The sequence below is a fragment of the Mesocricetus auratus genome, unplaced genomic scaffold (genome assembly GCF_017639785.1).
Source record: "Mesocricetus auratus isolate SY011 unplaced genomic scaffold, BCM_Maur_2.0 Super-Scaffold_100676, whole genome shotgun sequence".
Lineage (NCBI taxonomy): Eukaryota > Metazoa > Chordata > Mammalia > Rodentia > Cricetidae > Mesocricetus > Mesocricetus auratus.
In genome coordinates, this window is record NW_024429266.1 from 20,499,433 (window position 1) to 20,568,618 (window position 69,186).

The 69,186-nt window shown below is 41.6% G+C and overlaps 1 protein-coding gene across 3 annotated transcripts; it reads right to left on the minus strand.

Moving 5' to 3' along the window:
• Positions 1 to 5,402: 5,402 nt before the first annotated feature.
• On the minus strand, positions 5,403 to 42,484 carry Cd84 (CD84 molecule). Of its 3 annotated transcripts, none has more exons than XM_013119126.3 (9): positions 41,653 to 41,866; positions 34,826 to 34,936; positions 20,569 to 20,907; positions 14,898 to 15,149; positions 14,401 to 14,538; positions 10,476 to 10,567; positions 9,481 to 9,543; positions 8,884 to 8,949; positions 5,403 to 5,989 (listed from the first exon to the last, which is right to left on the minus strand). In XM_013119126.3, exons 2-8 carry the CDS (start codon positions 34,869 to 34,871, stop codon positions 8,884 to 8,886), a joined length of 996 nt encoding a protein of 331 aa, XP_012974580.1. In that variant the 5' UTR covers positions 34,872 to 34,936; positions 41,653 to 41,866; the 3' UTR covers positions 5,403 to 5,989. The 3 variants fall into 3 exon arrangements, with proteins under 3 accessions (XP_012974580.1, XP_021087568.1, XP_040594026.1); XM_021231909.2 differs by having other exon boundaries at positions 5,403 to 8,080; XM_040738092.1 differs by lacking the exon at positions 41,653 to 41,866 and adding an exon at positions 42,466 to 42,484 and having other exon boundaries at positions 5,403 to 8,949.
• Positions 42,485 to 69,186: the final 26,702 nt, after the last annotated feature.

Consider the following 69,186-nt stretch of genomic DNA (forward strand, 5'->3'; position numbering starts at 1 on the left):
GTTGATATCCCCGGGAGGCCTAAACTTTTCTGAAGGGAAATGAAGGAGACGTGGGGAGAAGGGTGGGAGGAGAGGACGGAGGGAGACTGTGGTGGGGATGTAATACATAAGAGATGGATAAACTAAAAAAAAGAAATAGCTGGTACAATTTTAATTTAAAAAATGTAGGGAGATGTGTATCAGGAGCCATCTATGCATTTGAGAAAATGGTCACCTTGTCTGTGGCATCGTCTGTGATGTCTATCAGCTCCTACTGATTTGTTGTGTTGCTCAGGTCCTTTATTTAAAGACTTCCTGTGCTTCTGACCCCAGAAGATTCCTGTGCTGGAGGCTTGGTCTCCAGTGTGGTGACTCAGAGCGAGGGTGGGGTGGGGTGGGGCGGTGGGACCTTTGAGAAGTAGGTCCTAGTGAGAGACTATTATGCCATTGATGGGCTTTGACAGTGGGCTTTCAGGTATGCAAAGGCCTTGGACCACCTATGTGCCTACAGATAAGCCCTCACCCCTGCACTGGTCAGTAACCCTAGTGAACTAATCTAGAATTTGTGTGGGCTGTTTCTTTGTCTTGTTGTCAACATCCTGTCTGGAGTGAATAGACATACTTGTTCAAATCTCCAGAGGAAAAAATAGTCACAATTGGTTCTGGAACTGGGACAAACAAAACAAAGATGAGTCTGAGGGGGAGGGAGGGTTGCATGACTCCCTGCTATGGGTGAGGCGCGTGTAAGAGTGACTGATCCACCTGTGGGTGGAGTGTCCTGATGTGATTACTCTTTCCTGGTGGTATGGGACAGCAGGGCAGTTGTGTGTCCTCTGATATGAATAAGACATGCAACCGAAGGGGAACATCTTTGAGGGGAAACCCTATCTTCCTCTATGCGGTATGGTTGGCATGCCCCTTTTATGAATGTGGTCTGTCAATCAAGCCCAGGAATGCCCCCACGGTGGCTGATGAACTAGAGAATCTATTGTAATCCCAGAACTGACACATATGGCATGTGATTATAAGCAGGTCACAGAAATAGATACTTGGTCTCTGCTGGATGCCATAAGAGCAGTAATTGAGGCTAAGATCTCTGCCCAGAAGGAATTACCAGCATTTTAATACATAAGAAGGAAAAATCTGTGATTCCATATGCACATAGAAGCCTTAATCATTTCTTAGCCCAGGAAATGATGCTAGTTGGTGGATATTTGGTCCCTTAAATGCTTCAAGTGGGAGAGAGTTTTAAATAAGCAATAGACGAACTTTTCAATGCCTGACTTGGGAGGCCATGGGCCATGGGGGAGGCAGATGGGATCAGTTTGTGGAAGTGAGAAGCTGAGAGATATCATGGATTTTTTTCTCTTTTCAGACAGGCTAAATAGTTTGAGGCAAAGTAAGGAAACCATTCCCAATGAACTGGCTTATGTAACGATTAGGAAGCTTGACTATCACTGGCTGGGATCTCCATGAATATCAGGGACTAGAAGACAATAAAGGAATGACCGACATTGTCAAGAGAACTGTGTATGCATGACAAGGTATTTAATAATGCCCAGCTGAGCAAGCCAGATGGGACTTTGTTCACAGGAGAGAGAAAGGCACCCTGGAATTGGTATAGGGCAAGTGGCTTTGCTGAGTCTGTTGTTATGTTATGATCTTTACAAAAATTGGAAAGCCATATGATGTGATTACAATTTGTGTCTATATGGTTGCTGAGGTATTTAGGAAGGGATTAGAAAAGGGAAACCTGGGAGTGCCAGCCTACAATCCTATTGCCAGAGAGTCTGGGAAACAGAAACTTCATTTACTGGCTGGTTAAGTACTGAGCTGAACTCAAGAAAGCCAGTATCAGAGAGGGAGGACTGATGATCAAAGGGATTAAGACTGGGCTGGTTGAACCCCCAGAAACAGCTGACCAGACAAAGGTTAACTCTTGAATCCCAGGCATCAGCCTGGGAATCCAGCATGGGACTGATCAAGACCCCCTGAATCTGGGTGTCAGTGAGGAGGCCTAGGTAATCTATTGAGCCTTGGACAGCAGATCAGTACCCATCCCAAGTATACACACGGTCTCTGGACTCCCATAGAACAATGTGAGGTGCACTCTCACCCTGAACTCTTGGGGAAGGGTCTAGGCCCTGCCCTATATGAAATGACAGACTATGGACACCCCCATGGAGGGCCTCACCCTCCCTGGGGGAATGAGGGGATAACGGGGGGGGGGATGGGGGGAGGGCACAGGAGGAGGGGAGGGAAAGGGAGAGGGACCTCGTACTGACTTGTGAAGCAACCTTGTTTCTTATCTAAATTTAAAATGGAAAATAAAAAAAATATTAATATAAAAAAAAAAAAAAAAAAAAAAGAAAAGGGAAACCTGGACTGGCAAGATGGCACAGTGAGTAAAGGTGCCTGCTGCCAAGTCTGATGACTCAACTCCCATTCTTGGTACCTACATGGTAGAAGGAAAGAAATGACTCCTGAAAGTTGTCTTCTGGCTGCTCCCAACACACACAATGTCACAGCATCCACTCCCATAAGCAAGCAAGCAAACAAATAAATGTAATTTAAAAAGATAGAGTGAGAGGAGAAAGCAGATAATGGGGTCGATCGCCCCAAAGAAAATGTGGACAAATTCTGTGCTTGTCTTTAAAGCCCGAGTAACAGTTCACAAAAGGGGTGAAAGAAGGAGTGAATGACAGGTCAGTGTAAGTGGAAGAGGACTGGTCAGTTACCCCCAGTGTACTGTGTACTAGGATAGAGGTTGTTCAGGATGGAGTTCTTTAAGACGTCAGGGGTGATTGACAGAGGTGGTGGCCAAGGAAGCAGTCTGAAGCCTGTCTGATCCAACGAGCAGGCTCATCATGGGTGTGATGATGACAAGGTTGATCTGCTTTCCCTTGCCCCTGGGCAGAGTGTCACAAACCAGTCACATGGAGCCTATCAAGGTTGGGGAGGTGTGCAGTTCCCCAGGATGAGATACTGGACGACATATGGATTATATGATTATGGATGATAAAGATCTAAATAATGTGGTATCTCCATTCATGCATCTAAATCGAATTTTGAAAAAAACAGTTGACACAAGTGATGGGATACTTTTCATGCTATACCACTAATGTTAAAAAATAATCCCTTTAGATTGAATTCCAGGACCAATTAGCCTTTGCTTAGAAGAGACAGCAATGGAACATCAGAGTCCCTGCCCACCCTCTGTGAAAGGATTCATTATGTAACGTTAAACTTTGTGTGTCTTACATATTTGGAAAATCATCTGGAAGGACAGTAAAAATGGTAGATGAAAAGTTTGAAGAATGCACCCTGTTTGGGTGGGGAAAAGGCAATTCTAGGAACACAAAGTTGCTGAGATAAAAAGGATATGCACATCAGGAGTATATTATCTCTTGAGCAATTATTGGTCAGGGAGGTCCATGAGGATCCCCATAAAATATAAGCTATTACCACTGCTGTTAGCTACATGTCGGAAGTAGATGCTGAGTTTCTACAACTGAAGACACTGTATGCTTTTGTTGTAGGACACTAAAAAAAATCATATTTGTCTAAGCCGAAAGTTCATTTCTTGTTGGTTAGCTTTTGTAGTTCTTGAAAGAACTATAACAGAATCGTGGAGAAGAATTGTGATCAACAGTCCTGCTTGGCTATGGGCCTTGTGTGTTACACTACCGACACTCCAGTCAGAATGTGCAGTTGGTTCAAGTGGCACAGCTGATGCAGACACAGCCAACTGCTTCCTGCTGGGATCTGAGGTTCACCTCACAGGATAGAACTCATGTTTGGTACTACAAGCCAGGGTAAAACCTGTGACTGGGGGATTATAGGATTGAGGGAAGCTACTGTTACTGTTTTGTTAAACAGGTATTACATACCTCTTGATTTGCCTTCTAAATACTTATGTCTATTCCCACACATTAGCAGAATTTCTCTTTCCCCCTGTAGGCAGTGATTACTGCACAAGTTGAAAACCAGTCAAAATACTGAGAATAAGTGACTTTTGCTGTGGACCAGTGCCACAGTACTCAGCCATCGTTATCACACCCCCTTAAGAGTCATTGTAGAAGAGGGTAGAAAGAACATAACAGTTGAAAGAAGGGATGGAGTTGTTGCATAGCTGTTTCCTCTGAACTGAAACATTTCTTCCTGGAGGGAGGAAGAAGGTTCACAAGACTCAGGAAACTCATCAAGAAGATCACATAACTTACAAGGCTTAGGAAGCTCATGAAAACGTACATGACCTGGAAAACCCATCACCAAGTTTAGAGGAGCAGCAAACCACTGTGGGAAGGAGATTCTTCAGTGACTCTTCCTGCAAGTTGCTCAGGGGAATCCAGCGATGCAGGCTCAGCGATGCCTGGGTGGGCATTTCGGTGATGTAGCCAGACAAATGAAATGATGCATTATAAAACAATGCTTATTGTGTTTACCTGATGAAATGGAGCCTGTAGTTCAATGCTTTAAACACTCACAAAGTAAATCTTATAGATAAGGAAATCTACAAATGAGTGAAGTAAAAGGTTACAAGAAGAGAAGATAAGACATTGTGTTACTAACTTCTGGTAGCATGTTTATGATCATTAAAGCATGATCTTCGTAATGAACTAATATAGCAAAAATCATCTTGAGAATTTAATATTCATTAAGCCTGGAGAACTCAGAAGATATGGTAAGATGGGTTCCTGACCAAAACCAACTCACTGACTGGTCAGAGAGACTGTTAAAAAAATATAACAGCTATATAGTCACCACAGGATGTGGTGAGTGCTACCACTCAGCATGACATACTGTAGAAGTAAAAATAGAATGATATATAATTAGCTTTGGTTGGGGAATTTGAGAGGGATAACAAAGTGAAGATACTGAGTCTAACTTTGAAGACTGATACTATATGGGCAAAAGTGTGTGTGTTTGTGTGTGTTATGGAAATGATTTGGCAGTTCGTGGATCATTTTCAAAGACACAACCATGTTTAGGTCAGAGAGTGGACCCACCTATACCCAGAGAGTTGCATAGGGCTGTTGAGAACAGACTAGACAATCACCCAGCAAAAGTTCACTGCCATCAGGAGTTTCTTCATGCATTCTTAAAGTAAATCTCTCAAGGTCTGAAAGCCTCTAGGTAATACTCCATTCATTATTTTGCTTCCTTGGGTTAGAAGTCAATACTTCTACTGTTATTTGTCAAAGCATCTTTACACTTTAATATATTTTGAAAATCTCGAAGGCTTCTCATACTAGGAAGCATTAAGTAGTGTAGTGCAATCCTACAAATTCTTGCTTCTTCTGTTCCTGTTATTTGTATGATGTTAATGGTGGACACACATACTGTCCTTTATTTTGTAAAAACTCACCAGAAACATACATGACTATGGCCCCTTGTTTGATATGAAAGTAGCTTTTCCCAGATGCAGTCAAAAAACTTTACACAAGCTTCTTTATTTTGATGGTCATTGCCAACAGAAAATTTGTGTGGTTGACCAGCACAACAATGGAATTAACATGTCAGTATATTTGCATTGATCTACTTTTAGTAGCTTTAAAATAATATTCTATGCAAGTATTCATTCAACAGATGTTTGGTGATCCATCTATTATGCGAAAATGTCAGATGTGTGCTATGTCTGAGGCCAGTTGTCAGGGGATCCACAGTCTGAGGCTGTATGTCAGGGTGCAAATGTATGAAATCTCACATTCAACTCCTGTCTTCCCAGATTTCTGATTTTGCCAATGTTTTTATTCCTTTAGTCCTAATGCAAACTAGAAGAATTAATTTCTGCTTTACAGGGCTGTTGTATTGGCTACAATATACAATGTAGTAATGGTTGATATGCAAAATAAGTCCCAAGTGAATTGTTACAAACTCTTTGCCCTACAAGAGCTCTCCATTTCATTTTAATTATTATTTAGATATAGCCATTGTCTTTTCTGTATCTTTGAGGACACAGGTAGGTGAGTAGACTGGTGTGTTTGTAGGACAGAAGGAACAGATGGGCCTGTAACAAAATAGCCTTAGTCACAAGGAATGAATTAAAAGGACCCAGGATGCTCTGTGTTCTGGCATATTCTTATAGTAACATCTCACTTAATGCTCACAACCAACCAAGATAGGTATATCCATTTTATAGATGGGCAACCTGAGGACAGGAGGTTCAAGTGACTTGCTCCAAGGTCACTAGGAAACTAGGTTTTAGATTTAGGTACTCCAGGGTCAGAGCCCACATTTCTGATCATTCATGTTTTCTTCTGTTTGTCTTTGTTTTTCAAGCTTCATTTATAGCCAGTAGAGACTATACTCTTTAGAAAACTATACAAATCAAGGGAAATTCAGAAAAAAGTCAAAATAGGCATAAATTTGGAAGAAACTCTGGCTCAATAATTTCTTCTCACTACATTTTAGCTAAGGCCGGTATCTGTTGATCTAGCGCAGACCACATGGGCTTCTTCATGCCCAGCCAAGCTCTTCTCTTGTGTGCTGTCTAGATTAAAATATTTTTAAATAGTTCCATTTCCCCATTCCTTGGGGAGCATGAGTTGCAACTTCTCATTTACTTAGTTGAATCCTCCATGAAGTCTTTTATTTGTGAAGAGGGGTCATCCTGGCTCACCAGCACTTTTCACTAGAGGGCACTGTGTTGGACATCTCAATTGTGTGTGTATGTGAGCACATTGTAGGCTAGTAAGAGATCCTGTCCTATTGAAAGTATACTTTGATTTTCATGGACCTATTGGCCACAACCTAGTTGATTTAGAAATATTTAAATAGGAAAATAATATAACTCTAATTTTTCAGAAGAATCTGAGAACTGAGTCCAAAGGAAGGAGTGAATAGCTTGTATCTTTGCAAATCACAAGATTCCTAAAAAAGAAACAAATGCAGAATGGTCCTGAACCCAAAGGCCACCTTAAGAACTCCCATGCTTCAAACAGAATTGGTCTTGTAGAATGCCTAAAGAACTCTTGCCTCTGGTCCTTTCTATTTGGCACTGTATACCAGGGCTTTAAAATGTGCCCTCATCAGGGAGAGGAAGGGGCAAGTTGAAGAACGAGATCTGTCCAAGACTCCTCAGCTCAACTACAGGATGAGGAGTGACTCTGAGGAAGTCAAGTGTAACTTTGACTTGTCTCCATCCTTTATGGTCAAGTCTCTGTATTCCTTTCCATGTGTAACTCTCCAGGGTACTGCCTCTTCATGCCCAGGTCACTTCAGCTGACCTAGTATGGAGGGCATGCTCCAAGGAGAAGAAAAAATTTTTGTTTTTTGTTTCTTAAAGATGGGAGTCTTCTATAGCCCAGGCTGGGCTTTTACTGGTTGTGTAGCTGAAGTTGTCTTTGCCTTCTCAGTTCTGGGATTATAGGCATTTATCAGTACACTTGGCTTTAGGTGCCCTCTTAGTTGGTCTGTCGGAAAGTCTTTTCCCTCCAAATGCCCTTGCAATTCGACTATAGTCGGTGTCTGCATCTTTATGACTAATGTTTAGTGTAAATTGGCTGCCCTGTGTCTATCGGCTTTTATCTATCTCTGCATTCAATGTGTGCCTCTGAGCTGACTCCTCACTTGGATTTCTATTCAACAGCATTTATTGCTCTTACACAGGCTACAATGTGTTATGTTGGCTTATGGCAAATGCAAATGGAAATTAAGTAGTAAATGAAAGTAACAGATTTAAAAAATGTATCTGTCACACAGAGGAAACAAATAATTCTTCTGTAAGTCAAAATGAAATGAGTTAAAGTGAAATAAGGACGAATGGGGGAGGGGTACAGAAATTTCACTACTTAATGCCAGGGAAAGCTTCACAGAGGAGGTACTATTTGAGGTGGGATTGGATGGCATGTAAACAGACAAGGCTGGGGGCATACGTCCTGGCTGAGGCACTGTGTTACAAGCAAGCATGGAGCTTGAGAACATGTGTGGTGTCTCTGAGGAGGTTCCCACAATGCATCCCACAATTACTGGGATCTTCAAGGTCTCTTGTTTTGATGGTTTGCTTGCACCCACTTCCTTCAGGGTGTCAGCAATGTAGCTGAACAATTCTTTTTGGAGAGTGAGGCTCTTGGGTATGGTGTCTTCTTGCCAAGGCTGTCTGAAGTAATACACAGGGAAGGCAAGCCTGGTCAGAAAGGGAACCTTAGGAGGCTTCTGAAGATCTCCAGCAGTCAAATCTCTACAGAAAGAACACACTATCATGCTACACTTAGACAGTGTGTCTGCCTGGGGTAGGGCCACAACTCACAGCTTTCCAGGTTGCACAGTCATCTGTATTTGGGCTAATAGTGGCAGTTGTGTCCTGCATGGTGGTTCCTGAGCTGAGGAATGAGTAGGGGTTGCTATGTATCCTACAGTTGGCATTCAAGGGATGGGTTATTTAGGCTCCAAGGATGCCTTTCCTAAGTTGTTTCAGGTACTGTAGCAACTGGTGGAGGCCTTGCACCAGGGTTCCATACACACGTTGAGTCTGCACAGAGCATCTAGCTGGTATGCCATGGTGTGTTCCAGGTGTCCAAAATATTTATTGATATCTTCCGACAGATGCTGGGCAGTGACATTATGTCTAGACATGAGTACTCTCCAGCTATCTTCAATCTTCTTTAAACATGAGCAACCTTGGCAATTTCACCCAGTGTGCCATAAAAATATTTTTACATGTTCTGTGATATGCAGAAGTCTGGGAGGCACCATATCAGGGATAAGCAAGGGCAAGTGACCATAAGCCCAGCTGGGTACAAGGAATGCCCAACAACAGAAGGTTACTCTGCTTGTGTGTTTGGATGTGGTGGTTTGCAGTGCCCCGGTAAGGGATAGCCAAAGAAGGTCTAGGTCTCCAGGACACCCACACTATCACTGCTTGTAACTTCAGTTCCCAGTGGGAGAACACTGCCTGCTCACCTAGATGATAATTTCATTACCCAAAGTCTTGGGAGGTCTGCCATCCTTTGTGTCATTTTTCCGCATCTGTGTAAGAGAGGGAAATAAGAAAGCGTGTTCGCTGAAAGGTGTGGCTGGCTAAGCCCAGTCCCATGAGGTACTGGGAGAGTTAAGGAAACGGCACAGGGTGATGTCTTAGATTTCCCCTGTGCTTGGGACATCTGGGATGGCAAGGCTATTTTCTCTGTGAGCCCTTTGCCTTTGCTCCACCCACCCCATTTGAGAGCCCCAGGGAACTTCTTAGCCCAGAAGAGGTAAGTAGAAGGGAGTAGGAAATTGGTTTTGATTGTTAGGCTTCAAGCAGCATCCAGGTTGCATTATTTGTTCCTAGGTCAGCCTTTGTTCTTTCTATTCTCCAACAATTCCGTTTTCAGCCCTGCATAGAGACCAGTAACTGTTGGCATCTCATCACCACTAGTGTGTCTTGTGATCTAGTACTTAGGATGCTATGAACAACTTCCTCGTTGGCTTGAGGAGACTTGAGTTTGCAATCAGATTTTGATGGATGGGATACACTAGGGTGGGGAGAACAAATGGAAGAAGCCACACAGGATTTACCTTCTCAGAAAACTGCACTGAGGAGTAAATGGTGTTCACTGGCTCCTCCTTGCGGGACAGCACCTGGAAAAGAGATCCTTTGCCCTCAGAGTGCAGAAGACAAACCTTAAGTCTCCTGTCCTAATTCCACTCTCGCCATCACCCACTTCTATCCCACTTTACTGTGAGCCTCCTTTCCTGGCACCAGCTCTTCGTTCCCTCCAACTTTGGATTGGGTTAGGGTAGAGATAAGGACGAATGGGTGGCAGCTGGGCACAGCCCAGCAGCAAAAACACCTCCAAGAGCCAAGAGGAGGGTTCTGTGTAATTTGGACTGAGTCTTGCTCAGTGGGGAGTTTAGTTTTCTGGGAATTATGTGAATCTCTAATAACACCTCGACAGTTTAAATGCAGGGTCAGACTAACCAGAGAAACCTGAGTGTCTCCCTTCAGTCCTTGCAGACTCCAGAGGAGCAGACTTGTGTAGGCACAGAAAATGATCTTTAGTGAAGGTGAGGCCCAGACAGGCAGACAAAAGGCAAAAGGTGTGGGTCATAGTGAATAAAGAATCTGAGACAGCAAGTTTCTGATAGACCAGCTAGTGTAGTTCAAGGTGTCTATCTTCAGTCCTGTGTCCTTGGGACAACCTTACCAAGACTTTGCCCTGTTGGAAACCCCAAGACATCCCTCATTTCACAATAAGGACTCCTTCATTGTTTGGTACCTCTGGGGAGAGCTTCTTAGACACAAATTACATCTAACCCATGGCTAGGCCTTTACATGAAGCCCAGGGTCTTATACCATGGAGGTTGCCATGAGAAGACAATGGACTATGTTTGCTTTCATGGGGAGATCCTTGGCATCATTTCTTTAGCATAGTGTTTCTTGGTGGGCTCCTCTAGATTCTTGGCTGTAGGTAGCTTCTTTCTATGCAATGGCAAATAGAGGGCAATTACTGCCCAAGACTCCTATTTTGCTGGTGGTAGTAGAGGGTCATTCATGAGTAGCATCAGCTCACCTTGGACTCAGAAATTTCATCATAGATTCTGGACTCTGTGGGACGATCACTTCTTAACATTTTATGGAATGTTGTTTCCTTTGAGACGTCACCTGCCACAAATAAACAGAACATTAGTCTGTGAAAGGTAGGTAGGTTTTTAGAGACTGTTTAGTCTTATTTTATCTTTTTGTGAAAAAGAAATAAAACCCAGAGGTCAAATAGCCCTTGCCCTACAGAGAAGGGTGCCTGGATCTTCAGATGGGCGTTCCATCCCAAGGATTACATACATGTGTGATATACATCTCATTCAAATCTCACCGAAAACCCAGTGGGAATTCTTTTTTATTCCCAAAGTCCAGTTTAGCCTAAGGAGAATTTCCCCAGTCCTGTATAGAATTCAAAGATAGCTCTGGCATTGATGACCTTGCGTGGCTAGTGGACTTTCCATGTCAGGGTCACAATTACTTAACTTGATTGTTTCTAATTATAGTCAGGGGTTTATTACCCTGATGCATAGCTGACTATAACCACAAACATTCATGATATAGGTAAGTATTTATTAAGATATTCATTTGTGCCACCCTCTATAGGAGGCCCCAGAGAAACAGAGAAAAGCTACATAGATCCTTACTTTTTCTGAGATAGATGAGGCATTAATCTCAACATATTCTTTTTCTTTAGTATTAACACAATGTTTTAGGGTCAAGTTGAAAAGAGACAGCCAGTATTTTGTGCCTTCTTATAACAGGACACCAAAAATATGTACAAATAATGGATCAGATTAGAGATTCTCACAGGCTTCAGTATTTCAGAGCTAGTCTGGTCTCTGCCCCAGACTTGGTGAGGCAGCCAAAGTGCTCTCAATCTTATTTGTGGGTGCAAAGATCAGCCTATATATATCTGTCTCTGCATCTCACTCTGTTTCGGTCTCTCCTTTACTCCTTTAGTTGTGAGAGGAAGACAGATGCTTCGTTGAGTAAACTTAGAAATCATGCCTAAGGGACTATGACAGTTCCCTTTCGTGAATCCATTTGAGTTATGACGCATGTCATAAAACCTTTCCCTTAGAATGCTACCTCTATACCATACTCAGGCCTGCCAATTATACACAGAGGAACTAATGTTTACCTAGTACCTGCCTATCAGGGGCCGGGATGACTATTGCGTGTGTGTGTGTGTGTGTGTGTGTGTGTGTGTGTGTGTGTGTGTGTGTGGTCTACTTAATAAGTATATGCAGTAAGCCCTATTATTATGGATGTCTTACAGCTGAGGCAATGGAATCTTACAAAGCTACAATAACTGGCCAGATAATAGTCAAGATGGAATTTCATCCCTACGTGAATTTTGTCACAGTAATGAGAAAGGTAACTAATACATCAAGGGTCTGCTTTGATAGGACTTGAGGGAAGTAAAAAGAAAACAGCCTCCCCCACAGTTTGAAAGAATGACGGGCCACCTGACTCTCGAAGCATAGTGCACTCACCACCAGCAGCTTGTCCAGGGTGAACGTGCACATGATGTGAGGACTTGTCCTCTCCTCTCTCACTCCTTTCCCCATCCATTGCTGCTGCTCGCCAGAGCAGGTGGCGGCAGAGCTACTTCTTGATGGTGCTTTTGCCTATTTCTGCTTCTTGGCAATACTTCCTGATCCAGAAGTATGACACCGTAAAAATTTCCCTTCAAGGTTGGTTTGACTTCACCAGCTGGAGAGGTTTAACTCTTGAGTGAGTTTAACTTGAGTTTAACTCTCCCTACACCAGAAGAGTCTCTGTTCTCTTATATTTTGGATTGCAAGCCTAGCCTTTTAACGGCTGAGACGTTATCTCTCCAGCCCGAGAGTCGGTTCTCAAGTGACACCTTAGCTTACAGGCACATCCCCATGGAGCCAGTGCAGTGTGGCCAGATGTTGCCTGTGACACAAGAGTTCTGCTGCTCCCTCAAGTGGTGCATTCTGGGTAAAAACTCCACCTCTAGAAGGGCCCACATGATGGGTCTCATGTCCATTATTTCTTCTGACATAGCCCTGGGATGTATGCTGAAGAAGTGGTACAGATTTGAATCACAGATTTTCAAAAGCAAAATACCTCCCCTAGTTTTACTTTGCAATAAAATCTGACCCTGAATATCCACTCTCAGATTAAGAATATTAATAGTCTCTTGGCACACTGGGCTATAAAACTGGGTATTAAAATTAAATTTCTTTTGTCATAATTTAGAAAAGGACATAGATCTCTTATATTTAAGCCTTAATGGCCTCATCACAGTGCCTCCAGCTGCAAGAGAGATGTTGTGTGTGTTTTACTAGATTATCTCACACTAGTCACCTCTGTAGGGGTGGTGGGGCCTCTGAGCATGTAGCCTGAAAATAAGGCAGATTAAAGCCTCAAACAATAGCCAACTTTCTCCAGAGCACCAGACAGTTTATACTCTGAGGGTTGAGAAGAGTCACCTGGGTAAAGTGTACAATCACAAGGACAAGCCGCATGTGACAAAACATGTTTTTCCATAAAGGCATAAAATACATGATAACAGCTGGTTGTAACGAGTAATTTGAAGTAAGCTCAGTCTTATCCACTACAGCTGGGAGGAGCGCAAAAACACATTCCAAGAACAATTCCGTGCTTTGAAGACACTGGGTCACAAGACACTTGTCTTGTTTTCTCACAAGTACTGAGAGTTCTCACATAACTCCATTCTTGGATGGTGTTCCCACACTCAGCCGCAGAGGACATCTTTGGTCATCCTTCCTCTGTTGCACTCAAGCTCCTGCTCACCAGCCACCCCATGTAGCAACTCTGCTCCTTCCCCCTTTAAGTTTTAACTCCCTCACGATCCTTTCCTTTCCCTGGTCTTCTCTCTCCCTCACAGTCTTATGAACTTCATATGGGAAATTCAGGGAAGAAGGAAAAGCTGTCCTCATTCTTCCCCTTCACAAAGTGACAAATGGGGACCTTTGCACCATTTGGATACATATGTATACCAAGCCTCGCTAGATATTAAACAAAACCTTCAAAAACTAGACCAGGGATCCAGACTCATGAGACATGATCCTCCAGGTCTTTAATAACCAGGCGTTGTCTTAGGAGTATCAACCATTGCCATCAAAGTTGGCACCTGTCTCCACTGTGATGGGCTCTCCGCCAACAGTGATGCCTTAGTTTGTCCTTTAAATTCTCACCATTTCCTTCTCTATAATACCACTTGAGCCTTTTTTTGCCTTATCGTTCTACAACCCTATGGCAGATCAGAAACCCCAGCCAGTGCCCCTTGTCACCTGTCAGCTCTGAAGCAGCTCTAGTAGAAAAAAAGATTTTCTTCTCTGGTCAATTAATTGGACTGGTTGATTATAGAGTGAGGGGTAGAGATAAGGCTGGAGAGATGATGGCTCAGCTGTTCAAGACCCACTTGACCTCTCAGAGGACATTCCTCCATGACTGAAATGGCCAGAAAAAGACATCGGATCCCCTGGAGTTGGAGTTTCAGGCAGTTGTGAGTCATCCAGTGTGGGTACTGATAAACTCATGTCCCCTCCTTCAAAAGCATAAACACTTACCTTTTAATAATCAGACCCTGACCAATTGGGGACTGACCCCAGTGACATCTTATGATTAGTTCAAATGTCTAATGTTAAGAAAGATAGCTGATATTGTAAAATTTACTACTTAACATGATAGTGAGATGCCCAGATACTGGCTACATACAAATGTCTTGGAAAGTAAGACCAAATAATTTCCTTATAGCACATTTTCTTTATTAAATCTCTCTCTCTCTCTCTCTCTCTCTCTCTCTCTCTCTGTGCATGTTTGTTCTAGATTGGCAAATATTTTTACCCCTGCTCCTTTGACTTACTATTACGTTTCCCAAAATGACACTCTCCACTCCATCCTAGGTAAATAAACGACTTCACTCCTTGGAAGAAAGCAGACACATTCTCACATTTTACCTTCCAGGTGAATCCTACTATGCCTTCTCTTGTACAAATAGAACAGAAGTCCCAAAACTGGGACGAGACTAAGCAGGGTGAGAGTAGCAGCCAGTCCCCTTGGAAACACAGCATGGCGAAGGTGGAAGCTTGGAATGTCTGGAAAGAGAAATTGTTGTGAGTCTTGTCTACCAGGGGACAGGGCCAAGATCCTGTGCAGGTTTGTTCACATTCATGGACACTGCCAAGGTGGGATGCCCAATGAGAGAGCCAAAGCTCTTGGATTAACAGTATGAATCAGAGTCAACTAGGGGCTCCTCAAAATGCTTGGGAGTGCTTAGCACTTCCTAGGCTTTGGATCCCCACCCCTGCCCCCCTCGTATACTTCCCGGGTGTAGACACACCCAGGGATAATGTCAGCATAGAGGAGACGTGTGAAGATTAGTCAAAGGCTAAGCCTTGAAGCTCTTCAGAGTGATTTCTGAGGCTTTCCAGAAGAGATGAATGGAGCTGGTTACCGGTGCAGAGTTGCTGGGCAGTGACAGAGTCAGAGCTGTTGCTGACAGGGTTCCGGGCAGTACACGTGTAAGTCAGTTTTTGGTCCTCAGGGGACTGGAAGATTTGAAGGACATTGCTTCTCTCTCCCAAGGGACTCCAACTGTATGTCACATTCTTTTCTTCTTTCTCCACAGAGCATGTTAGTGTGACATTACAAGAATTGTTTGAAAATGTTACTAAACTCTGTGTAATTTTTGGTTTTCCAAGCCGACCTATGAGGAGAAAACATACAAGCCTACAGTGAGCTGAAATCTGCATCTATAAGCTCCTGAGAATCAATTATAACTTTTCAGGAATTTTATGATAGATGTTAAACACAGTATTAAAAATTAAGTTATGACAACAAATTAATTATGCTAAAATTACTTAAAAATCATTTTTGGTGAGTTGCACATATTGCATCCATGCTCTACAATAACATACAAGTAAGCATTTCTTTTCAACCCCAGAGATCTTAAAATCAGCCATAGAAGATGTTTTTATCTTAATAAATGTTTTTACTATATTTATTTTTCTGTCACTCCCATTAAGCATTTAACAAGAACCTTTTTTTCTTTTTGACATTATAATATAATTAAATAATTTCTCGCTTCCATTTACTCCTTTCATATCTTTCCATAGACTCTTCCTTTTTCAAGTTTATGACCTGCTTTTTCATTATTCATTGTTACATGCATATATCTACACATCCATATACATGTATCTATCTATTTTTTCACTTTCCCTTTTTATTGAAAACAGATTTTTTTTCTCATATAGAGATCCTGAGACAAAAAGGGGTGGTGGAGAAGAAACGGGAGGAGTAGAGGGAAGAGAAACTAGTCATGGTCAAAGTTTTTAAACCACAGAAATTTGGAAATTTTGTAACTTTGGGCTCCTGTAGGACCTAGATGGGGTAGATTCTAGGGTGGGTCAACCCAAGGTCCAGTTGTGGGCCTGGGTTGTTAGCCAATTAGGTTAGATTCAGCCACTGGGGCCACCCGCCTAGGGTGCGGTGGTGGAGTCAGCTTCCCTACATGCATGTCCTCAGGGTAGGTTCATCCCCTCCTGTGGTGAAGGTTGGGGCCCCCCTCTCCCGAGTGCAGGGGCCAGCTCTCTTGCTGCAGTGGGCAACTTTCCCAGGGCAGTGAAGGCAGGACTGGCTCTGTATAGCCCTCTGATTTCATCTCACATGATTCCTAAAGCCTCCTGGGGTGCCACTGGCCACAGACATCAATCAATGCACACCTCAGCTGCAGCTGAACCATGTCCCATACATGACCCTTGACCACAGCTTAGGCCCAGATGACAGCCTGGGCTCTGGGTGATGGAAATGGCCACTCAGGTGGGAATAGTTCTGGCAGCCGCGTGGTTGCTAGACACCACCAAGGCCTCAGGTTGTGGCCCCAACCCTGGGCCTCTATGTGACCATTATTAGCAATGCAGGACCCGGATCTCAGGTCAGTTTCCCAGCCGTCATAGGTCCATGGACCCCAACATGGTCCTTAGCAGCTGCTGGGTCTGGATATCCCCACTGCCCCCAGTGACAGTATGACCTTGAGAGACTAACTTGGCCCTTGATCTTGGGTATTTGTATGGCCTTCGATGGTAGCAGGAGCATCGGACATCAGCACAGACCTTGGGTGTAGTTGGGCCACGGACCCTGACATGGTTCTCAGATGCAGCTCCAGCCCAGATGACACCATGTCATTGAGTAGCAGCACAGATCACTCAGCTATGGATGCATCCTGGTCCTGGTCACCAACACAGACTCAGGCACTTGGTGTCAACTGGAGTAAGGTATGTCAATCCTGACCCTGACTGCTACAGGGCCGCAGACCCAGACACGGCTGTCAGCAGCAGCCTGTGCATGGATGATAACCTGGTCCCGGATGGTAGCACAGACCAGCCACGTCTGTATGGCCCGTGATGTAGCATGCCCCACCCTGACTCCACCCTAGCTGCAACTGCGGCCTAGATCCGGGGCCTCTGTATGGGTCCTAGTGGTAACCTATGCTACAGACCCCAGCTGCAGATGGGCCACAGACCAGACATGGCCTTAGCCATCAGCTCAGCCTGGTTGACATCCTTGTTCTAAGTGGTGGCTCTGGGCACTCAGGATGGCTCTGAAGGCAGCATGGCCCCTGGACACCAACAAGGCCACAGGATTCAGCCCAGACCCCAGGCTTCATGTGGCTTTTGGTGGTACCATGGGGATATGGGCATCAGTATAGACCTCAGCTGTGGCAGGACCACCGGACAGACATGGCCCTGGGCAGCAGCCTAGCCCTGGATAGAACCAACTCTTTGTTTCATTGCTTCTTTGTATTGTTTTCTCTGTTTGTATTTTGTTGATTTCATCCCTGAGTTTGATTATTTCTTGCCATCTACCCCTCTTGTGTGTTCTTCTTCTTGTTCTAGAGCTTTCAGGTGTTGCTAGTATGAGATCGGTCCCTGTTTTTTAAATGTAGGTGCTTAGTGCTATGCCTCTTGCGTCTGCTTTCATCGTGTCCCATAAGTTTGGGTGTGCTGTGCATTCATTTTCATTGAATTCTAAGGTTTCTTTAATTTCTTTCTGTCTTTTAAAAAAAGATTTATTTTATTTATTATGAATACAGCATCCTGCCTACATGTATGTCTGCACGCCAGAAGAGGGCACCAGATCTCATTATAGGTAGTTGTGAGCCACCATGTGGATGCTGGCAATTGAACTCAGGACCTCTGGAAGAGTAGTCAGTGCTCTAAACATCTGAGCCATTTCTCCAGCCCCTTCATTTCTGTCTTGACCCAATTTCCATGCAGTAGAGAGATGTTCCGTTCCCATGGGAAAGTTTCCTGTTGTAAGCTTCCTGTTGTTGATAACCAGCTTCAATCTATGCTGGTCTGATAGGCTACATGAAGTTATTTTAGTTTTCTTGTGTCTGTTGGGACTTGCTTTATGTCTGAATATGTAGTCAGTTTTGGAGAAAGTTCCATGAGTTGTGAAGAAGGTATATTCCTTTGGTTTGGGTGAAATGTTCTATAATATCTGTTAGGTTCATTTGGTTTATAAAGTCTGTTAGCTGGGTGGTGGTGGTGCACACCTTTAGTCCCAACACTTGGGAGGCAGAGGCAGGGGGATCTCTGTGAGTTCAAGGCCAGCCTGGTTTACAGCGTGAGTGCCAGGACAGGCTCCAAAACTACACAGAGAAACTCTGTCTCAGAAAAAAAAGTCTGCTAGTTCCGGCATTTCTCTGATTAGTTTTTGTCTGGATGACCTCTCTATTGGGAGAGTTGGGTAGTGAGGTCTCCTGCTGTTAAGTGAGAGTCAATCAATGATTGTAGCTATAGTGGTGTTTCTTTTACAAATGTGGGTATCCTTGTGTTTGGACACAGATGTTAAGAATTGCAATGCCCTCTTGGTGGATTTTCCCTTTGATGAGTATGTAGTGTCCTTCCCCATCTCTTTTGATAAGTTTTGGCTTAAAGTCAAGTTTTTCAAATACTAAAATGGCTACTACACCAGCTCATTTCTTAGATCCATTTGCTTGAAATACCTTTTTCCACTCTACTCTGAGGTATTGTCTGGTTTTGATGTTAAGGTGTGTTTCTTGGATGGATCCTGTTTTCACATCCATTCTGTTTGTCTGGGTCTTTTTATTGGGAGAATTGAGATCATTGATATTGGAGATGTCAATGATTGTTGACTCCTGTTAGCTTTTGTTGCTGCTGTTGGTGGTAGTGGGGTGTGCATGGGTGTGTTTATGTGCACACACACGTACGTGCACACACACCACACACACCACACACATGCGCACGCACACACATGCACACGAGCACACACACATACACACACGCACACACACACACACATCCCTTCATTTGATTTTGTTGTTCTAAGATTATTTATTCCATGTGTTTCTATTGGAGTAGTAAACCTCCTTATGTTGGAGTTTTCCTTCTAGCATCTTCTGTTGGGTTGGATTTGTAGATAGATATTGCTTAAATTTGGCTTCATCATGGAATATCTTATTTTTTCCATTGATGGTGATTGAAACTTTTGCTGGTTTTGGTGTCTGGGATGACACCATAGCACATTTGTCTAGGACCTTCTGGTTTTAGAGTCTCAGTTGAGAAGTCAGGTGTGATTGTTAATAGGTCTGCCTTGATACGTTACTTTGGTCTTTTACCTTTGAAACTTTTAATAGTCTTTTTTTTGTTCTGTACAATTAGTGTTTTGATTATTATGTGCTGAAGAGACTTCTTTTTCTGGTCCAATCTATTTGGTGTTCTTTAAACTTCTTGTACCTTTATATGTCCTTTAGGTCAGGAAAATTTTCTTCTATTTTGTTGAAAATATATTTCCGGTCTTTGAGCTGGGACTATTTTCCTTCCTATATTCCTATAATTTTTAGGTTTGGTCTTTTTATAGTGTCCCAAATTTCCTGTATTTTTCCAACATAGACTTACAGTTATCCCAATGCCAGGTACCTAGATGCCAGCATCAAAACACAGTCAATAATAAGCAGGGAAATATGTCTCCACTGCAGCCCAGCAGCCCTGCCACAGCAGGTCCCAAATATTCCAGCATCTGAAGCCCAATAAAAAGACCATATTTATCTGTTTTCAGAGAGACTGTGTGCGTGTGTGTGTGTGTGTGTGTGTGTGTGTGTGTGTGTGTGTATTGGTGCAGCCATAGTGGTGAAAACTGTACATATTTACCTATTTTTAGAGAGACTTTGTGTGTGTGTGTGTGTGTGTGTGTGTATGTGTGTGTGTGTGTGTGTGTGTGCATGTGGTGGGTATTGGTGTAGCCATAGTGGTGAAAACTACAATCTCATTTCACTTTCTCAGCAGGAACCGAGATGTTACCTATAGCTGCTAGGCAGAGAAAACCAGAGTCAGAGCTGACAGATCTCCCCCCTCCAGAGCTGAGACAAGGGACTCTTGGGATGGTACACTTGACTACCTTGATCATGGCATCCAGTGCTACACCCGTGATTAAGTTCTATAGGAATTCGAGGGACTCCATTCATAAATAAGCACAGATACACCTGGAGCATTCTAAGTCAGCTCTGCAGACTGCACTAGCATCAGTTTCCTGGTTTTGACCTTGCACACTGAGCTGCCATTCTGTAAACATTAACACTTGCAGGGGGGGAGTGCTCAACCCACACCTGCTGATTTCATCTCCTTGGAATCGGGGAGACAGTGGAGAGAGGTTACACCAGAGGGTTTGCTGTAGCATGGAGAGAAGCCTGGGGGGGGGTGTCTAGAGGAGCAGAACAGAGGAAGTGAAGGGCTCGCAGCACCTCCTTTTGTTCCTTGCATTTTCCTGTGTATTCTGCAATTATTTTGAAAAAAGCAGCTTTTTAAAGACCACTCTGCAGATGGCATCTTACTAGGTTGCCATAATAACTTTTATGAACTGAATAGTATGATTGTTGACATTTTATAACGAAGAAAATAAAGATCCAAGGACAAGATCACTGGAAAAATAATACTGCTAAAGTCTGTGCTGGCCAGCATTAAAGTTAGACCGTTAAAAGTGATGACGTGCCTATACAATTATAAGTATGAATTAGGAAATCATTTTCAGAACTACGGATACACTTTAGGTCAGAAACATCCAAAGCAAAAGTAAAATCCTCCCTGTGTTCTCCCATAACTTACGGTAGATATGAAGGTGATAGAGCTTTGTGGTGGTGATGGTATTCTCTGTATTTATGTCTGCTTTATAAGTTCCTGCATCTTCCACCCTCAGGTCTGTAATGACTAGGTCATAGTTCTGATCTATGACAGCTATTCGTCCTTCATAAGTGGCCTGGGTCACAGTCACGTCAGGTGGTGCTCCTTGGAGTCCTGGTTTTACAAAAGCAACGGATGACTTAGAAACCCATGCAATGTTCTTAACTTTCTGTGGCTCTTGAATATGTAAGGGGAAAGTAACCGACTCCCCAAGAATCCCATTCACCACGAGTGAATCGGCATCTCTTCCTGCTGCTTCAGGCCCTGAGGATATAAATAGAAAACAGAAGCCGTTAGAATGCTGAACCTCTGTGTGTCCCTTCTCTTTCTTGAGTATCACTGAGGAACTGCCGCAGACACTGCTCATCCTGTGTTGTGAGGGTTTCTTCTTTCATTCTAGGTATGTTTTTCTTCTTCTTTTTTGTTTGTTCGAGACAGAGAGAGAGAGAGAGAGAGAGAGAGAGAGAGAGAGAGAGAGAGAGAGAGAGAGAGAGAGAGAGAGAGAGAGAGAGAGTGTAGTCCTGGCTATTCTGGAATTATCTCTGTAGACCAGGCTGGCCTTGAACTCAAAGAGATCAGTCCACCTCTGTCTCCCTAGTGCTGGGATTAAAGACATACAGCATGACTGCCCAGCTTACTCTAAGTATGTTTAATGTGCCATGACAACCAAAATTTATGTTGTCTGAAACAAAACTATCCCTGAACAAATACATGTGTTCATTCATTAATGAACGAATGAAGAAATGAACTTAGCCTTACTTGCTTCAAGAGAGTCTATACAACACAAGAGTGAATTCCAATACTTAACTCACTCCATAACAGCCATTGTATGTCAAAGACTCTATGTAGGTTGGGAAGATAGAAGTGAACAGAAAAGATACCCCAAAACCATCAACCTTGGGAATCATTTTGCGAGAACCTAGAAGAACTCTTTGACTTTTATCTTCCAAAGACAAAAGGAAAAATATAACATGTTTTTTTAAGACCACAGTAAAAAATAAACAAACAAACAAAAGCAGTAACTCTCTTGCTCCAGGAACTTATCCCGTATTCTTCTACTGCTGGGCAGAAGGAATACACTTGATATCTTGAACATAAGGAAGTTTCCTGGTCTTTTTTTCCTTGAATGACTTCTAGCTTTCAGAATTTATGCATCTAGGTAAACATGTTTTAATACAGCAGATTTACTTACCTTGGATTCTTTAATAACCGGTAGTGTTTGAGATTGGCAGGGATGATACATGAAGTATGCAATAATAGATATGACATGGGAACTGACCAGTCAGAAATGGTGTTAATCATGAACAACCAGCGGGGCAGTTTTGATATGAACTAGTAATGTGTAGGCCCCAAAGGCCAAGCTATGTTTTCCACATAAGTGGATTCAGGTTAACCCTAAAGTTGACACAGGGCATGTTATACAGAGGGTCTGTTGAAAATGCAAGTCACTAAAATGAAAGGATTTCTTAACCTGGTGGTGTTCTCACTTACGTCTACCTTTGCCCTTCACTCAGTAGCTTCTGCAGGATCCCAGGACTGCCAGGATGAACCTCTTTCCTTTCGGGCCAGTGGAAGGTTTGCCCTCAGGAGGAATATACTGGTGCCTTAGTTGGAATGGGTAAGATAAATCAACATTCAGGGCACTACAACAAGGAAGGGTAGAACAGGAGGAAAGTAGGGACACTTACCTACTAGCATTTATTAAGTGCTACTCTCACATTCATGCTGTTAGGACCCCAGGGATAATAGGGTGCTACTCTAGCCCCAAGAAGCCCACAAAATATAAAAGGAAACATGATGAGTGCCAAATGGAAAGGACAGCAGAAAGAAACATAAGGTTAGATTAATGCTGTCTGTGGTAGCCACATTTTGCAGAAATCCCCAACATCAAGTGTCACCAGATAAATTATCCTACTGGGCTGATAGTGTTCACAAAGGACACCTCGAATATCTCAACTTGTGTCTCAGGTATAGCATGCCAGAGGCTAAACTCAAAGGATCTAGAACTTGTTTTCTAGTGCTGTGTGACTTCTAAATGCTTAATGCATTTCAAACAGAGGCCCCCAAATTTTCATTTGGCACTGGGTCCTGCAAATGCCATAGTCAACCCCTGTCTCAAAGCTTTCTTAAATCGAGGTCCTATGGCGTAACTGTCATTCTACTCTTTGGGCTTAAGTTAGGTATGAGATGAATCAGATACATGAAATCTAATTCTGGCTGTATTCCATCATTATATTCTGAAATGTTGGAGGTATTGCTAAGGCCAAGAGCTTCTTGGTGTTAGAGTAGCTGTGCAACCACAAGTGTTTGTATGTGGTGTGGGTGTTAAGCTATGCTCCACTCCCCACAGTAAAGTCATTCAGGAAATGACACTGGGCTATCAAAGAGCAGGGAGGGTGATAGGTAGGTGATGCTGCAGGGGAAATACTGCAGCTTTGTGCACTGCTGCTGCTGTTGCAAGAACCCAAGCTCGCCGAGAAAAAGCAAAAGAATTTGAACAGGTGTGACCCGATTTTCTGCTGCTTTAAAAGGCACGCAACTGCTCTGAGAGAGGTGGCTGTAAGACTACCTCTTACAGCTGAAAAACACACGAGACAGGCTCCAGCCTGGGCATCTACTTCCAAACTGGGCAAACTCAATAAAGTTACAAAACCTCTCTCAGTCTATAATAGCTATACCATTGGCCTCATCGGCTCAGTGAGCAGCAAATGGTGTAATGTGAGCAGGGGTGCTATGTTAAATATCAAAGTGGAACTACTGTGAATTATTCCTGGTGTTGGACTTGATCAATTGGCACACACATTTTAAAGATTGCGTGGCCCTTCCCTATGACCACTCAGTGATGCTGAGGCCATATTGGATCCTCCCACCACTGCCTTAAAGCAGATTTATGGGATAATTCAAGTAAAGCTGAGTTGGATACTTTTAAATGTTCTACTTGGTGGATCTCAAATCTGCTCTTAAAAACCTTCAGTTCTGAAAAAAAGAATCATTCTGCCAATCAACTCCAATATTTATTTTTTTACAAGCTACAGAGACTGGAATAACATAATATCACCAGAGGGAATCTCAGCAAAATCCAATTTTGGAGAGAACTTGTGGCACAAAAATGCCTTTAAAGGAGCCTCAGGGGAATTAATACTAAGTTGGGGTAATATGAAGTAGGAAATGTCAGCTGAATGAATGATGTCCTTCAATAGTAATTTCAGTCAAAACTCAAAAAGGGAAAGAGTACTTTGAACTGTGGCTGTTAAAAAAAAACACTGGAAAGAGTAGAATTCTCTAGATGTAGATGCCAATTGAGTTTAGATTTTTCATGATGGAGAAGGGAGACACGATGGGGAGAGAGAGAGAGAGAGAGAGAGAGAGAGAGAGAGAGAGAGAGAGAGAGAGAGAGAGAGAGAGACAGTGGGCGCTAGAAACAAATTATATTGTTGGGTCAGTCTTAAATGTAGAGGTAGAGGGTTCTATTGAAGTTTTTGAGGATTAAGATTAAAATAATGTGTTGGGGTAATTTAAAATAGTAATTATATATATATATAAAGAATACAAAGCTTCAGTAATAGAGGAAACAGATATACTGTGAAGAAACTAGAGAGAACTTTAAGAGGATGGGGCATGAACCAAAGGAGTTATAATAGGAATGGAAAGGAAGGGTTGAGTTTGAGAGAGAGTGCAAGGAAGGGCGATGAAGAAATAGGCACCTAACACAATTCACTTGATTTGCTATTTGTTTTTTGCTTCTGCTTTGTGCCAGTGAAACACATGTAGTAGAAAAGAGATAAAGAGATATCCAGGAAAGATATCAAAGGGAAAAGGCATGGTTAGTGTTAGAATTGTTGAATCTGAGATGAGATTGGACCACATAGTAAGCAGCTGGAAGGATGGATGATAGGAGAAAGTATGGTCTAGACGTACTGTCGGCTGGAAGAGAGTGGCAACAGCCTACTTGTTGTGGGATATTCGTACACTGTGTGAAGATATATTGCTGTGATTGATGTTATAAAAAGTTGAATGTCCAATAGCTAGGTAGGAGGTGTAGATGGGATTTCTGGGGAGAGAAAGGAAGAGGAGGGGGATTCTAGGCATGCAAGACAGCCGTACAGGCCAGGGCGCTTTACCTCAGAATATGTATCTGCTCTGTTCTCTCTTCTTACCAGCCTCTCCAGCACAACTTCATCTTATGTAGGTCTTGTCTCTAACATCCTCCCATCAGAAAGAGTTTTCCTGACTGTCAGCACTCTAAAGGCATAGGGACCTGGGAGAATGGAACCTAAAAATGAGGCGGATTAAAGTCTCATGCAATAGTTAGTTAACTTTATTTAGAGCCTCAGATAATTTCTTTTTTTTGTTTGTTTGTTTGAGACAGGGTTTCTCTGTGTAGCTTCAGAACCTGTCCTGGAGCTCTCTCTGTAGACCAGGCTGATTTTGAACTCGTAGAGACGTGCCTGCTTCTGCTGGGATTAAAGGCATTCACCACCACTGTCTGGCCTCAGATATTTTTAAATTTTGAGCTTTAAGCAAGGTCATCATATAAGCATAGTTCACACAAGTTCAAGCTGTATACAATCACAAGGACAAGCTGTGCTTGGCTGAATACCAACAGTAAATGCAATGGGTAGTCTGAAGCAAATCCTCTCCCACTTGCTACATCTAGAAGGGGCACAAAAGCACATTCCAAGAACAATCCTGTGCTTTGGAGGACCGAGGTCACAAGACTCTTGTTCTGTTATCTCACAAGCACTAATAATTCTCCTCACACAGCTTCATTAATGGACTGTGTTCCAACGCCTGACCACCAGCATTAAAGAGGCCTACTCATTGTGTTTTCTTTTGGGGTCAGACAACACTACTATGGTTTCAAATATGTATATTGATTTATCATCAGTCCCCCTTCCCTGAACACAGCCTACTTTTAATGCAGAGTTTTGTTTTCATCACTAATGCTTCTCCTATCACTAGTGGATAGTTTTTAAGTAGTTCTTGGGCTGGGGGGTGGGGTGGGGTGGGGTGGAGAATAAGCATGAACACCCTTTCTTCCGTCTACTGGGATGTCTGCTCTGTTTGAAAAGAAAATCCACATCAATCTATAGAATGGGGACCTACAACATAACAACAGTGCCTCAAATTACAGATCAAGAAACATAATCCATGCCAGGCTGTATTGCTTGTTGCAACCAGCCCATTGTGGCCAACAAGGAAAGAGACAACACTTACAGGTTTCAACGACTTTAATAAATCACCCCATAAATGTGGTCACGGACCCACCGGGGCTGTAGGACAAGGACTCAGGAAGCTGATTTCTCCTGACAGCACCAAGCGGGTGCAGAAGTAGGTTTTTAAAAATTATTATTATTATTATTATTATTTTATTTAGGTTAGAAACAATCTTATTTCACATGTCAATCCCAGCTCCCTCTCCCTCCAGAAGCAGGGTTTATAGACACAAAACTCATAAACATTTGTTAGCAAGTTACAGATACCATTTTCACAATCAGAAGTCAAAGATTGGGGACTTTCCTTGTGTGTTCCATCACTGTCAATTGACACAAAATGGGAGATCTTCAGTTTCTGTTGTTAGGAACAGCCATAGTTAGTGTCTTAGAGAACTAAGGAACATAACAAGCGATTTCTGTTGTTTAAGGAGGAGGTCCGTCAGCCACTGGAAAGCTCTCAGCTTCCCTAAGGCTTGGGAGCTTGAACTTTGTTTCACTCTACAGGTAAAATGGAGTCTGAAGTCAAAATGGCAGTACTTAGGCCAAGGTGCTTTTCCCTGGTCCCTTCACTGCTGACTAGCGAGTTGTCTAAGATTGTACTGAAGCAGCTAAGTCTCGGAATTCTGCCTGGGAAATGAAACTAAGCAGAGCTGTCATTTTGAGCTACTTTGAGGACTAGATGATATGACAGGTCCCTCCAGTTTGAGTACTAATGGAGGAGAATTAAGTGACCCTCAGAAAGTCTTGCCTTGAGGAACATCCTGGGCCTGCCCCTTTCTAAGTCACTGCTGACCTGCTGTTTAAGAACATGACTTCCTGGATGTGGCTACAGATGCCATGGGATACTAGCCATCAGTCCTAGGAAAAGTTAGCGACCCCCTCATGCCTCAGTTTCCTCAGTTTTACAGCAACATTATTAATAACACTGACCTCCTAAAAGTGTTGTGAGATGCTTTGCTGATGCCTAAGGGAGGAGACCTTTCCTTTTCTGAGCAAACATGGAGGAGGGGCAGATTGAAGGGGGGGTGGAAGGGAAGAGGGAGGAAGGAGTGGGAGGAGAGAGGGGAAGGCTGCAATGGGGATGTAAAATAAATAAATAAATTAACCAAAGTGTCATGAGAGCCAAATAAGTTAATATATGTGCATTGGCATATCCTGACCACTGTATTGTTTCTTAAATACAAAACAAATAAGAGGCTGGAGGGATGACTCAGTCTGTCAAGCAATTGCTTTGTAAGCATGAGGACTTGAATTTAGATTTCCAGCACACCCCTGTAACTCCAGCACTATGGGGGTGGGGGTTGAAGAGGGAAGAGATAGGCAGATCCCTGGAAGCTCACTGGCCAGCCATCGTAGCTGAATTAGTGAACTCCAGGTTCAATTAGAGAACCTGTCTTAAAAAATAAGGTGTACATGCAGGTTCTCACATATGTACATGGGCATATAACTCTCTCTCTCTCATCCATAAATACCCCCCAAACAAATAACCATTGTTGAAGGGATTAAAATAATACTTTATACTACTCTGCAGGAAAAAGAAAGGGTTGGGACATTGGAGAGAGGAGGAAGGATATTTAGAGAGGAACCAGGGGTTGAATTATTGCTTAACACTCACTGCTGCCCTTTGTTTCTTCATGGCTCTTTAAATAAGCATTTCTTGTTCTTGTTTTGGGGGTGGGGTGGGACAGCAGCTAAACTATCTTTTTTTGTTCTCCATCCCAGAGTTAGCATTGTGGCTAGAACCTCCCTCCATGTTTGAGACCTGGGAGGATGAACAGACATAGCTTGAGTATACAACATTCAAATAAGAGTCAGTTATTTTGCAAATAACTCAAGAGATGTTGAGAGATGTGGTGATATATTATTTATGATTTATAAACGCTTGCCTAAGGATTCAGAAGGCAAAATCAGCCTCAAGCTATAGAGATCAGGCAGTGGTGGTACACACCTTTAATCCCAGGACTCAGAAGACAAAGACAGATGGATCTCTATGAGTTCAAGGCAACCCAGGGCTACATGAGATTGAATCAGTCTAAAAGAGTAACAGAGCTCACACTTTTAATCCCAGCCCTAGAGAGGTATAAAAGATAGGAGTAGGGTCTTCAGTAGTGAGTATCAGGATTCTCTAGCCATGTTGAGGAGAGCATAGCAGTCTGGGATTGCAGTCTGAGGTTTGGTGGAGACAGGATCACCTTTCATTCTGAGGTAGAGGTAATAGCTAGTGGACAGCTGCTTTGCTTTTCTGATTTTCAGCTTGAAGCTTGAATCCCAATACCAGTCTCTGGGTCTTTTATTTATCATGCTACAGAGAGCACTGAGGAAGGAAAGGGCTGGGCAACAGAACTCCTGTGTCACTCTTCATAATTATAGAAATTCCTGAGTCATAATTTTTTGTTTTTTGTTTTCGTTTGAAAGAAACCTACAACCCTTTATAGCAGTATACCATTTTCCAAGATACTTTTACTTTATGTCATCTTTTTTAAGATTTAGTTTACTCCGAATCAATACTTTAAAAATCTAAACCAAACACAAAATCTCAGACAGAGGTGGGGACATGGCCACCCATTGCTTTACTAATGCCTTTCCAATTAGCATACATTTAAACTTTGACTAAAACATAATTCCTCACTTTTTGACTTCTGAGTGTCTATGTAGCAATGCTTTCCTTTGAAAATGGGTTTATCAGTACTATCCAACTTATAGAATATCATGGGATTGAACAAAGCAATAATTGTAGAGGATTTAGACATATAGTGTAAGACATGGAGTGATTGTTTCATGCATAGTTAATTTTTGCTGTTATTGATGGGAGATAGGAGAAAAATCACAGGGGAAGGGTTGAGTAAAATGGAAGGAAGAAGGGAAATAATCAAACCAATACAGAAAAGACTTATAGAAAGAATGAACAAGAAGCAAGTGGTGGACTCTTCTGTTTCCGTCTCTGAAGGCTAAGTAGCTCCATGACATAGGGAAGACAATTTGTCATAAAGTTCACAAAACCATGAGAAAAATGAATCAGAGCATAAGACTTTAAACCTTGGTTTTGAGAAAACTTTTCCAGTACAGAGAAGTCATGCGTTTACTCTCTCCAGCTTCCTTGTATCAGTGATTTTAGGGGAAAATGGAGATTTTTTTCCTTCACTCTTTGACTGTTTCTCTGTTCAGATTGCCACGGAAGGGGGCAAAAAAGCAGTGTTGATATCCATGCCCAGCACTAAGTAGAAGGGACCACTCTACCAAGGAGAGCAGCAGGAGGAATCTAGAGCATATTGTGCCCTTAGGTACACTTGGGATGATCTGTACTTCTGACTTGGAAACAAGGTCCCACTCCCTGTTTTGAGGATGCCTGACAAAATTAATATCTCATCCCTGGTTTCATTTTTAGAACCCCAGTAAGTTTGAGCCTGTACTCAACCTCAAACTGCTACCACTTTTCTGTTTAGCTTCCTTGGACCATCCCACAAATAGGTAAGCCCTGCCCAGGATCTCTGTATAACAGAATCAGGACCCTTCTTAATAAAGCATGAAATACAAGTGTGAAACACAGCAACAGAATTAGCTAACATATACATGTTTTTGAGACAGGGTCTTACTGTGTATAGAGGGCTGACCTGGAACTCACTATGTAGACCAGAATGGTCTGGAATTCCTGTACCTCTGTCTTACAAATGCTGGGATTAAGGGTATATGCCATTATGCTTGGCTAACATTTTCAAGCACTTACTACACACACACACACACACCATCACCACCACTACCACCATTATTGTCACCACCACTAACAAAATAACAGAAATCAACAATGGTTTGCCATTGACATCTCTCAATATCAGTGACTTCAATTCCCTAATTAAAAAGACACAGACTAAAAGAATGGATGTGAAAACGGATCCATCCATCTGCTGCATCCAAGAAACACACATTAACATAAGAATGAACATTACCTCAGTGTAAAGGGGTAGGGAAAGATATTCCAAGTAGATGGACCTAAGAAACAAGCTTGTGTAGGCATTTTAGTATCTGAAAAGATAGACTTCAAACTAAAACTAATCAAAAGGGATAGGGAAAGACACTACACACTCATCAAAGGAAAGATCCACCAAGAGGACATTGCAATTCTTAAAATATATGCCCAAACACGAGGGTACCAAAGGTAGTAAAAGAAACACCACTATAGCTTAAATCATGATTGACTCTCACACACTGTTATTTGGGAGACCTCACTACCCAACTCTCACTAATAGAGAGCCCATCCAGACAAAAACTAATCAGAGAAATGCTGGACTTTATAGACCAAATGGACCTAACAAATATTTACTGAACATTTCACCCAAAAGAATACACTTACTTCTCTGTACCTCATGCAGCTTTCTCCAAAATTGACCACATACTTAGACACAAAGCAAGTGCAAATAGATACAAGAAAATTGAAATAATTCCCCAAATTCTATCAGATCACCACAGATTAAACATGAACATCAAAAGAAAACAAAAGACAGAAGCCACACAAAGCATACAAACTCATGGAAACTGAACAATTCTCTACTGAATTAAAAATAAACAAAGACAGAAATTAAGGCTTTCTAGATTTCAATAAGAATGAATACATAACATACTCAAACTTAAGGAACACAATGAAAGTGGCTCTAAGAGGTCTACATTAAAAAACAAACAAACACCTGGCAAGATCTCACACTAGCAACTTAACAGCACACCTGAAAGTGCTAGACCAAAAAGACAACCACAACCAGAGGAGTAGACAGGAAGACATAAACTCAGGGCAGAAATCAATAAAATGGAAACAAAGAGAGCAATACAAAAAAATCAATGAAACAAAGAGTTGGTTCTTTGAGAAAACCAATAAGACAAGCACTTATTCAAACTAAAAGGCAGAGCTAGAATATCCAAATTAACAAAATCAGAAATGAAAAGGGGAAGCATAACACTAGACACCCAGGAAATCCAGAGAGCCAAAAGTATATTCCTAAAACACCTGTACTTCACTAAATTGGAAAATAAAATAGAAATGGGTAATTTTCTCAATATATACCACTTACCAAAGTTAAGTCAAGATCAGATAAGCAATTTAAACAGATCTATAACCCCCAATGAAATAGATGAAATAGAAGCAGTCATTAAAACTCTCCCAACCAAAAAAAAAAAGCCTAGGGCTAGAAATATACCAGACTTTCAAAGAAGAGTTAATACCAACACTCCTCAAAGTATTTCACAAAATAGAAACAGAAAGAACATTTCCCAATTCATGAGGCCACAGTAACCCTGATACCCAAACCATACAAAGACCCAAAAAGAAAGAAAATTACAGACCAGTTCCCCTTACGAACACAGATACAAAAATACTCAATTAAATACTTGTAAACTGAACCCAAGAACACATCAAAAAGATCATCCACCATGATCAAGTAGGCTTCATCCCAGAAATAACTGGATGGTTCAATATACAAAAACTAATAAATGTAATCCACCATAAACTGAAAGAAAAAAAAACCCACATCGTCATCTCTTTAGATGCAGAATTAGTCTTTGGCAAAATCCAACACCTTCATGATAAGGGCCCTGGAGAAAGTAGAGATGAAAGGGACATATCTAAACATAATAAAAACAGTTTACAGCAAGCTCATAGGCAACATCAAATTAAATGGAGAGAATCTCAAAGCATTTCGATCAAAGTCAGGAATGAGACAAGCTTGTCCATTTTCTCCTTACCCGATCAATAAGACAACTGAAGGAAGTCAAGGATATACAATTTGGAAAGGGAGAAATCAAAGTATCTTTATTTGCAGATGATATGATAATATACATAAGTAACCCTAGAAATTCTACCAGGAACTTCTACAGCTAATAAACATTTTCAACAAAGTAGCTAGATATAGAATTAACTCACAAAATTCAGTAGCCCTTCTATAGAAATCATGGAAAAACCTTTCACTATAGCCTTAAATAACATAAAATATCTTATTGGGTTAATTGTAACAAACCAAGTGAAAGACTTGTATGATAAAAACCGTAAGATATTGAAGAAAGAAATAGATGAAGATATCAGAAGATGGAAAGATCTCCCATGCTCATGGATCATGGTAGGATTAATACAGTAAAATGGCCATCCTATAAAAAGCAATCTACAGATTCAATGCATTTTCCATCAAAATTCCAACACAATCCTTCACATATCTTGAAAGGACAATTGTTAACTCCATATGGAAAAACAAAACAAAACAATACCAGGAGTGTTGGTATTAACTCTTCTTTGAAAGTCTGGTATATTTCTAGCCCTAGGCTTTTTTTTTTTGGTTGGGAGAGTTTTAATGACTGGGGAAAGATTTTTAGCAACTCACCATCTGATAGAGAACTTATATCTAAAATATATGAAGAACTCAAGAATATTGAAAAACCAAATAATCCAGTTTAAAAAATGGGGTACAGAGAATTTTCAGTAGAGGAAACTCAAATGGCTGAGAAACACTTAAAGGATTGTTCAACATCCTTAGCCATTGGGGAAAAGCAAATCAAAACTACTTTGAGATTCCATCTTAAACCTGTCAGAATGGCTAAGATCATTATTAACACAAGAGACAACTCATACTGGAGAGGATATGTAATAAGGGGAACACTCATCCATTGCTGGTGGGAATGCAAACTTGTACAACCATTATGGAAATCAATACAGCAGTTTCTCAGAAAGTTGGGAATCTATCGACCTCAAGATAAATTTATACTACTTTTGGTCATAAACCCAAAAGATATTTGATACTACTACAGGGACCCTTGCTCAACCATGTTCATTGCTGTTCTATTCATCATAGCCCAAACTAGAAACCACCTAGATGTTCCTTAACAGAATAATGAATAAAGAAATTGTGGTACATTTTCACAATGGAGTATTTCTAAGTTTTAAAAAGCTGACATCACGAAATTGGTAGACAAATGGATGGAACTAGAAAAAGATCATTCTGAGTAAGGTAATCCAGACACAGAAAGATAAATATGGTATGCATTCACCTATATGTGGACTTTAGCCACTAAATAAATGATTACCAACCTACAATCTATAGACCCAGAGAGGTTATGTATAGAGGAAGGTAAAAGAGAGGGGTCACACGAATCTCTCTAGGAGAGGAAAATAGAATAGATTTTATGGGCGAACTTGGGCATGTTGGGACAGAAACAGTGTGGGAGGATCAGGTGGGAATAGGGAGAGGAGACAGGGTCAAGGGAGGGAATGTGGGAGAGACAGCTGGAATTGAGGGACATCTGAGAGATGACGTGGAAACATAGCACAGTGGAAAATTTCTAAAATATGTGAAGGCGCTCCTAATGAGGTCTCCTAATAACTGGGGAGATGGAGTCCCAACTGGCCATGTCTTGTCACCAAATGAGGCTTCCAGTACCAGGACTAGGCTTCATTTGGTTTAGTTATTAGGCAAGGTGTCTCATGAAAATCCCCAAGTGACCGAGGCTGTGGCTAACACAAGGGGTTGCTCTCCACCAACTGACAGTGGGGGCGCTATTTTGGAGGATAACACCAATACAACCCATTCAACACAGAGAAGTTTCACCTGGTGCCTACATGGGAGTAACCAACCAGTGTCTGATTTGACTTAAAGCATACTCTGTGAGATGGAACCCAAACTGGACACTGCTTGTGTGACCCAGAGATCAGATAGTCCAGAGACCTAGGGTAAAACCAAACATTACTTGTCTTAAAAAAAAGTAACAATAAAATGACTCCTACTGATAGTCTGCTATGCTCATAGATCAGTGCCTTTTTCAGCCATCATAAGAGAAGCTTCCTCCTGCAGCAGATGGGAACAGATGCAGAGACCCACAGCCAGATTATGTGGAGAGAGAGAGTCCATGGAATACACACAGCTCTAAATGGGATGTCTACATCAAATCCCTCCCCTCAGAGCTCAGGGGACCTCACAGAAGAGGAGGCAGAAAGAGTGTAAGAGCTAGGGGTGATGGAGGACCCCAGGAGAACAAGGCTCTCTGAGTCAACTCAGAAGGCTCGTATGAACTCCCAGACTGAAGCAGCAAGCACACAGCCTCCATGGGGGCTGCACCAGGTTCTCTATGCATATGTTACAGCTTTCAGCTCAGTTTTTTAATAGGACTCCTGTGTGTGTGAAAGAGTGGGTCTGATTCTTGTGTCTGCTGCTGAGCTCTTTTCCTTCTGTTGGATTACATTGTCCAGCCTCAGTGTGATGGCTTTTGTTTTGTCATAGTTGTTATCTTTAGAAGCCTGTTCTTTTCTAATGTGAGACAGAAGGAGAGTGGTTCTGGAGAGAAGGGGAGGTGGAGAGGAATTGGGAGGAGTTTACAGAGTGGAAAGTATAACCAGGACATATTATATAAGAAAAACATCTATTTTCAATAAAGGGGGGGAAAAAGAAAATAAAAAGAAGCATTGTTTCTTATCCTACTTGCTAGTGTTTCCCATTATCTGACTCCAGGACCTAGCATTAACTAACTAAATAACTACCCAACAAAATGTTTGTTAAGTGCCTACTATGTCCCAGGCATAGTATGAATATAAGAACAACTAAGCTGAGATGATTAAGTAAAGAGATGGAAATACAAAAGAAAAGTCAAACTGAAATGGAGCTGGAAATGAAATACTTAAGTGAAATAAATAGTTCAGTGAAAAGCCTCACCAGCAAAATGGATCATGAGGAGGAGGAGGAGAGAGTAACAGGAATTGAAGGCATAGTTAGGGACTGAACTATCAAGAGGCGGATGATTGGTTTATTGGTTTAATGAAATAAAGCACATAGTTTGGATCTTAAGTTCTTCCTGTAGTTCAATGCTTTGAGTGTAATATAAACAGAAGCCCTGGATGGTCTGCTGAAAATAGATCAAAAGGATATGTCAATACATCCCCAAGCATACTTTCTAAAATTTTATGGAAAAGTAGGAGGTGAATTCTAATAAGGTTCGGAACTTACAGGTTTGCAGGCAAAGGAACAAGAGCCACATGTGGTGGGGAGCCATCTCCGGTCAGGCTGGAGTCTTCTCGGGGAGCAGACTCTGTTGTACAATTTTGACGTCTCAGGAAGCTTGAAAGAGGAAGTGGTGCTGATTAAAAAGTGTTTTTCTACTTAACTAGTGTTTTCCACTATATAACACAGTGCCTACTCATTGTTAATTAATTATTCAACAAATATTTATTAAGTGCTACTATGAGCCAGACATATTACAGATGTTGATAATATCAACAGCAATAAAGTAATTGACTGCCTTCCTTTTGTGGGGTTTATATCATTTTCTTGAGGGACTGATAATTACACAGGAAATTTCAATAAATGGCTATATGTGTTGCAGCAGAAAGAAATACAAGGACCTCTGACAGTGGAGGCATCTATTCCAGGCTAGGGTGAGTTGGAGATTTCTGAAAGGAACTGACAATTTAGATGAGATAAATATGCCGAATGAATTAGCATTATCAGCCACAGAGTTAACTATATTCTAAATCACAAAAATACACTGTCCATAAACACTGTATCCCTCTCATTGGCCCACTGTCACCTAGGTAAGTTAACTCCCTCATTCATGAATCAGCATCAGTTGTCTCTACAACTGAACTGCCTGCATCTAAGCCAAGACAACACCAAGACCCAGTCTTAATGCTTAGTGCAGGTATGTCAAACTCTTCCGAAAGGCAGACACACAGTTTCTGATGGTGTTCTGCTCTCAGAGTAGGATTAGAGAGACAGAGCTTAGTGCCCGAAGCACAGAGGGAAACGATCACTCAACTTTACTACAATCTGATCCCTCTGGAACACTGCGCTCACTCATAGAAATAAGAAAAGTGACCTCAAGGAATTAAGTCAGATGCCTGAGCTGCAAACTCTAGTGCAAAACCACAAATAACATTAAAAAATTTGAGAAAACTTGTCTTGTGTTGGAGAGATGATTCAGTGGTTAGTGCTCTCTGCTCTTCCAGAGGACCTGTGTTTGATTCCCAGCACCTACACCTGTCTGTAAACTCCTATTTCAGGGGATCGGCCACTGTCTTTTGGCCTCTGAAGGCGCTGCACACATGTGATGCACAGGCCCACCTGCAAAACAATCATATGAGTAAAATAAAAATATGGAGAAAACCTGCCCATTTCTTCCTCAAACCACACATCCCAGAGTAATGACTCCTGATCAAAGTGACTTAGAAATAACTTTTAATAGAATGATTATGAATGTGTTCTTATTTCTTTGACACAGTCAAAGAAATTAAAACCTATTTAAAGAAATGAAAGTGGGCATAAACAAACAGCTTAATGAAATAAGGAAGCTAATGTCAGATTAGAAAGTGCAATTGAAAAAAGAGATAGAAAAAACGAACTGAAATGATGCTAGAAAAAAAAAACTTCAGTGAAATAAATAATGCAGTGGAAAACATCACCAACTACCAGTCATGGGGAAGAGAATAACAGGGATTGGAGGCATAGGAAGGAACTGAGATAATTAAGTCAGAGATGATTAGTTTTAACAATTGACAACTCTTACAAAGGAAAACATTTAATGAAGTGGCTTACAGTTTCAGAGGTTCAATCCATCATCATTGTGGTGGGATATGGCAGCATACAGAGTTTTACACGTTGATAAGCAGACAACAGGAAGTGGTCTGAGGCACTGGGCATGACTTGAGCATATATGAGACCTCAAAGCCCACCTCCATAGTGACACTTTTCCTCTATCAAGACCACACCTGCCCCAACAAGGTCACACCTCCTAATAGTGCTACTTTTTTGGGGGGGCATTTTCTTTCAAACCACCACAGAATCCAAATACAAGGTCTTACAACTATATTCACCTGACTTTTGATAAAGATGCCGAAAATCATTGGAGAAAATATAACATGCAATAAACAGAGCTAGGAAAATCATTTATCTACATAGAGGAGAATGAAACTAGATCGACAGCTCTCACCCTGTATGGAAATCAACTCCAAATGGATCTTAGTCCACATGTGAGACTTTAAACTCCAGAACTGGCAAAAGAGAATGTAGGGAAAATACTACAAGATACAGGCACAGGCAAGAACTTTCTGGACAGGACTCTAATCAAAGAAGAGATTGATGTGGAAAATGGGAATCAGTCTACCTCAAGATCCAGCAATTCCACTCTTAGGCATATACCCAAAGGATGCACATTCATACAACAAGGACATATGTTCAACTATGTTCATAGCAGCATTATTTGTAACAGCCAGAACCTGGAAGCAACCTAAATGCCCCTCACTCAACTGAAGAATGGAAACAGAAAATGTGGTACATTTACACAATGGAGTACCACTCAGCAGAAAAAAACAATGAAATCTTGAAATTTGCAGGCAAATGGAAGAAACCATCCTAAATGAGATAACCCAGTCATAGAAAGACAAAGATGGTATGTACTCACTCATATATGGATATTAGATATAGAGAAAAGGATTACTAGTCCATAATCCACACCTCCAGAGAAGCTAGGAAACAAGGAGGACTGTAAGAGAGAAATACATGGTCTCTCAGGGAAGCTGAAAGGGACAAGAGCCCCTGAACAAATGGGGAGCATGGAGGAGGGGGAAGGGATGTAGGACAAAGAGGGGGAGAAGAGGAGGGGAAGGAGAGCATGAGGGATCAGGAAGATTGAGTGGGGAGAGGAATAGAGGAGAGCAAGAAAAAAGACACATCAATAGAGGGAGCCACTATAGGTTTAAAGAGAAATCTGGCACTAGGGAATTGCACAGAGATCCACAAGGATGACCTCAACTAGGACCCTAAACAATAGTGGAGAGGCTTCCTTAAATGCCATCCTAGAGCCTTTATCTAGTAGCTGATGGAAGCAGAAGCAGAGATCCACAGCTAGGCACTGAGTCAAACTCCTGGAATCCAGTTTCAGAGAGGGAGGAGTGATGAACAAATGGGTCAAGGCCACACTGGGAAAACCCACAGAAAAAGCTGTCCTGAGCAAGTGGAACTCAAGAATCCCAGTCTGGCCAACATAGGACCAAACCAGGCCCCTCAACATGGGTGTCAGCTAGGAGCACTGGGCAGTCTGTAGGGCTTCTGGCAGTGGAACCAGGATGTATCTATCCCTAGTGCATGAACGGATATCGGGAGCCCATTCTCCATGGAGGGATACACTCTTAGCTTAGATAAACAGGGGAGGGCCTAGGCCCTGTCCCAAATGACTTAACAGATTTTGATGATCCCTCATGGAAAGCCTTACTCTCCCTGGGGAGTGGATGGGGGATGGGATGGGGAGAGTCGGTGGTGGGTACGGGATGATCGGAGGGAGAGGAAACTGGGATTGATATGTAAAATAAGATTGTTTATAATTTAAGTAAAATCTAAAAAAAAAAAAAAAGGAGGTTGATGAAACTGGAGAGTTAGCTAGCTCAGGGCACTTGTTACTTTTGTAGAGGATCCTAGTCTGGTTCCAAGCACCCACACATTGGCTCACAACAATCTGTAACTCTAGTTCCAGGGGATCAGACACCCTCGGACTTCCATGGAATCTGAATGAAAATCCCAGTGCCATGGCTGGGCTGAATGCTGACAAGTTGTTGGGAGGTCAGGGAGGTCAGGGAGGCCCCCTCCTCCCTCGCCAGGACCTCCAAACAATACGGGCAATTTTGACCACTTTTGATTTCACACTAGAGCTAGATGATAAGATGGTATTGCTGAAGATTCCACATGCTCTAGTCACAGGACAGAGGGAAATCAGGCTGGAATTAGGGTGGAAACCTCCTCTCTATTGGCTAGCCCTCATAATGCTGGAAGGTGCTGATGGGCACAAACTGTCTTCAACAGTGTTACTCAGCTGGAGACCCTGCATACAGGCAAAATGTGACCAATGGTGTCGTGGAGGTAAGTCTGTCATGGACATAACTCCCACTTTAAGATTGGATTTGAGGTCCACTCCCAAGGAGAAAACCTGCATCTAATACTATAAACATGGCCAAAGGCCTTTGGCTGAAGAGGTCAGAGGCCTTAGCAGAGAAGCTACTGCTGTTGCTTAGTAAATGTACATCATGTGTCCCTTGAATTACCTCCTAAATGACTATGTCTATGCTCATAGGATTGTGATACTCTCTGTTTTAATAAGAAGAGCTTCTTTTTGCAGTAGCCTGTGTCAACTTCAGATACTCATCGAACTATTGAGACGTGACTGTTGAATACTCAGCCATAATTGAGACATCTACATCACTTCCTCTAAGGCCCAGGGAACATTGCTTGAGGAAAGGGTAGCAAGGTTGTATGAGCCAGAGAAAGGTCAGTGTGTTATGTGATGCTGACATCCAGGTTTGATGTGCATTCTACGTTTTTAAACTCCAAGTACGCGCAAGATGTATACCAATATCCTGTCATGGACTGTGGATGAAATCAGAAGGCCCACCTTCCCTGGAAATATGCACAGTAAATGGCTTACAGGGAAGGAAGAGTCATTTTTTTCAGTGAGATGGTCACTTATTGTGATTTCTTTTATTGTCTTATTAAACAATAAAACTCAAGTAAATATTAGGGAATAAATCTGGGAGATCCACAGAGCAATGGATCCACAGACACAATCATCTGCTCTCTACTCCACTTCTCGGGTGGAAAATCCCAAGCAAACCCTCTGCTCCTTCTCTTCCTCCTCCTATCACTGTCTGAACCTTTCAGGAAAATCTATGGTCCACTCTGGCCAGCTGATATGGACTCTACCCTCCAAATGAAGATTGAACTCTATTGGTGGTCTCAGAGCAATCAACACAAACAAATTTCCCCCAACAGCCAGTATTAAGGCACTCTTACTCATACTCTTATAAACAACTGTATTGAAACTCACTGGGAGGAAAAAAAAAGACATCAAAGACTAAGGAAATTTTACTAAGAAGAGGAAGGTGATCAGTGGGGATGAGGAGATGAGAGGGGGTAATGGGGGAGTGATTGTGATCAAAATTTATCAAATATATATATACATGAAAATGTCACAATGAAACTAATTATTGCATATATAATTAATATATCCCAGTAAAATATTTAAAAACAGACTGTTTTCCTCAAAATTTGGAATAAGACAAGGTGTCCATTTTCTCCGTTCCCATTCTACACAGTGTTTGAAACTTTAACTAGATCTACAAGACAAGGGAAAGATATAATAGGCATGATAACATACACCTTTAATCTTATCACTGGAGAGAGGAAGAGGCAGAAGGATCTCTCTGTTCTAGGCTAGCCTGTTCTACTTATTGAGTTCCAGGACAGTCAAGGATACATAGTGATACCTTGGAGAGACAAAGACACACACACACACACACACACACACACACACACACACACACACACACACCCAGAGAGGGGGGGAGGAGGAAGGGAGAGAGAGAGAGAGAGAGAGGGAGAGAGAGAAAAAGAGAGAGAATAAAACTAGACAGGAAGAAATTAAATTATTTCTATTTGCAAATAACATGATTCTATACTTAAAAGATCCTACAAACAAACAACCAGAAAATGTTTGGATCCTGAAAGTTCAGTAAAGTAGTAGGATACAAAATCAGTATACAAAAAATCAGCATCTTATATATGTGGCAATAACAAACTTGCTGAGAAAGAAATTAGAAAGTGTATCCCATTAACAATAGCTTATAAAATACACCTAGAAATAAACCTGACCACAGAAATGAAAGACCTCTACAAGGAAAATTTGAAGACACTGGGAAAAGAAATTGGATTAAAGGAAGACCTGCCATACTTGTGGGTTAGCAAATTAATAATTATGCTGATAGTCATACTGTCAAAAATAATCTATAAATTCACACAAGATCTCAACAATATTTTTTCACATAATTTGCTAAAACAGTGGGATAAAACTTGAAACATAAAAGATCAATCAGTGTTTCTAAAGAGAAATAATACATCCTGAGTCATCACGTTAGCTGCCCTCCAGCTACTACAGTATAACAGTGACAAAGACACTCTGGTACTGACACAAAAACAGACAGGAAGACCAGAGGAATGTAATAAAGGACGAAGAGATAAATCCACACAGCTCTGGTCACTTAATCTTTGTTGAAAGTGTCAAAACATCCAGGTTTTGTTCTTTAAAAATTTCGCTCACACAGCCAATAGCAGTGTTTGCTGTCTAGTTTTATGTCAACTTGACACAAGCTAGAGTTATTTGAATGGAGGGAACCTCAACTGGGAAAATACCTCCTTAAGCCACAGCTATAAGACATTTTCTTAATTAGCGATGGATGGGGAGGACCCAGCCCTTTGTTGGTGGGGCCACCCCTGGGCTGGTGGTCCCAGGCTCTGTAAGAAAGCAGGCTGAGCAAGTCGTGATGAGCAAGCTAGAACACACCTCCATGGCCTCCGCATCAGCTCCTGCCTCCAGGTTCCTGCCCTGTTTGAGTTACTGTCTTGACTTCCTTCAATGATGGACTGTAATGTGGAAGTATAAGCCAAATAGCCCCTTTCCTCCCCAATTTACCTTTGGCTATGGTGTTTCATCACAGAAATAAAAATCCTAACTAGGACACAGTTATCATTTTATAGGCCTCTAGGGTCTCCCTGGCCAATAACTCCTAGAGGTAACCCACCCCTGGTTCTGAGATTTTCATTTAACAGCCTTACAGCTTTTGGGAACCCCTTTCCCAACCCATGTAAGATACCTTTAAAATAACTGAGGCAAAACAACTGTTGTTTTTACCAATTTTTTAAAAAGATTTCTCTAATTTTGTCAGACACTCAGAAGTTAGTATAAAACAAAACAAAACAACAACAACAACAAAAATGCCAAAATCATGTAATAATACCTCTTAACAAACAGTGAACAGGCTCTCCAAAACTCCACAGCAGTTCATTTGAATCATCAGTTGACACAATTTAGCAGCTAAGGCAAAATGTTAGCAAGCTTCAATCCAGGATGAAGATTTATGCCTTCCTTAGTTGTCTGGTTTCCTTATCCTGGCCCACTGCTATGGGACTTCTGTGCACTTCCTCACCTCCATGGACTTATTGGGGTCAGCGCAAGCAGTTTAGGTCAGGGCCAAGGAGGAACAGTTGGGTTTGCCTGCCACAGCTCCGTCTGGCTGGGTCTGATAGGCTCTCCATCTGAGCTGTAGCTACGGCCACTCCCATTATCTCTCCATCAGCCATATCTGACTTCTGGGAAAGTCCCCAGCATATTTCTCTTTTTATTTTTATTTTTATTTTTGGTAGGAGGAAGATACACACAATTTAATTTACTCAGGGGAATTACTGTCCTCCCTCAGGACAAGCTTAGTCCTTTTCTTTTGTATTGCTTTAACACTCTATTAGTACAACTTTTTTTATCACTTTTTTTTTTCTGTGGGAACTCTAGTTCAACGCTAATCTTGCACATCCGTCTTCAGGTGACATGGAAAGTCTCGGCCCTCTCCTTATTTGTTCTAGATTAGCACTTTATAAACCTAATTTGCATGCCAGTCTAAGTCATTTAGATCTACCAAATCCTTTCCTAGCTCATCAAATCCATGTTCCAAACGGTGCTCATCAAGGCTCTGGGAACCCCTTTTCTGAATTCTCTGGTGAGCAATATCCTATACTGGGTATCATGCACCACCTCCAGTTTCTCTCTCATCACTTACCTTAGTTTACCTTCTCTGCTGTCTGTCTCTTCCCATAAATTCCCGGGATCCCAGAGTGGGCTCTTTATTACAGATGTGGTGCGTGTTCTCTTTCCTTTTAGTGGGTATGGAGTTACTTACAGGCACATGGGTGACTGACTCAATGGCAGCTGAATCAAAGAGGAACCATCCCAACCCAAGGGATGATGTTTTTTGTTTTTTTGTTTTTTCGAGACAGGATGTTAAAGCCGCATCCCTGGAGCTCCCTAAATGGCTTGTATACAGTTCCACAGGTCAGAGTCTGCCCCTCCAGGAGTGATTTACAGTTTCTACAAGCCCGAGGTGGGAGGGTTGTGATGGGTCTTGATAAAAGGTTAAGAGCATTCTGAGACTTGTGAGCTGGTTACTCCGGGAGTCTCATGAGCTTCACGTACCCGCTCAAGGCAGGGATGTTAGACTCAGAGGAAATTATTGCACAGCACCCATTCTGTACACAAATCAGTTTCTAATGGATTGAAGACCCCAAATTAAATTCAGAAATGCTGAAACGGCTGAGGGAAAATGCTCTGGGATATAGGTACAGGAATAAAATCTGAACAGATCCTCAAAAGCACAGAAACTAACCCCAAGAATTAAATGGGATCACATCAAATCAAAGAGCTTTTGCACAGCAACAGAAATGTCAATGGTGTGAATAGCCTAGAGATTGGGAGAAGGTCTGCTGTCTACACTCTAGGTGAAGGGTAGAGACCTAGAAATGTTTTAAAATACTTCAGAAATCAAACAATAAAACCAGTACCTTGCCTCTCAATAAATGTGCAAGTGAACTCAACAGACAGTTCTCAAAAGCAGTATAAATGGCCAATAAATGTTTTGAGGAGTGTTAAATATCCTTAGCCATTAGAGAAATGCGAATTATAACTGTTGGGGTTCCCCCGAATTGAGGAGGGGTCCCCAAGCTGGATTCGTCACCCCAAGAATCAAGAGTCCAAGCACCAATTGATGCAACACGCAAGAGGCTTTAATTAGGCATCTGCAGATGGGCCTCTGGGTCAGCTTTTAGACCCATTGGCCCCGAGGTTCAGTTACAATCAGCTTTTAAAGACAAAAACCACAAGCCTTTGGGAGGGGGTCTCTATCTTGTGATGGGGGGGCGGTACGTGACTACTGACCAGGGGAAGTAGATGTCTTCCTGACCTACACGTTGTAAATTCCTCAAACCTTGGTATGAGTTAATCATCTCTCCCTAAGTAAATGGTGGTTATCATCTCCTTGTTTCCCACGAATCTTGTTTGCCCATCTCTGATGCCCTGGTCAGTTCGTCACAGGTGGTCAGCAGCCTGGAATTGGCCTTTTGTGGGTTTACAGCCCTTCTGCAATTAAGGTTGCTAAACCATACATCCCATTCTGTGGTCTTTCATTCCTCCCTTTTCTCTAGGGCATAGTTTTAATCATAAAACTTTTTAGGGGGGCCCCAATGTTAGATACAGCTTGATATTGTTGGGTACCAGATACATAGAGCCCATGTTAGTTTTGGGTTGTAGGATGGTTTGGTTACAGAGGTCCTGGTGGGACCTGGGGACATTTCCCAAGCATGTGCCCTTTCCCGAGACTTGGGTGAGGGTCAGCTGTTGGGGAGCATGTGGGGTTCCCTCAGTTGGGGCGGGGAAACAGAAAAGCATTAAGCATAACAAGACAATCAAGCAGTTTGTGAGAGTCTTAGCTGGAGCGGGTTTTGAGTGCACTATAACCTCCATTTTGTCGTCCTGTCCTCTGCTGAACCTCCTCTGGCCATGGCCTTCTTGGCGTGAGAGGTGTGGATCCATGCTGCAATCCCGTCTACTTTGAGAGCCATGGGGGTCATCAGGATCACGGTGTAAGGGCCTTTCTAGCGGGGTTCAAGAGTCTTAGCTTGGTGGCGTCGGACGTACACGGAGTCCCCGATCTGGAACGGGTGAGGCACTGTGGAATTTCCGGCCTGGTATACGGCAGCCAGTGGTTTCCAGATCTGGTTCTGGACGAGTTGAAGGGCACATAATCGGGCCTGGAGGGATGGGGGTTCAATGGGATGATTAGGGTCTATGGGAAGTGTACTCAGGATAGGCAGGGGCCCTCCAAATAGGATCTCAAATGGAGTTAGCCCATGCACTGAAGGAGTGTTCCGAACTCGGAACAGTGCCATGGGTAGGAGTCGTACCCAGTCTCTAGTGCCAGTCTCTATGGTCAATTTGGTTAAGGTCTCTTTAATTGTTTTATTCATTTGTCCTGAACTTTGGGGTCTGTATTCACAATGTAGTTTCCAATCAATTCCCAATGTTTTGGCCACCAGCTGACTCACCTGAGAGACAAAGGCAGGTCCGTTATCAGATCCCATTACCTTGGGTAGCCCGAACCTTGGGAAGATCTCTTCAAGGATTTTCTTGACCACCACCTGTGCAGTCTCACGCTTGGTGGGAAATGCCTCAGACCATCCTGAAAAAGTGTCTATGAAAACCAAAAGGTACCTGTTTCCGAGGTTTCCAGGTTTGATTTCAGTGAAGTCGACTTCCCAGTTAGTTCCTGGTGGCTCCCCTCTGACTCTAATCCCCTCAGGCAGCTTGAGCCGCCCTCCTTGTGTTTACTTTGGCACAGGGAGCCCAGGAACTGGTGATTTGTTGAAGGAGGCTGTTGAGGTTGTGGATATAATAAAATTGCTCCTCTCGTTGTAGGAGTTCTTTGAGTTTCTTATGTCTGAGGTGGGTCCATCGATGTAACTGGAGTAGGAGTTCTTTGGATGTTGGGGTCCCTCGAATTGAGGAGGGATCCCCAAGCTGGATTTAGGAATGTGGCTGCCCTGAACTGCAACTTGTCGGGGTTGAGGAGCAGCGCCTGATAATGGGTCATTTGTGCATTTGAAAGTCATCTACCAGGTGGCTGTCGGGCCAAAGCTTCTATTGCATGGGGGACTACCACTGTGAGTGGCTGACCCAAAGTCAATTTGTCTGCATCTTTGGTGAGGACAGTCACTACAGCCACCATTCAGAGGCATAGGGGCCATCCTGATGCTACATTGTCCAGTTTCTTTGAGAAGTATGCTACCAGTCTCTTTCATGGCCCAAGCTGCTGGGTTAGGACTCCTTTTGCCAGTCCTGCCCTTTCATCCATGTAGAGGATGAAGGGTTTGTTTATATCGGGGAGACTCAGGGCAGGTGCTGACAGAAAGGCCCGTTTGATATTGTCAAAGGCCTCCTGGTGCTCCTTTTTCCATACAAAGGGGGCCATAACTTTAGTCAAAGGGTAGAGTGGGGCTGCTAATTCTGCAAAGCCAGGAATCCAGAGGCAGCAGAACCCCGCGCTACCCAGAAACTCATGCACCTCCCTGGAATTTTTGGGTGGGGGAATCAGGGCTACAGCCAGTTTTCGTCCCTCCATCAGCCAGCGCTGACCGTCCTGAAGTCGATACCCTAGGTAGGTTGTTAAGAGAAGCTATTTCCTTGAGTGAAGCTTTCCTGCCCGCCTGGTTCTAGAGCCGCATCAGTCCCAAATAAACACACAGGAGGCTATATTAATTATGAAGCTGTTGGCCTTGCTTGTCTCTTACTGGCTAGCTCTGCTTTAAGTAATTACCCCATAATTGTTAATCTAAGTATGTCTCTTACTGGAGAATAGTTCCGGGCTCCTACCCCATGGCGGTTACATGTTGAACTCTCTTGTGTTTCTCCTTCCCAGAATCCTCCTAGATTCCTAGCCCCACCTATCTAGATTCCTATTGGCCAGACAGTGCTTTATTGACATATACACAGGACTTCCCTAACAGTAGGTGACTTGCTTCTTACAGAGCTGAGCCTTTTCTGCTGATGCCCGATATTCCAATTCCCCCAACCTTTGTAATAACGCCCCGGTACCTTGGAAGCAGTCATGTTCTGATTCTGCGACCAGAAGGAGATCATCTACATATTGGAGTAAAATTATATTGGGGTTGTGGACTCGGAAGTCCGCCAAATCTTGGTGCAGGGCTTTATCGGAGAGGGTTGGTGAGTTCTTGAACCCTTGAAGGAGTCGCGTCCATGTGAGCCGGCCAGAGAACCTGGTCCCCGGTTCTTTCCATTCAAAGGCAAATAAGGGCTGACTCTGAGGGCTCAGTCTGAGGCAAAAGAATGCATCTTTAAGGTTGAGCACCGTATACCAGACGTGGCTTGGAGGCAGTGTGCTCAGTAAATTGTAAGGGTTGGGTACTGTTGGATGAATGTCCTCAGTCCTCCGATTCACTTCCCGGAGGTCCTGCACTGGCCTATAGTCCCCCATGTCTGGCTTCTTCACAGGGAGGAGGGGAGTGCTCCATGGTTTAAGGATATCCGACTGCATTAGCTTGGTCTTGCTTTGTCTCCCAGATCTTTCGCCTGTCTAGGCCTATTTTTAGACTCCTACACTACGGTGGCCAAAATTTTTGTTAATTTCTGATTGCGCTTTCTATCTCTCTTGTCCTCTCTTTCTCCTCCTGCAACTTATGTAGCCTCTCCTCCTTCTCTTCCTGCATCTCCCTTTTGTTAAAAATCTTTTCAGCCTCCTTTACTAAGTCCTGCAGGGTATATCTCTGCAGCCCCTCAAGGCGTTGTAACTTAGTTCGTATATTGGGTGCTGACTGTCCGATGAATGACATGATTATGTCAGCTTCTCTCTCCTGGGCCTGAGGGTCAAAAGGAGTATACATTCTGTAAACCTCCATGAGGCACTCTAGAGTTACTGCATGTACCTTGGCCAAATTTGTGGGGTGTCTCCCTGCCCCTTTGAGACTCGCCAACAGAGTCTGGCGATAGAGACGGTGATGCTCCCTACCTTGTGGTGTGTTGAAGTTCCATTCTGGGCAGGTTAAGGGAAAGTGTGCCTCTATCTCATTGGGAAGCTGTGTAGGTCTCCCGTCTGGCCCCAGGACGTTCTCTCTGCCTCTCCTCTGTTGTGAGGAGAGTTTGTAGTAGCTGCTGGCAATCATCCCATGAGGATGGACTCGATGAGACCTGTTAGGGCCTGGGGGTCTTGTGAGAAAGAACGGTTATGAGTTTTCCAGTTGTAGAGATCAGCAGAGGAGACGGGCCAGTATTGGTAGTTCCCTCCCCACATCGAGTGGAGTGGGAAACCCTGGGAGGTCCCAGGCTCATCGGCTCCCTCCACTGTTTGATCTTTCCATGGCTGCAGCCTAGTAGAGGGGGGTGGGTTGCGGCTTAGACTTTCCCAGGTGACGATGTAAGGGACCTGGTCAGGATGGCCTTGAGGTTTGGGTTGAACAACCCGAGCTTTAACCTGCAACATAATGGTGATATTAAAGGTACCATGCCTAGACCAGCCCACGTTAAAGGTGGGCCATTCTGAAGAACAGAAAGTTCGCTATCTCTTCTTTTGAACCTCCAACGCTTCATCGTGGGCCTGGTCCAGAACGTCTGGCCAATGATCTAAAGTCAAACTTAAGGGGGTTGTTAGAGATTGTCCCATGGGTACAGATGAAGACAAACAGTACAGAAGATGACAGACGGGTCGCGGCTATAAAGGAGATTCCGGTGCGGGCACGAAATACAGGTCCTGCAGGCACTTCAGGTCCTCACGACTTTCGTCTGAGGCTCAAATACAGGTCCCCGGCACCTCCATCCGGAGCACAATACAGGTCCCTGGAACTTTCATCCCAGGGCACAATACAGGTCTCTGGGGTGCAAAAACGAAACCCAGTTAATACAGGCCCCCCAGAGCACAAATACAGGTCCTGCACCGGTATAGACTCAGACAGGAGAGAACATACAGAACATAAATTGTGAGCTCAGTCTTACCTCCAATTGGCAGTGGAGTTGAGTCTGGGGGACATGATCTCGGTGGAACCTTCAAATGTTGGGGTTCTCCGAATTGAGGAGGGGTCCCCAAGCTGGATTCGTCACCCCAAGAATCAAGAGTCCAAGCGCCAATTGATGCAACACACAAGAGGCTTTAATTAGGCATCTGCAGATGGGCCTCTGGGTCAGCTTTTAGACCGATTGGCCCCGAGGTTAAGTTACAATCAGCTTTTAAAGACAAAAACCACAAGCCTTTGGGAGGGGTCTCTATCTTGTGACGGGGTGGGGGTGGGGTGGGGGGGAATACGTGACTACTGACCAGGGGGAAGTAGATGTCTTCCTGACCTACACGTTGTAAATTCCTCAAACCTTGGTATGAGTTAATCATCTCTCCCTAAGTAAATGGTGGTTATCATCTCCTTGTTTCCCACGAATCTTGTTTGCCCATCTCTGATGCTCTCTGGTCAGTTCGTCACAGGTGGTCAGCAGCCTGGAATTGGCCTTTTGTGGGTTTACAGCCCTTCTGCAATTAAGGTTGCTAAACCATACATCCCATTCTGTGGTCTTTCAATAACTACTTTGAGGATCCATCTTGCTCTGGTCAGAAGGCTGGCATCAAGAAAAACAATGATAAAAATTGCTGGTGAGCATGTGCAGAAAGAGGAATGCTTATTGGCTGCTGGTGGGAGTGTGAGAGGTGCAACCACTATGGAAATTTGGGTGAGCTTTTCTCAAAAATCAACAAATAGAACTGTGCACACCCCTCAAGAACTCAGTGTTCTACTGTAAAGATGCTTACAAATCCATGTTACTGATGCTCTATTTACAGTAGCGAGGAAATGGAATCAGCCTGGATGTCCATCAACTGATGAATGGCTAATGAAAACATAGTGTATGTATACAATGGAATTTATTCAAAGGTAAAGAAAAGAACATGGATGGAACTAGAGAATAGTATTATATGAGGTAACAGGCGTAGAAAGACAAACATAACATGCTCTTTCTTATTCTAACTTCTAATGGTTAAATCTACGTATTTAAGTGGGAGGGTAAGAGAAGGCGGGAGGCTAGTGCATGCCAGATGAGAGAGAAAAACTTTAAGGGCTGGGCTGTGGAGGACAGTAGAACACACAAGATACAAAAGGAGAGCTCTGATGGAGGAAGGATACAGCAGGGAAAGGGGGTGACCATGGATTGTGGGGGAGTAGGGAAGACGACTGCATCCCACTGAATGTGAAAAATTTTCTTGTTACCACTTCCTTAATACTGTGTTTCCATAACATTTCCATTGTATTAGATTTTATAAACAAAATTAAAAAAAATTCAACACAAGATTTTGGTAGATTCCGGCTGGGAATTCCTGTGCCCCCAAAGGACCAGGCTTTGAACAGTCAAAAAGACATACTACTCATTGGGTGTAGAGGTTCATTTCTAGAACTACAGGAAATAATTTCACATGAGAAATAGCTGAAGGAATTGGGGCTGACTTCAGTTTTACCTGAAGATCCCCCACTCAACTGTAGTCATCTCGTGACAGACTGTGGAGTTCAAACCAAGAAAAGAGTGGCCTCTGGCAGGAATGCTATTGTGGAACTTCTCATTGTGTGGTTGAATCTTGGATATTTCAATATAGAAATTTAAAAAAATTCTGCTACTTTCTTTGTGAACTCCTCCCAAGCATCCAATGACCTTTGGGACTAGTTATCTAAGAGATGCTTTTTTTCTAGCATAAAAACAGATGCAGCATGTGGTAACACGATACATACAAGCGTGTGGAGGGGATGGGGTGGCGCTGCTACAGTTTTGATGTCAGCTTGCACGCTGAACTGAAGGAACTACTCACTGAGCTATAGAGTGAGAACCTACCTTAAAGAAGAACAATACGAGCATTGAAAAATTAGTATGGTGTCCTCTACCGTTATATCTCCTCCATCCTTTTGAGACATGACCTTGTTATACAGCCCAGGCTGGTCCAGAACTTGTAATCTTTCTGTCTCTGCCTCCCCTGTGCTGGGTTCACAGGTGTATCACCATACCTGGCTCCCTTACTTGACTTTCTGACTTTATTCTTCTCCAAAAGGGACCCGGAGTCTTCATCTCCATGTCGTGAACTCTGTTGGTCAGGTCTCCATTGTGATGGTTTGAACAAAAATGGCCCCCATAGACACCAGGGAATGGAGCTCTTTAATAGGATTAGAAGGATTAGGAAGTGTGGCCCTGTTGGAGGAAGCTCATTACTTGGGGTGGTGGTTGAGGTTTTAAAAACCCATGCCTCTGCCCCTTCCCCCTCTCAGCCTGTGGATCAGGATGTAGCTCTCAAATACCTCTCTAACACCATGCCAACTGGTTTAGTTATGTTTCTATTGCCGTGAAGAGACACCATAACCACAGTAACTCTTATAAAGGAAAACATTTAATTGGGGGTGGCTTACAGTTTCAGAGGGTTAGTCCATTATTGTCATGTCAAGAAGCATGGCTGCATGCAGGCAGACGTGGTGCTGGAGAAGGAACTGAGAGTTCTACATCTTAATCCATAGGCAGCAGAAGGAGACTGCATGCCACACTGGCTGTATCTTGAGCATAGGAGACCCCAAAGCCTGCCCCCACAGTAACACACTTCCTCCAACAAGGCCACACCTCCTAACAGTGCCACTCCCTATGGGCCAAGCATTCAAACACAGGAGTCTATGGGAGCCATTTCTACTCTAACGACCACGCCTACCATGCCTGCCTCCATGTTTTCTGCCATGATGATAATAATGGAATAAACCTCTGAAACTATAAGCAAAAAGACCCCAATTAAATGCTTTCTAAGAGTTGTGTTGGTAATGATGTCTGTTCACAGCAATAGGACAATGATTAAGACATTCATTTAGATGTCTTAACCACTAACATATGCTTTGGTTAAAGGGGACACTAAATTCACAGATGTGATTTGATGCTCTGAAATGATGATATATTGGGTAAGAAACAGGTTTTGATACAATAGCAAACTGATAAAATAGTTTAAAAGATTATTTCTAGAAGCTGGAGAATGGTTCAGTAGTTAAGAGTATGTATTCTTCTTACAGAGAACCTGTGCAACAGCCAAGTCAGACAGCCAAAACCACCTGCAACTCTAGGTCCAGGGTATCTGACCCCTCTTCAGGCCTCAGCAGACAATATCTTTATGTGCACAAACTCACACATAGAACTGTACATATGTACATAATTATAAATAAATCTTCAAAAATTCTTTCTAAAAACAAACCTAAGACATCTCTCTGTCTTTGTGGTGTGTGTGTGTGTGTGTGTGTGTGTGTGTGTACATGTTGGTGTACTTGCAAGTGTACGTGTGGGTGTGTACATGCACAACAGGCATGCGGAGGCCAGAGGACAACTTTGAGAGCCTCTTATTGACCTGAAACTTTATTGTGTCACTCAGGTTAACTGGCCCATGAGCTTCCAGTCACCATTGGTCTCTACCTCCTTTCTCACCACTGCTGAGATTAAAGTGGGTGCCACCTCTCCCAGATTTCCATGTGGTTTCTGGGGATCCAAACTCAGATCCACTTGTTTGCAAGGCATGTGGTTTACTGAGTTCTCTGCCAAGCTCAACACCTACTTTTACTGAGATGAAATAAGATAAAAATTCTACTTATTACTGCTCATATATTATGATATATTTAGACAGCTGGCCAGTAATTTATGGTACATAGTCCCAAAGTTTCATTAGTGTTCTACTTTTATCATCTCTAGTACCTGGTCATTGCAATTTATTCTACATAACATATAATTTTTGTCTTCTTTTAGTTTATTCTCTTGTAAACTAAATGCCTATAAACTTTATCAAGTTCACATTTTATGGTATTTAAAATTATTGGAATAATTAACCCTGAGTAATTAAATGATTCTTCTTGATATTTTTCTCTGAGACAGTAATCTTTCTGTAATTATTGAGGCACTATGACGCTTGGAAAACAAAACCCAAAATAACAACTACAAAAATATACTGAATGGAAGATGCTTTCTTCTGTCTTATTCTGTTTGTTTGGTTTTTTTAAATAGCAAGCTATCATAAACTGAGTGACTTCTATTTGTCACAGTTTTCAAGGCCAGAAATGTGAAGATTAAGGTTCTGGTTGATTCAGGTCTGGTGAGAGCCTCTTTCCTCATAACATGTTCCTGTCACTGTGGAAGAATTGTGGCAGAAGAGAAGAAGCAGCTCTTGAGTGTGCGAACCCTCCCCTCCCCCAACTTTATTTTGTGTATAGGTGTTTTGTCTGAATATGTGTCTATGCACCATGTTTCAGTTTGTTGTCAATGGAGGTCAAAAAATGGTGTCAGAACCAATGAAAGTAGAGTTACAGATGGTTATTTGCTGGGAATGGAGCCTGGTGTTCTGGAAGAGCACCGCCCAGTTAACCACTTAACCATCCCTCCAGCCCCTCCAGGCTGCCTATTCAAAGGGCATAAATCTCACCATTCACCCTGCTGCCAGGCCCCTTCCCCCAACACTGGTAGACTCCCTCTGCTCAGGTGCAGGCCGCACCTATCAGAAGAATAGGTGAATGACTCACCTGCCAGCTTAACTGCCTTACACCCTAGATTCAGTTCCCGAAGACCCATCCCTCTGCCCCCTCAGCCTTCCCCACTGCTATATCCTTCACTGTTGTACCCTGACCACAACCCAACCCTCTAAAAGCCAGAAGGGCCTGAGCAGATATCTTGCAGACCATGGATGCTAGCTCAGACTACTATACCCAGCAAAACTTTCAATCACCATAGATGGAGAAAACAAGATATTTCATGACAAAGTTGAATTTAACAAATATCTATCCACAAATCCAGCCGTACACAAGGTACTAGAAGGAAAACTCCAACCAAAGAAGGTTGACTACACCCATGAAAACACAGACAATAAATAATCCCAAACCAAAACCCAAACAAGGGAAACACACACACACACACACACACACACACACACACACACACACACACACACACACACTCACCACCACCAAAATAGCAGGCTAACTGGCAGAATGGATTTGAAAACAAAATCCATCCTTCTGCTGCATACAAGAAACATACCTCAACATCAAAGATAGATATTACCACAGAGTAAAGGGTTGGAAAAAGATTTTCTAAGCAAATGCATCAAAGAAGCAAACTGGTAGTGATTTTAATTATCTAACAAAGTAGACTTAACCAAAATTAATAAAAAGAGATGGAGAAAGACATTTCATAGTCTTCAAAGGAAAACTCCACCAAGTTGATGTTTCATTCTTTTCAATTCAACATCTATGCCTCAAATGCCAGGGTACCCACATTTGTAAAAGAAACATTACTCAAGCTTAAATCACACATCAAACATTAATAGGGGAGACTTCCATGGTGAGACTGCTCTCACCAATGGACAGGTCATCCAGACAAAAACCAAACAGAGAAATACCGGAGTAACAGACCCTTTGAATCAAATGGACATAACAGATGCCTATAGAACATTTCACCCAAACACAAAAGAATACACCTTCATCTCAACACCTCATGGAACATTCTCCAAACTGACCACATACTGGGTCACAAAGCAAGTCTCAACAGATACAAAAGAATTTGAATACCCTACTTTTTACTACCAGATAACAATAGAAACAGCAGAAAGCTTACAAACTCATTAAACTGAACAACTCGCAACTCTGGGCCAGGAAAGAAATAAAGAAAGAAATTAAAGACGTCCTAGAATTCAATGAAAATGAATGGAGAACATGCACAAATTCTTGGGACACAATGAAAGTGGTGCTAACAGGGAAGTTCATATCACTAAGTGTCTTTATAAAGAAATTGATCCCATACTAACAGCTTAACAGCACTCCTGAAAGCTCTAAAACAAAAAGAAGCAAACATGTGGCTGGAGAGATGGCTCAGCAGTTAAAGGCATCAACTTCTCTTCCAGAGGACCTGGGTTCAAATCCAGCAACCACATGCAACTCTAACACTGTAACTCCAAAATCTGATACTCTAACACAGACATGCCTTCAGGAAAACCACCAATGCATGTAAAATAAAAGTAAATAAAAAGAGAGAAAGAAAGAATTAAAAAAAGAAGCAAACACATACAAGAAGAGTTGATGGCAGGAACTAATCAAATTGAGGGCTGAAATCAATAAATAGAAACAAAGAGACCAATACAAAGAATCAATGAAACAAAGAGTTGGTTCTTTGAGAAAATTAGCAAGATAAGCAAACCCTTAGGCAAACTAACTAAAAGACACAGAAAATATTCAAACAAAAATGAAAAAGGGGGACATAACAACAGACAACAAAAAAATCTAAAGAATCATTAAGTCATACTTCAAAAACCTGTACTCCACAAAATTGGAAAATTTAAAAGACTTCCCAAAGTTAAATCAAGATCAGATAAACAATTTAAATAGACCTATAACCTCTAAGGGAATAGAAGTAGTCATTAAAATCTCCCAACCCCTGCCCCTCCCCCCCAAAACCCAGGATCAGATGGTTTTTGTGTTGAATTCTATCAAACCTTCAAGGAAGACATAATAACAATATTCCTCAATTTATTCCACAAAATAGAAACAGAAGGAACATTGCCATTTTCATTTTATAAGGCCACAGTCACCCTGATATCCAAACCACACAAAGATTGAAAAAGAAAAAGAATTGCAGACCAATTTCTCTTATGCACATAGATGCAAAAGTACTCAATAAAATACTTGCAAACCAAATCCAAGAATACATCAAAAAGATTGTCTGCCATGATTAAATATGCTTCATCTCAGAGTTGTAGATATGGATCAACATATGAAAATCTGTCAATCCACCATATAACAAATTGAAAAAAAAAACATGATCATCTCATTGGATGCTGGAAAAGCCATTAACAAAATTCAGCATCCCTTCCTGATAAAAGTCTTAGAGATATCAGGGACAAAAGAGACATACCTAAACATAATAAGGGCAATTGCAGAAAGCCTATAGCTAACATCAAATTAAATAGAGAGAAACTCAAAGCAATTCCATTAAAATCAGGAACAAGACAAGGCTGTCCCTCTCACCATATCTACTCAGTATTGTACTTGAGGATCTAGCTGGAGCAATAAGACAACAAAAGGAGATCAAGTGGATACAAATTGGGAAGAAAGAAGTCAAAGTATTGCTATTTACAGATGGTATAGTAGTATATACAAATGACCCCAAAAATTCTACCAGGGAACAGCTGATAAGCGCCTTCAGTGAAGTGATTGGATACAAAATTAACTAAAAAAAATCAGTAGCCAGCCCCCTATATATAAAGGATAAATGGGCTGAGAAAGAAATCAGAGAATAAACAACCTTTCCAATAGCCACAAATAATAAAAAATATCTTGGGATAACTCTAATTAAGTAAGTGAAAGACATGTATTATAAAAACTTTAAGTCTTTGAAGAAGGAAATTGAAGAAGATATCAGAAGATGTAAAGATCTCCCATGCTCATGGGTTGGCAGGGTTAACATAGTAAAAATGGCCATCTTGCCAAAAGCAATCTACAGATTCAGTGCAATCCCCATCAAAAATTCCTGTACACTTCTTTACAAACCTTGAAAGAACAATATTCTACAAAACAAAACAAGAAACCCCAAATAGCTAAAACAATCTAGGTCTTCAGGAAGTATCACCATCCCTGATTCCAAGCTGTACTATAGAACTATAGTAATAAAAACTGCATGGTATTGGCACAAAATCAGAAGGCAGATCAATGGAATCAAATGGAGAATCCAGTTGTAAACATATACACCTACGGATACATGGTTTTTGATAATGAAGCCAGAAATATACAGTAGAAAAAATAAGCGTCTCCAACAAATGGTGCTGGTCTAACTGGATGTCAGTATGTAGAAAAATGCAAATAGATTCATATCTATCATCCTGCACAAAACTCAGGTCCAAGTGGATCAAAGGCCTCAGCATAAAATGAGACACACTGAACCTGATAGAAAAGAAAGTGAGGAATAGCCTTGAATGCATTGTCACAGGAGACAACTTCCTGATTAGAATGCCAATAATGCAAGCATTAAGTTTGACAATTAATCATTGAGACCTCATGAAACTGAAAAGCTTCTGTAAGGCAAAGGACACTGTCAATAGGCTATACCACTCCTTAGCATATGTCTGTAGGGTCTGACGTAGGTTCTCTGCATGTATGTTATGGTTGTGTGGCTTGGTTGTGGGATTCCTAACAATGAGAGCAGGGGCTGTCTCTGATTCTTTTTCCTCTTATTGGGTTGTGGTGTCCAGCCTTGATGTGGTGGTAGGTGCCTGGTCTTATTGTAGCTTGTCATGCCATTGTTGTTGTCCCTGGGAGGCCTGTTCTTTTCTGAAGGGAGGCAAGAAGGGTGAATCTGGGGGAGAGGGGAGGTGGGGGAGGAAGACTGAGGGAAGGGGAGGGAGGGGAAACTAGAGTAGGGATGTAATATGTGAGAAAAGAAAAAAAAAGAAAGGGCACAGATCTTAATTGAAAATGGTAATTTTCTTCCCTCTCATGACATAACTGCCTTCCAAAACAATACCATCATCTTGAAGGTCATGAGTTCAACATATCAATTTTAAGGAAGTACCAGTATTCAGATCATAACTTTCTGAACTCTAAATGACTATATAAACATGTGAACCATGTTTTCAGATTCTATATGCATTAAGTCTTCCACTCAAAATACATTTCTTATGCAGGTATTCTTATGCTAAAACATTTATCAAATAAGTTGTACTTAATTATTATTTTTTGGCAATGTTGGCAAACAAATATGATGAAAATTTTAATTGAATTTCTATGGAATATAAGATTTCGACTTGTAAATTCTTCACAGATATCAAAAGATACAGCACAGCTTAAGTCTTTAACTTCTGAGAGGAATGACTACACTTGATGGGAGATCAGTGTCTCATGGTCCTCATAGGAATGAAATAAAGATGAATTTGGAGTTGTGTTTTTAAGGGCACCAGAGAGCTATGGGAACAACAGCATACCATGATCTGTAATTTCATGAGCTGCTAACCACCAGCTGTTGCCCCTCTCTGTTGGGGATGGAGAGGGAAGACTGAGTTTATGCATAGGCTGAACATTGATTGAACTTCTTTTGGTCAGGGAAGGGACAGGCAAAGTTATTTTCCCTAAAAGTTAGGGCCAGAAGGCAGAACAACAGCAAGGTAACTGGTGACCACGGGGTTATAGTACATTATTATTTTGTCCTTCTTGCTCAGTATTAAGGAAAACATAATTTTTATCACCATGGCAACTGAACCTAGCTTGCCTAGCATATGTGAAATTGATCCCTAGTATCACCAGGCTGGACTGATCAGAACACAAAACAAAAGCTAGAAAACGTTGCATTCTCCCCACCTCCGCTCCTGATTTCTCAAACCAGGTAATAAGTTAGTCAGTTAGGGAGTTTGGTATGAGTGACTCCATTTTTAATTTGTAGTTTGGTCTGTCAGGGCCTGGGTTTGGGAACTTAATCCCAAATAATGGTGTTCTATTGTGGAATCGTTGCTCAGTCCTGTAGTTCTGGGAGAGCCTTCCATGGTTACTGTTCCCTTAACTAATTTGCCAGATTGGGTGGAATTCCAGACTGAAGTGGTGGGCTGGGTAAACTGAAAGATCTCTTAGATCTTAGGAAGACAGATGCTTACCAGAATTTTAGTTAAAGGCTCAGGAGGACCACACCCAAGGAACTGGGTAAAACAAAGATTTTGTTTTTATTAAGTCTTACTTAAATTGAAACTCAATCTGACTAAGCTGAATTCCTAATTACAATGAAGTGATCAACCTCTTACAAGATCTGCATGACAGAAAAAGGAAGTGAGTTGTCTGATAGAACATAATATAGCTGGAAGTTTTAGCTTCCTATATATATATAATGCATTAAGTTTAAAAATGCCATGCGGACAAAAATGATTGATCAGAGTGACTGGTCCTAAAGGAAGCATCTGTATTCCTTCCTCCAAGGATCAGGAAACATCACAGAAGAAGGGGAGGAAAGAACAGAGAAGCTGGAAGGAGTAAGGGGAGAAGAATGGCAGGGGAAGTTGCACATTATAACTCACCGCAACTGTGATTACCTGCACGACATTTATTTTATTTTTAGCTGATCAAGTATGTGATACAGAACACTCATTTTCATTCTCGTTATCTCTGAACTCTGGTGGCAGAGAGGGAGATGGTGAATGCTCTCAATTTGCATTCTGCTTTCCACTTCAAAGCCTGTTAACATGCTGTCACAAAGAAGCAGGAAGGGTTCTTGGGGCTCCAGCTCTCCCCAAAGACTTCTATCAGATAATGACTGACGGTGGAGGGAGAGATATTTTCTTTGGTGGTGGAGCCACTGGCACGGTGCATACTCTACTAGAAACAAACTCCCATCCAAGCTCCTGCACACCTTAATTAAACTCCCAGGATCACACACAAAGGGCATGAAAGTAGATGTGGAGTCCTACTGGGAAGAGGAAGTGAGATGTGAAAGAGTAACTAAGAGTGGACATGATAAAAATACACTAGGTACATATACAAAATGTCACGATGAAACGTTAGATGATAACTAATATTTGCCAATAAAACATTTTAAATGTTATTAATAACTTGGAGGAGAAAGAGAAAGCAAGGGCTTGGCAAGTGTGTGAGTGGAAGAGCACATGTCTCGCATGCATGAGACCCTGGAATCAATTCACAGCCCTCATCCTCAATGAGAGAGAGAGTCAGATGATGACGTAAAAGACTACCTTAATGATCTTGTAATGAGGAAAAAATCTAAAAAGATATATAAGCATAAATAATAATGCAAAAATGGATATCTAAATCAAATTTGGCTTCTGCTTAGTGAAGGGCAGTACAATGTTGAAAGAGGTGCCACAGTCGCCTAGCTAATATTATCACAAAAGGAGAGTACAAGCCTGTGCGTGCTCAAGAATAGAAAAGGTTATCTGGTAGGAGAATCAGTTAACAGTATGTATAAATAATTCATAGAAGTAGAAAATAAAATGCAAATAAGCGTTGAGAGCATTCACCATCTCCTTCTCTGCCACCAGGGATCAGAGATACAAAAATGAAAACAAGTGTTCTGCATCACATACTTGATCAGCTAAAAATAAAACAATCTTCCCAACTCCCAGATACTGTAGTACCAAGTGCAGGTGAGGAGGTAGGAAAAGAGGAATCCTAATGTACTGAGGATAGGAATAGGAACTTGGAATAATAACTACATACACTACAATAGTTAATTTGCATAATTTTCCATAGAGCAATTCTACCTTGGTGACTACTCAGAACACTTCTGTAGAGTAGAAACAAAGTCATGAAAAGTTGGTAAATACAATAACCAGGAGTCAAAGAAACCTGAATTTTAACAAGGAAATATACCACAAAATTTGACTATAGACTATCCATAGACTATAACACTCTATTAAAAAATACAAGTAAAACCACATATCCAACTTGAAAAAGTTCTAAAGAGTACAATGTTGAATAACAGACAAAAGGTCTGAGAAACAGAATGACATATCTATTTGTATGTATAACTTGAAACTGATTTTGAATATGTGCCTATATTGCAAAAACACATATAAATAAATGTATAGACAATGAACTAAAGGGCACAAATTATGAGACAGTCAGGGACTGTCACGGTTTGCATCTGATTGTCCCATATAGGTTCATTCCAATGCTTGTTTCCCAGATGGTAGTGCTATTTTGGGAGGCTGCTGAACTTAGGAAATGAGGCCAACCTGGCTGAATTAAGTGTCTAGGAATGAATCCTTGAAGACTATACTCGGCCCCTAGTTCCTACCTCATTCTTTCCACTGCGAACAGTCTCCTGCAAACAGTCTCCCTCCACTGCATGCTCCTTCTGCCGTGATCTGAGATATTTTACCTTTCTTTCCTGCCACGATGGACAGAAACCCTCTGAAGCTCTGCACCAAAAGAAACATTTCTTCCCTTGCATTGCTTTTGGCAAGTATCATGGTCGCACGACACAAAAATAATGAATACAAATATGAGCACAGGGAGGTGTGGATAAACTCTCTGGCCTTAACTCATATCCTGTTACTAACTGAAAATGTGCTCTGAGTTTCTCAGTCAGTATGGGAACAAAGGACAGACAGACTGCTGTGGACTTACTCTGTGGTCTATTATCCACTGAAAGTATGGGGTGTGTCTTTCTATAATTTCCAACTCTTTCAATAATTTTATTGGCCACAAGAAGTCTGTGCCATGATAGTCTCCAAGAACAAACTGGGTGGCTCTTAGGGAGCACTACTAACAGTTAATTTTGGCTCACAGTCGGAAAGGATACAGTTGTCATGAAGGGAAGTCATAGCAGAGTTTATGGCAATAAAATATGAAGCTGGGTTCCTCGCATCTTGGTGGACAAGGAAGCAGGCAGCTTGGACCAGAAGCCGGCTTGACTTTGATCTTCCATCCCCCACAATGACTTTCTTCCTCAAGTTAGAGCCTATCTCTACATTCTATAATCTCCCCAAATATTGACACTATCTGGGGAGTACGTTTTCAAACACGTAGGGGACATTTCACGCTTGAATCATGATATTCTGTTCCACCTCCCCACAGTTTATAGCTCTCTCATAATCCAAAATGTATTCAGCTCAATTTCAAAAGGTCAGTTCCAACACTGTTCAAAAGTTCAAGGTCTGAAATCTCTTCTGGAACTCAAGGCAATCTCTTAACTGTGAGACCTTGCAAATTAATTAAAAAACCCATCTTATTACATAATTCTGACTTTTAATGGCAGAGTCAATATTTCCATTCCAAAAGCAGAATGGAATGGATATACCAGACCAAATCAGGACTGAAACATTACAGAACAAATACTAAACCCTTCGCTCTATGTCTAAAATTCATATATGAGTGAGTACATACCACGTTTGTATTTCTGTGACTGGGTTACCTCACTCAGGATGGTTTCCATCCATTTGCCTGCGAATTTCAAGATTCCATTTTTTTTTCCACTGAGTAGTACTTCATTGTGTAAATGTACCACATTTTTTCCATCCATTCTTCAATTAAGGGGCAGCTAGGTTGCTTCCAGGTTCTGCCTATTACAAACAATGTTGCTATGAACATGGTTGAACAGATGTCCTTGCTGTATGAATGTGAATCTTTTGGGTATATGCCTTAAGAGTGGGATTGCTGGACCTTGCTGTAGACTGGTTCCCATTTTTCAGAGGAATTGCCATACTGACTTCCAAAGTGTTTGTATGAGTTTGCATTCCCACCAGCATTGGAGGAGTATTCCCCTTTCTTCACATCATCTCCAGCATAAACTATCATTGGTATTTTTGATTTTAGCCATTCTGACAAGAGTAAGATGGTATCTCAGAGTTGTTTTAATTTGCATTTCCCTGATGGTAAAGGATGTTGAGCACTTTCTTATGTGTCTTTCAGCCATTTTGAATTCCTCTGTTGAGAATTCTTTATTTAGTTCTACACTCCACTTTTTAATTAGATTATTTGGTGTTTTGGTGACTAACTTCTTGAGTTCTTTGTATATTTTGGAAATCAGCCCTCTGTCAGATGTGGAGTTGGTGAATATCTTTTCCCATTCTGTGGGCTGCCGTTTTGTCTTGCTGACTATGTCCTTTGCCTTACAGAAGCTTCTCACTTTCAGGAGGTCCCATTTATTAATTGTCAATCTCAGTGTTTGTGCTACTGGTGTTACATTCAGGAAGCAGTCTCCTATACCAATTCATTCGAGGGTACCACCTATTTCTCTTCTAAGAGATTCAGTGTGGCTGGATTTATGTTGAGGTCTTTGATCCATTTGGACTTAAGTTGTGCATGGTGACAGATATAGATCTATCTGCAGTCTTCTACACACTAGCATCCAGTTATGCCAGCACCATTTGTTGAAGACGCTTTCTTTTTTCCATTGTATACTTTTAGCTTCTTTGTCAAAAATCAGGTGTTTGTGGGTCCATATCAGGGTTTTCAGTTCAATTCCATTGCTTTACCTGTCTATTTTTTTGTGTCAATACCAAGCTGTTTTTAGAACTATAGCTCTATAATAGAGCTTGAAGTCAGGGATGGTGATGCCTCCGGACATTCCTTTATTGTACAGGATTGTTTTTAACTATCCTGGATCTTTTGTTTTTCCATATAAAGTTGAGAATTGTTCTTTCAAGGTCTGTGAGGAATTGTGTTGGGATTTTGGTGGGGATTGCATTGACTCTGTAAGATTGCTTTTGGCAAGATTGCCATTTTTACTACGTTGATCCTACCTATCCAAGAGCATTTTCTGGTTTGTTCTTTAATTTCTTTCTGTAAAGATTCAATGTTCTTGCTGTACAGGTCTTTCCCTTGTTTGGTTAGCACTACCCCAAGGTATTTTATGTTGTTTGTGGCAATTGTAAAGGGTGATGTTTCTCTGGTTTCTTTCTCAGCCCATTTATCTTCTGTATATAGGAGGGCTACTGATTTTTTTGAGTTAATCTTGTATCCTGCCACTTTGCTGAAGGTGTTTATCCACTGTAGGAGTTCCCTGGTAGAGTTTTTCGGGTCACTTATGTAAATTATCATATAATCTGCAAATAGTGCAGTTTGACTTCTTCTTTTCCAATTTGTATCCTCTTGATCTCCTTTTGTTGCCTTATTGCTCTAGCTAGAACTTCAAGTACAATATTGAAGAGATGTGGAGAGAGTGGACAGCCTTATCTTGTTCCTGATTTTACAGGAATCACGTTGAATTTCTCTCCATTTAGTTTGATGTTGGCTGTTGGTTTGCTGTATATTACTTTTATTATGTTTAGGTATGTTCCTGTTATCCCTGATCTCTCCAAGACATTCATTATGAAGAGGTGTTGGATTTTGTCAAAGGCTTTTTCAACTTCTGGTGATATGATCATGTGATTTTTCTTTCTCAGTTTGTTTATATGGTGGATTACATTGATGGATTTTCATATGTTGAACCATCCCTGCATCCCTGGGATGAAGCCTACTTGAATATGGTGTGATGCGGGAAGTCCTTCTGTGTATATGTAAATAAAGCAGTATTGGCCAGAAGGGAAGCAAGATAGGTGGGACTGGGAGTCTAGGAGGATTCTGGGAAATGTAGTGAAGAGAGTAGGCAGGAGAGAATGAAAGTCTGGCCTTCTCAGAAAGATAAGTCCTTATAAATATATATATTGGTGATTATGATTAAGTCAGAGATAGCCAATTAGAAACCATAGCAAATGACCAACAACTTCATAATTAATATAGTGTCTTGTGTGCTATTTGGGGGCTAAAGTAGCAAAGGGACCCAAGCAACTGGCCGGAAGACTACACATTACAATGGTGGATGATTTTTCTGATGTGTTCTTGGATTCAATTTGCCAGTATTTTATTGAGTATTTTTGCATCAGTGTTCATGAGGGATAATGGTCTGTAGTTCTCTTTCTTAGCTGTGTCTTTGTGTGTCTTGGGCACGAAGGTTTTTGAAGCCTAGTAAAAAGAGTTTGGCAATGATCTTTCTGCTTCTATTGTGTGGAATACTTTGAGGAGAATTGGTATTAGGTGCTCTTTGAATTTCTGGTAGAATTCTGCACTGGAGCCATCTGGCCCTGGACTCTTTTTGGTTGGGAGACTTTTGATGACTGCTTCTACTTCATTAGGTGTTATAGGTCTATTTAAATTGTTTATCTGTTCTTGATTTAATTTTGGTAAGTGATACCTATCCAGAAAATTGTCCATTTCTTTTAGATTTTTGAATTTTGAGGAATACAGGTTTTGAAAGTATGATCTGATGATTCTCTGGATTTCCTCAGTGTCCGTTATTATGTCACCCTTTTCATTTCTGATTTTGTTAATTTGCATGTTCATTCTGTCATTTTTTTAAAGTTTGGATAAAGGTTTGTCTATCTTGTTGATTTTCTCGATGAACCAACTCTGTTACATTGATCCTTTGTATTGTTTTCCTAGTTTCTACTTTATTGATTTCAGCCCTCAATTTGATTATTTCCTGGTGTCTACTCCTCCAGGGTGAGTTTGCTTCTTTTTATTCTAGAGCTTTTAGTTGTGCTGTTAATTCCCTAGTGTGACTATTCTCCAGTTTCTTCATGTGGGCACTTAGTGCTAAGAACTTTCCTCTTATCACTGCTTTCAAAGCGTCCCATAAGTTTGAGTATGTTGTGTCTTCATTCTCATTGAATTCTAGGAAGTCTTTAATTTCTTCCTTGACCCAGGAATGGTGCAATTGTGCATTGTTCAATTTCCATGAGTTTGTAGGTTTTCTGCAATTTGTGTTGTTGTTATATTCTAACTTTAAAGCATGGTGGTCTGATAAAATAAAGGGGGTTATCCCATTTTTTTTACGTGTTGAGGTTTGCTATGTTGCCATGTGTGTGATTGATTTTAGAGAAAGTTCCATGTGGCACTGAGAAGAAGGTATATTCTATAGATGGAAGGAATGTTCTATAGATGTCTGTTAAAACCAATTGGGTCATAACTTCTATTAGTCCCTTTGTTTCTTTGTTAAGTTTTGTTTGGTGGTCCTGTCTAGTGGTGAGAGTGGGGCGTTGAAGTCTCCCACTAAAGTGTGTGAAGTTTTATGTGTGATTTGGTTTTAGTGGTGTTTCTTTTACGAATTGGGTGTTTTTGTATTTGGGGCATAGGTGTTCAGAATTGAGACTTCATATTGATGGATTTCTCCTGTGATGAATATGAAATGACCTCCTTCATCTCTTTTGATTGACTTAAGTTTAAAGTCTAATTTGTTAGATATTAGGATGCTACCCCCACTTGCTCCTAGAGTCCATTTGATTGGAAAATCTTTTCCCAACCCTTAACTCTGAGGTACTGTCTGTCTTTGAAGCTGAGGTGTGTTTCTTGTATGCAGAAGAAGGATGGGTTTTGTCTTCGTATCCATTCTGTTAGCCTGTGTCCATTTATAGGTGAGTTGAGACCATTAATATTGAGGGATGTTGATGACCATTGATTGTTCATTCTTGTTTGCTTCGGATTTGGTGGTGGTGGTGGGATTGTGTGTGGATTTCCATCCCTTTTTCCTTTTGGCTGTTGTATCTATTGCCTATGTTTTTCTGGTTGTAGTTAACATCCTTGAGTTGGAGTTTTTTTTTTCCCAGAATTTTCTGTAGGGCTGGGTTAGTCGATATGTATTGTTTAAATCTGGTTTTGTAATGGAATATCTTGTTTTCTCCATCTATAGTGATTGAAAGTTTTCCTGGGTATAGTAGTCTGGGCTGGCATCCGTGGCCTCTTAATGTTGGTAGAATATTTATCCAGGATCTTCTGGCTTTCAGAGTTTCCATGGAGAAGCCAGGTGTAATTACGTGGACTTTTTCCTTTGCTGCTCTTAATATTCTTTCTTTATTCTGTGTTTGGTGTTTTGATTATTATATGGTGAGGGAACTTGTTTTTGTGATCCATTCTGCTTGGTGTTCTGTAAGCTTCTTGTACTTTCATTGGCATGTCGTTTTTTTAGGTTGGAAAATTTTCTTCTATGATTTTGTTGAATATATTTTCTGCACCTTTGAGGTGAGTTTCTTCACCTTCTATACCTATTATTTTTAGGTTTGGTCTTTTCACGGTGTCTCATATTTCCTGGATATTTTGTGTTAGGGATTTGTTGGACTTAAGATTTTCTTTAGTTGAATCTATTTCTACTTATGTATCTTCAATGCCTGAGATTCTCTCTTCCATCTCTTGTTTTTTGTTTTTTGTTGTTTTTTTTTTTTTGAGAAAGGATTTCTCTGTGGCTTTGGAGACTGTCCTAGAACTAGCTCTTGTAGACCAGGCTGGTCTCGAACTTACAGAGATCTGCCTGCCTCTGCCTCCTGAGATTAAAGGCGTGCACCACCACTGTCAGGCCCTATCTCTTGTATTCTGTTGGTTATGCTTGCATCTGTAGTTCCTGATCATTTACCTGCTTTTCTATTTCCAGAATTCCCTCAGTTTGTGTTTTCTTTATTGTCTCTATTTCAGTTTTCATGTTTTGAATTGTTTGAATTTTTCCCCTTCATTTGTTTGATTGTTTTTTTTCTTGACTTTCCTTGCTTTCTTTAAGAAATTTGTTGATTTCTTGCATTTTTTGGTTTGTTTTATCTTCCATTTCTTTAAGGGATTTCTCTCATATCATCTTTGAAAGCCTCTATCATTTTTGTGAAGCTATTTTAAGGTAATTCTCTTCTGCTTCATCTGTGTTGGCATGTCCAGGTCTTGCTGGTATAGAATCCCTAGACTCTGGTGGTGTCATATTGCTTTTTCTGTTGTTGAATGTGTTTTTATATTGTCTTCTTCCCATCCCTTCTTCCAGTGGGTACAGGAGGAGTCTCTTCCTCCCCTGGTGGGTATGGGTCCAAGGTTTCCTTCTGGTGAGTGCAAATAGGTCCAATACACTGATGGCTCTCCTCTTCTCATGGATGGAGGCCTGATTAGTACTGGGGCCTTGGCAGTCTCTGGGTTTGCTGGACTGATAGGATGGGTTCCCCAGTGCCCAGTCTCCTGGACTCAGGTGGCTTCCAGCAGTTCACTGGTATGCAGGCCACTTTCCTTTTAAATTCAAGTTTTTCAAGCATGCTTTCACTGTTACACCGTGGAGGTTTCAATGGGTGAGACATTGATTCAGGCTTCTCTCTATTTATGCCGATCTGTTTGACAATTACTGCTGCTTTGTTGGTAACTTCAAATTTGCTTATGCTTCTTTTCTCACCATACTGAAAAATTGTCACATCTTTTCTGTCACACATTCTCCTCTTTTACACTATAACATGGCCTAAGAGCTGAATTATAAACAGTAATAATGCTGCAACTCAAATGCTATGCTGATTTGAAACTCTCTTTGCCAAATCAACTAGTTCAACTTTTTACTTTAGCCTCACTCAGATTTTCAGGACACTGGCAGCATGCAGTCTTGTTCTTTGTCAGAATGTAACACTAATGGCCCCTAGCTCAGTTTCCAATAGACTCCTTGTTTTCCTTCTGAAATTTAATGAATTAGACTTTTCTATCTCTATTTTTACCAGCATTGTAGGCTTTTGATTTTTTTTAACCAATTTTACTCATTAAACTTATACAACCCCACTTAGTAACAATTTCCCCTACTATTTTCCTTTCGCACTTCAGTCACAGAATATTACAGAAACAGTTTGAGATGAAAGAAGTTATTTGGGCTCATATTTTGAGAAAGCGCAGTCCATCGTGGTAGGAAAATCATGACAGGGCTTATGGGGACAAAGCATAAGACTGGATGTCTCATTTTTTCTTTCTAGTGGTCTGGAAAGTATTGGTCTTTGGCTAGAAGTAAGGATGGGTTATATTTCCTGAAGTCTGCCTTCAACAACCCACTTTAATCTAGCTAGTCTCTACCTCCTAAAGGTTCCAAGCCTTCCTAAAACTGAGCATATTTTACATTTGAAATATAGTTCAGTCTTAAACAGTAAATTTTGAGAGACATTGGCAAGCAGAAGGTTATTAAAAAAATAAGGGACGATGAAAAGATATGTAGGGGATCTGTGTACATATAGGGATAGTTAACATAGATACAATAGAATTTTAAGGGAGAGGAAAGCCTTAGGAATTATTTTGTTAACTTTCTCACAAGCGCATTTTAAGATGGGAAGACATGAAATTTGAGAAGCTCATGGTTAGTCATGATATTGAGTCATATAGTAATGACAATTATTGTCAAATATTTGAAAACTTGTCATGCGGAAGAGGATTAGATTATCATCAATAGTTAGGGCAAGAGCAGGCAAACTCTAGAAAACATTGTAACATAGGGAACATGTTTGGACAGAGAACTTGAGAGCATTCAGTAGTTTTGTGATTGCTCTACGGTTAAGTCCTAAGAACCACCTCGGCTTACAACCTCAAGAGATGAACTTATATAGGAAATTTAAACAAATGTATATTTAGCAACTGATTATTGGTCACCAGAATAATCACTAACCCTGCTGTGTCTACATCTTCATTGTTCATACTGATGTTATCTGAAGGCCTCCAGATGTTTTTGGTTCTATACATTTAAATAAATTCCTGAATTAGGAGTTCATAAGGACAATTTTCTTGTTTAATTGTCCTGGAACAACAGCGATTATCTTAATAATTTAAACGAGACTTTTCTTAAGAATTTAGAATACCTGGCAAAGAGAAAGAATAAATACCAAATTTGTAAAGGACAAGTTAACCCGTTAGACAGTGTCAGTTTCAGGAAGGAACAGTAATTGATGCCTTCCTTATTCTTACACTTGTGTGTGTGCCAGATATTGAGTTTGGAATTGATTTTGAAACAGAAGAATCACATAGGTAGAGAAAAAGTTTTAACTCTGATGGGGAAGTCCTGTGTATGTGTCAATAAAGCACTGTTGGCCAATAGAGAAGCAAGATAGATGGGACTAGGAGTTGAGAAGAACTCTGGGAAGGAGAAACACAGGGAGTCACGATGTAGCCGCCATAGGGATAAGAAGTCTGGACCTTTTCTCCGGTAAGAGAAATACTTAGATTAACAATTATGGAGTAAATACTTAAGTCAGAGATAGCCAGTAAGAAACAAGCAAATGGCCAACAGCTTCATAATTAATACAGTGTCCTGTGTGTTATTTGGGGACTACAACGTGGCAGAGCCCAGGCGACTGGTGGGGAAAAACCAAAACAGCTGGCAAGGAAAAGGCTTCACTCAACATAACTCCATTATTAATAAATATGTTTGTCATTTACACAATGGAGTACTATTCAGCAGAAAAAACAATGGAATCCTGAGATTTGCAGGCAAATGGATGACACTAGAAGAAACTATCCTGAGTGAGGTAACGCAGTCACAAAAAGAGAAACATGGCATGTACTCTCTCATATATGGATTTCAGACATAGATCTGGGGAGTGTGAGCCTACAATCCCATGGCCAGAGAGTCTGGGAAACAGAACCTTCATTCAGTGGCTGATGGAAGAAGAGGCAGACACCCATGG

Excerpts from the sequence above, each read along its gene's own strand:
- Cd84 (XM_040738092.1), bottom strand. The coding sequence starts at position 34,871 with ATGGCTCCCCACCACATGTGGCTCTTGTTCCTTTGCCTGCAAACCT. Across the intron at positions 15,150-20,568 it reads CTATCACCTTCATATCTACC|GTCGGCTTGGAAAACCAAAA; the intron begins GTAAGTTATGGG and ends TTCTCCTCATAG. Across the intron at positions 14,539-14,897 it reads TGCCCAGCAACTCTGCACCG|ACATTCCAAGCTTCCACCTT; the intron begins GTAACCAGCTCC and ends TTCTCTTTCCAG.